General features: G+C 41.9%; 1 protein-coding gene and 1 long non-coding RNA gene across 4 annotated transcripts; one reads left to right on the top strand and one right to left on the bottom strand.

Annotated features, from left to right (window-relative positions):
* Positions 1-17,218: 17,218 nt before the first annotated feature.
* Positions 17,219-43,805, top strand: LOC142159095 (uncharacterized). The gene is made up of 4 exons (XR_012692905.1): positions 17,219-17,322; positions 38,307-38,410; positions 40,669-40,699; positions 43,072-43,805. It is a non-coding gene; the product is annotated as an uncharacterized LOC142159095 (long non-coding RNA).
* On the bottom strand, positions 34,087-66,456 carry PKIA (cAMP-dependent protein kinase inhibitor alpha). 3 transcript variants are annotated; one of them, XM_075213686.1, is made up of 3 exons: positions 66,297-66,456; positions 39,113-39,290; positions 34,087-35,251 (listed from the first exon to the last, which is right to left on the bottom strand). In XM_075213686.1, exons 2-3 carry the CDS (start codon positions 39,261-39,263, stop codon positions 35,172-35,174), a joined length of 231 nt encoding a protein of 76 aa, XP_075069787.1. In that variant the 5' UTR covers positions 39,264-39,290; positions 66,297-66,456; the 3' UTR covers positions 34,087-35,171. The 3 variants fall into 3 exon arrangements, with proteins under 3 accessions (XP_075069787.1, XP_075069788.1, XP_075069789.1); XM_075213687.1 differs by lacking the exon at positions 66,297-66,456 and adding an exon at positions 52,622-52,717; XM_075213688.1 differs by lacking the exon at positions 66,297-66,456 and adding an exon at positions 49,523-49,622.
* Between the last annotated feature and the right edge of the window lie 5,633 nt (positions 66,457-72,089).

The following is a 72,089-nucleotide window of genomic DNA, read 5'->3' as shown; positions in this document are numbered from 1 at the left end:
CATGTTTAATATTTGCCACAAGCTTCCACAGATACTGCCCCATTTGAATTGTATGCTTGGCCGCCATAGGTATTCCTTGTCATTGCTAAGGAAACTCGAGAGCAGGGAGATACTCCCTATTAAAGTATAATTGAACATATTACTACAATGCAAGATGCAATTGCAGCGATAATGCCAATAGTAAAGAAACCTATGTTTAGGTAACATAGGTTCAGATTTATAATAGATCCACTAAAGTTAGGACTTTTAAACCCAGGGATAGAGTGTTAGTCCTGATACCCACTGTGAAAAGCAAATTCCTAGCAAAGTGGCAAAGGGCCATTTGAGATAATGGGAAAAGCAGGTGATGTAAACTTTAAAGTCTACCGGCCAGGTAAATGAAAATTGGAATAAATATATGATGTGAATTTAATTAAGAAATGGAAAGATAGAAAAGCACTTGGGCCCTGAGCACTCCATCCAGCAATATATTAACCAGGGGTCCAGAAGTAATTATTCCTGAATCTCTTATCAGTGTCTCACGAACAAGAGTGTAAATAATCTTTACAAAAGAACCAGAACTTGTTTTCAAAGTTCCAGGGGCACACTACTGGTATAGAACATGATATAACTGATCCCGGGGTACGGATCCATCTCATGCCTTGCCTGGTTCCGGAAGCCCGGAGACAAGTGATTTCAGAGAAGGTCCAGAAAATGTTAGACATAGGAGTCAAAAAGTGAGTGGTCTACCCCTATAGTGTTACTACATAAACCAGATGGGTCATTTGTAATGATTTTCGTAAACTCAATGAAGTGTCAAAATTTTACACTTATCCCATACCATGTGGAGACAAATTAATTGAGAGGCTAGGACATGCCCAGTATTTTACAATTCTAGATTTAACCAAGGGCTACTGGCAGGTACTCCTTACAGACAATGCCAAGGAAAAAACGGCAATTTACACCCCAGAGGGCCTCAGCATATGGTTTTACCCTTTTGGCTACACAGAACTAGTGCCACTTTTCAAAGGATGACGAATGGGATACTCAGTCCTCATCTCCGGTATGCTTCTGCCTATCTTGATTACATTCTCCTTTTCAGTTGTGACTGGGAAAGTAATTTTACAGAAGTGATCCTATACTCTATTGGGTTATGTCATAGAATGAGGAGTGATAAAACCTCAGGTAAATAAGATAGAGGCTATACAGGGCTGGCCACAATCCGCCTCTAAGAAAAAAGTATGAGTGTTTCTAGGTATTGTGGGCTACTATCATTAGTTCATACCAAACTTTTCCACAAACTCTGCATCTTTGATTGACCTCATTCCGGAGAGACACCTCAGATGTCATAAGAAATGAAGAGAGAGGAACATCCTGTAGTATACCGAAGCAGGAAACTGACAATTACAGTATAGTTGAGAGGGAGTGCCTAGCTTTTAAAAGAGCATTTGAGTCACTAAACCAGGCATGGGCAACCTGTGGCTCTCCAGGTGTTGTGAAACTACAAGCCCCAGCATGCTTTGGCAGTAGATAGCCAGCCGATTTATGGCTGTGCATGCTGGGAATTGTAGTTTCTCAACACTTTGAGAGCCACAGGTTGGGCTAGGCCAGCACTAAAGTAATACCTGATAGAATGTCATTTTAGGCTAATCACTGATCACTTCCCTCTTGCATGGATGAGTTGAGCCAAAGAAAGGAATGCCAGAGTCACAAGGTGGTGCCTCACTTTACAAAATTTTAGTTTATCTATAGAACACAGAGCAGAAAAAGGGTAAGGTAATGCTGACTGCAATGGCTCTCATGGGAAACCAGATAAAAGCAAAGAGAGGTCTTCACCTATAGCAAGCAGCCTTTCCCATAGAGAGAGATATTCTCACAGGTACTCAGATGCCCCCAGGTCTTGTACAGGAATACCAAGGTCAAGCCAGAAGGTCGGGGCAGGCATCTATAAGCAAAACTCCGAAAACAAAGCCAAGGGTCAAGACGGTCAGCAGACAAGGATTATACAGGAACAAGCAGTGTCATGCAACAAGTAATCCAACAGAGCAAATAATATCAGCAACACAGCAATCTTCATGCAATGAAGGGCAAAAATGCTATAAACGGTAGGGCGGCTAAACCCTATGTGCCATTTAAAGTAGAGAGGGCCAGTCAGGTTGTTTCATAAGGAGCAAGCCCCCAGCAAAAACGATTATGAGACCAGAAAATTGGAACACAGCGTTCCAGCTGCTAGGCAACCAGCCAGGATGGAAGATGCAGGTTAGAAGGTAAGTGTCAAGGCTGCCTTGCAACAGGGACAGGGAAGTAATAGTGAGCCATTGCGAGTAGCGCGGCAGCTTTTCACAACTGATGCTCTTTCTAGGGTGTATTGCCTGTCAGCTAAAGGTGTTCAACCCCACAGATTTGAACAAAGGGTGGGGGGGTTGATATGCGAGAAGGTGGCTGGTAGAGTGTGGGAAGGGAGGTATTTCTCTCAGGACATTCTCCTATGTTTTCTAGAAATGTTTAATTAGGTTAGAAACCACATGTGGTCTGATCTTTTATAAGGAGGATGTTTCTCTAGCCCTGTGGTGGAGAAATATTTTGAAATGACCTGGGATACTTTTTGACCAGAAGCTTGGTAACTCTTGTTTTGTTGCCAATAAAAGCCAGCCAGACTGGCTTTAAACCCTTTGAATGGACTATTTGACCGTTGATGCTGATGAAAGCTGATGAGCCTCCCTGAAAAGAAGCTAAAACCCCACAATATGTATATATTATAGTACGAGCAGAGAATGTTTCCTATTAGAAGCATAGGATGAGACATGACCTTCGGCATCTCTGAGCTGGTCCTTTTGCAGAGTGAAAATGGATGTGTGCCCTCTCCACTCTCTATAATCTCACTCCACAAAATGAAACGTAGTATTCGCACTGCTCTGCAAAACTAGGCACACCAGTCGGCCTACTCTCTATTTTCCAAGGATCACCCTCCGTCTAATTCCTCCCAAAGACCAATGAAATTTTTGCTTCTCTACAAAAGTCGCCATCTTTCTCAAACCCACACGTGGGACGTGCACCACATGACAGGCGCTGTTTCATGTAAGCGGGCTGCAAGAGACGCAAACAGAAGAATCTGCCCTCCATCACAGTGTGGCTGAAAGACGGCTTGTCTTAATTTAATGAGGGAAGGGGGGTATCTTAACGTAACAAGGGAAAGAGTGGGCGTTTCTTAATGTAAGGAGGGTGAGATGTGGGCTATTAGTTTAATGGTGGGTGCTACTAATTTATTTGTAGACTGATGCTGGGGTTCTTAATTTAATAATGGTACCTATTTATGGAACCTTTTATTTAGGGCTGGGGTGTTTGGGAGCTATTAATTCATCATCATTATCGTCATCACAATTTATTTATATAGCGCCACTGATTCCGCAGCGCTGTACAGAGAACTCACATCAGTCCCTGCCCCATTGGAGCTTACAGGTTAAATTCCCTAACATACATACACACAGACAGACAGACAGAGAGAGACTAGGGTCAATTTTGAAAGCAGCCAATTAACCTACTAGCATGTTTTTTTGGGAGTGTGGGAGAAAACCGGAACACCCGGAGGAACCCCACGCAAACAAGGGGAGAACATACAAACTCCACACAGATAAGGCCATGGTCGGGAATTGAACTCATGACCCCAGCGCTGTGAGGCAGAAGTGCTAACCTCTGAATGTATATAATACTATAAAAGTCAAGAGTGTGATGAATTTAGTGTTGGGGAAGTAGAAGTGACATGCTGAAGCTTTGTCTAGGCGGTAGAGGAACCTTGTACGGGCCCTGCTCTTTAGAAAACTAACAAGGATGGGTAAAGTTGTAGTATACTCAGATTGTCAAAGAGTATATAATCATCATTATAATCAACATTTATATAGCGCTAGCAAATTCCGATGCGCTTTACAATGTCCAATAAACGGAACCAAATGGTTTCTACACCAACTCACTGAACAATTGAAAAACAAATACACATAAGGTGTAATTAAATAAACATTAACAATTATTTTAATCATAACATGCAAAGTACTGGTGCATAATAAATACAAATCAAAAAGAACAAAAATATGAAAAACAATGGCATACTAGTATGAATAGTAGTGAATCAAACGCCATAATAAACTGATATAAAGTTGAATAGATCAATAGAGTGCACCTAATCCAAATTTTATTAATCAAGCACCTCTGGTAGGCAGAGCTGTAGCAAAGATGTGTGGTGCCTATGGCAAGACCATAATATCCCCTACCCTGGCTCATCCCTCACCTCTCCTATCCATCTCTCAGGCATCAAATTCACAAATTAATTAATTTCAGATGTTGCTTTAATTTTAACTTATATGGGGAAGGGATTCAGGCAGGATACAGGCAACAAGAGAGGTGAGAGATATTGGGACAGCAAACATAGTGCTTTTAAGACCAGTAGTAAACAAAATACAGTAAGCGATAAAAAAAAACAGAATTACACAATACATAACTATACACAGTACAAACAGAGAACATAGTGTTGCAGATCAAGTTGTAGACTATACAGTAAGTAGAAATGATAAATAATAACCACGTGTAGTAGGTCTGTGACCTTGAGCATGGATTTGAGAAACTCAGGAAGCAGGCCTAGAGATGCTGATGATTTCAAAATAAATATATAATACACACTGATCACTATGAAGAATTTACATCAATATCACACACCTGATACACAATGATCACTGTACACAGATCACACACATGATACACACTGATCATTATACACAAGTTACATTAATATCACACACCTGATACACAATGATTACTATACACAGTTCCTAAATTTGGTGAGAAAAAAGTATAGTATTATAGCTTGGGGAATATATTTGAAATTATATTAGGTACAACTCACTTTATTGAGGATTAAGAATAGACTTGAGTGGTTTAGTTTAAAGACAAAGACTTGGCCACTTGAGTTTGTACTTATCCACTTACTTTCTCCCTTCAGTATATTATCTCCCCTCTCCAGTTTCTCATAACTGTATCTATCATACATAAGGAGATATTTCCTGGGTTTTTGGTTGGGATATTCAGCAAGGTGGCCGAGTCACTGGGTTTCATTAAAACCCAATACAATGTTCTCAGCTTGTTTATACAGTCTCTTGGCATTTCAGTTGCCCAATATATTAGCCAATTTTCCACTGGTGTTTGATTTGCATTTACAAATGCAAATTCAAAAACATGTGAAACTGCATGTCACAGCTAAAAGTGTTAAGTTGAGTGAGGGTGAGGGAAATAGGTTTATTTATTAAATGAGAATACTATTAATTTAATATAAGGGCTGGTTTGCATTTTAATGCAGTTACAAATACTAGTAAAAGCATATATTTTAATGCAGTGATTATGATGCCTAAAATAGAAAACAATTGTTAAAATAGACAGCTAGTGTTGCATGTGCAAAATATCACTATGAAATAATGTGAAATGTTTGTGTGCTTTTTGTTTTTGTTTTTTTTTACAACATATAACAGTTTCCATATCTTGTAAACCAGTTTTATTTTTTGTATAAGCCATTTGCATCCCTATATCTGCTATATGCAGATAGATGGCTGCTATCTTGTGGATTTAACAAAATAAAATATTCCAGTGTTCGTTCAGGCTAGTTTTTATTACCGTACATTTTGAATTGTAATTTGTAATAAATCTAAAGTCAAAACCCTGATGCTTAATCAGACTTCATGGTTTGACAGCTAATAATAGAGATCTTTTCAATCCCATAATCTTATGGAGAGATTCTTCTACTATAGCGTTATCATACTTTGTTTTTCTATATATGTATTTTTCATTAGTAGGGCTTCTTTTCCAAAGTCTTTAGTTTGCTAGAGATCAGTTTCAGTTTAGAGAACTATATAGTAGCTATTGCCTGAAATGATAGCTGTTAGCTAAAATGTAAGTGTCACAATGCAGCGTTGTCATTTTGTTTTTACTTTGAACAGAAATACCAATAAACTGAATTTAACTTAGACTTTATTCCATAGTACATTTTAAATTAGTCTTTATTATTAAAATGGACTATCAATTGTATTAGATTTTTTTATGTTCCCCCCCCAAATAAATTAGTAATTATTATCAAAATGGGTTATACATTTTTCTAGATTTGTTTTATCCCTTCCAAATTAATATAATATCTATAAATCATTTCCACAGCCCCGTGTTTGCCCTATATGGATTAGAAGAGTCCCATTTGTATGTGTCTTCCAATAACCTATGAGTATATTGGCATAAATTACAGCAAACCAGGTGCCTATGGCTGTTCCTAACTTGTGTAAGAAGAATTGTTGATGGTAACTAAAATAATTGTGTTTTTCCATTCAAAGTACCGGAAAGTTAATTTGTGTTTTTTAAAAAATGTTTATCTAATAAGCAGACTGAAAAGCTTTACAACATTTATTTATATAGCACCAACATATTCCGTAGCGCTTTACAATTGGGGACAAACATAGTAAACTAATAAACAAACTGAGTAAAACAAAGAGGTGAGAAGGCCCTGCTTGCAACCTTACAATCTATGGTACAATGGGAGTTTGACACATGAGGTTAAGTCTACATTTTGCATTTCGGCCCAGCCAGACTGAAAAGGTAAAAGTGACTCAGAAGCTAAATGATTCTGTCACACAACAATGTTGGTCAGGGGGTAGTTGTCTTAAGTAAAATTGTGTAACAGGTGGTATTAGGGTAATGTAGTGAGATTAAGAGGGTGGTTGAGGAATATTATAAGCTTGTCTGAAGAGGTGGGTTTTCAGAGAACGCTTGAAAGTTTGTAGACCAGAGGAGAGTCTTATTGTGCAAGGAAGAAAATTCCATAGAGTGGGTGCAGCCCGAAAAAAGTCCTGTAACCGGGATTGGGAGGATGTAATGAGGGTGGATGAGAGACGCAGATCTTGTGCAGAACGGAGTTGCCAAGTTGGGAGATATTTTGAGACAAGAGAGGAGATGTATGTTGGTGCAGCTTTGTTGATGGCCTTGTAGGTTAGTAAAAGTGTTTCATATTGGATTCGGTGGAAAACAGGCAACCAGTGTAGAGACGTACAGGGTGATTTAAGAGAGGAATGACGATTTGCAAGGAAAATAAATCTTTCTGCAGTTTGCAAAATAGATTGTAGGGGTTTGATTCTGTTTTGGGGAAAACCAGTAAGGAGGGAATGACAATAGTCAATGCGGGAGATGATAAGTGCATGAATTAAGGTTTTTGCAGTGTCTTGCGTGAGATATGTGCGAATTCTGGAAATGTTTTATATGTATGTAACATGATTTAGATATAGAGTCAATGTGGGGAACAAAGGATAGGTGTGAGTCAAGGATTACACCTAGGCAGCGAGCTTGTGGGGTGGGATTTATGGTCATGTTATCAACAGAGATAGAAATGTCAGGTATGCTCTTGTTGGAGGGTGGGAATATTATTAACACTGTTTTAGACAGATTAAGTTTGAGTTGGCGAGAGGACATCCAAGATGCAAACCTCTTGGAAATCATCAGGGTTCCGCATTAGCAGTTAACTTTATCACCCATAGTTTTGTTTTATCTATCATAATTTCATATTTTATATCATCAGCATTAAGAACAGGGGACAATTTGGAGGGGGGAATTCAGTTGGTCACAAGATGCCGCAATGAGTCTCCAGAATAGTTCACGGCGGATAGAGTTTGCTGTACTGTATTGGCCCGGCAATGTGTGGCCAGTTGAATTCCCCCCTGAATGTCCAATAAACAACAACATACAAAAAAAATAACTAATCTACCTCTGTGGGTGGTACAGTGGCATGGTAGCACAGTGTTTTGTATTACTGCCTCACAGCTTTGGGACAATGGTTTCCATTTCAACCAGTGCATTATCACTATGTTTGTATGGATTTCCTGTGAGTTCACCAGTTTCCTACCACAGTCATAGTGGTGGGATACTATGTGTTTGTGTGGTGGATTGTAAAGTCCGCTGGGGCAGAGACTGATGTGAACGATTAAACATTCTCTATAAAGAGCTGTGTAATATGTTGGCATTATATAAATAAATGTTAATGATAATATTCTTGATATAATGCAGTTATGGTAAATAAGATGTAGAGCAAACCACTAGACGGCTGAAAGTCAGAATACCAGAGCACATTAAGGACATTGAAATTCAAAATAGGAAACTTAGTTTAGTTAAGCATTTTTTCAGGAATGTAAAACATTATTATTATTATCATTTATTTATAAGGCGCCACAAAAGGTCTGCAGTGCCGTACCTGACATATACAGAAAGCAGTGATCCATAACATGATACATAAAGAACAGAATACAAAGACCAGACATACTGAATGAATAAAAAATACAGGTAACCTCCTACACTTAGCGAAGTTCCCCAATGTCCCTATTAGTAGTTCCATGGTGACCGTTCGACCAGTGTAACTTTCACGAATTGGAAGGGAACCTATTAGGTTCCCTCCCTCATGTGTTCAATATGGTTTAACAGCAGAATTGTTTAATGTGTTCCCCCCACTATGTACCCCCTCAACCCTTCCCCTTTTAATTTTGTGTCCTTTCCTTACCCCCCATCCCTTTCTTCTTTCTGTACCCCATAATTTTTGAAAAATTAATAATAAAAATACTATTGAAGTCAAAAATACAGGTAACATGGTAATGTAGATCAAATCATTTGTGGGACAGTGAGTGGGAGCGATGGTAGTAATCAGTGAGAAGTAGGCCTAAGATTAAGAAAACAGGGCTACGGAAGCAGGCCAAGAGGTATTGAGGGTGATGGAATAGTAGAAGGAGAACACAAGGAAAGAGGGCCCTGCTCATGAGAGCTTACATCCTAAAGAAAAGCGGGAGACACAAATAGGATGGTTCTGACTGGGAATAAAAGCCGAGAAAAGTGAGTTAGGAGGAGGGCTGATAGACTTGAATAAAGAAATGAGTCTTGAGGGCACGCTTGAAGCCTTTGAGAGTAGAGGCTAACCTGATGGGAGCAGTCCAGGCAAAGTTCTGGAGGCGGGAGAGGGAAGAAGTGATCAGTGAAGTTAAGTGTGGTTTGAAGGTAGGAATAAACGCAACAACTTAAGTGAAACCAACAAGTCATAATAAAACAGAAGCTGCAAGAATTAAGGTTGAGAAACAAATCAGCAGGGTGTGTGCAGGTAGTGCACAATGCAGGAGGTGGAGGATACCAGAGCTCACAGATTGTTGTTGAATGTTGTCCTCATGTAGATGCGTTTCCAGATAGAATGCTCCCTTCCCATTCTCCTCTTGTTCTCCTCTTGTGTAACTCTTACTATGCTATGTAAATTTATCAATACACTTGTAACAAATACACACTTAGAATAAATACACACTGATTAACACAGCCTCTGACTGCTGATTAAATAGGGTCAGAGAGCCATGTGATCACTTTCTTGTATTAACCCCCACTAATCACACACCGCAAAGATAGCAATAGAATTCTTAAACATATAGTTAGAGGGTAAGCATACCATATAATAGATAATCTCAGCAGACCTTGACGCAGTATATTTTCCATCCTGTCTTCCTTGAATTTAATAACAATGCACATTTTTGTATTGTAATTACTCCTTTTCCATAAATATTAACTTATAAAAATATATGGTACGAATTGCATCTAACATGCAGAATAAAGTTAATTGTGTTGTGAAGAATAGGGACAAGTACAGTGGGAAACAATCTTAAAAACCTTCCCCTGTGTTATGAGCAGCGGAGGTGCCTCTAGCCGCTGTGACTCGCTGTTCCCGTCTGCCTACATCACTTCTGGTTTCGTCCCGGCCGTTGCTAAGGCAACAGTTCGAACGCTCTGCTGATAATCGCTGAGTCATAGCATGAGGGGTAGGCAGGCGCATGCGCAATTTTGTTTAAATTAATTAAGCAGCCTCCTAAGGCTGATTTACTCTGCTGAGTGCTGAATGGTTCCTCTATGTATTTAAGGCAGGGAGGGTTTAGCCTCCCTGCCAGTGATTGCGCTCAATTCCTGTTGCTGACCTGCTCCTGTGTATTGTGCTGATTCCTGGATTGATTTTCTGTGTATGACCTTTGGCTTGTTTCCTTGACTGTAATTTATTGCTGGTGGCCCTAACAGTTTTCTTGTGACTCGGATATCCTTGCTTTCTGCCGGCCCTGACCGTTGCCTGTACCTTACCTCACTGCCAGCTTCTGTCCTTGGACCCCGGCTTGTTCCTGACGACGGTTATCTTCTTTCATCGCCTCCTATACCTCGCTGCGGTTATATTCGTAAGCTTGCACTACGCTGGGTTTAAAACCTGGGGGCTTCTGAGTACCCGTAAGTGTAACGAGCTCTATGGGAAAGGCGGCTGCTACAGGTGAAGACCACTTCACTCTGTTCTGCAAGTTTATGATAACCAGCCGTTAGCTGTAACACCCTGTCCCTGGAAACTAGGGACACATGGCAACTATACCTATACAGACTCCTGTACATACCTGTACTAACAGAACTTCTTGGTGATTTCTAGTATTCATATAAATTACAGTAGGGAGTGCAAAATCCCATATACACGCCAGTAAATAATATATGTAAAAACAGCTCATTTGAATATCATAATATAATCAGTGAGTTCTGATGATATCATTGTACTGCTCATTAAGGGTATTAGAAGTTGGCTGTGACCTGTGTAAAAGTTCCTCAGTAACTCCTAATAGCTATATAACTTACAGTACAGATTTCCATACATTAAGTAAAAACACTTTTTGGTATTTGGACATAGCTTAGCTCATGTTTTCATGATGATCATGTCATTGCTGCTTCCTTCAAGTGCCATTATGATGCATGTGGATAGCAATAGTTAGTTAACACAAATTCACATTAAAAAGTAGTTTAGAGGGATCCCTGGCCTGATTTGTTTGTGTATTATGTCAAATAGATATCTCTGTTCCAAATTTCTGATGCCAAGTTTATTTAAATAAGCCCTTAACACCATATGACATTTACAAACATCACATTTGATTCATGCAAGATATCAGGCATTGCCAGACATCAGGTAGGTAATCTTTTAGTATCATGTTTTACTGAATTGTCAGTTTTGGTTGGAATTATACATTTAATTATTTGTCTTATTTTTTATATTCTCCAAAATCTAATCCCATAAATAGCGGCCTTATGTTACTTTATATTAGACACCCCTATGTGTACCACATGTGTGATCTAAGTGCAGATCTGCGGATGTTAAATTCAGTAAACTCTTTCACAAGTAGTTAAAACATTGCAATGTTGATTTTCTGGTATTCCAACTAATTGTTTGTAGCACTGTAGAATTTGCAAGTTAGATGTGTAATGTTTTCGAATGGTTGCCAAGTGTCTGAACATACACAGTACATTTCTCTTGTGCGCATTGATAGAATGATTGGTACACATAAAATATTATCCTTAAAATGAAGGAGGAGTCCAACAGTAACATGGTTCAGCCAGACTCCACAATAAACTATCAGGTAAGCACAGAGCTGGATTAAGGTTCTGGGAGGCCCAGGGCACTTTAGACAGGGGGGGCCCTAAGGTGTACTATGGCTATAATTTTAGACAAATACACAGACAATACTGTGTGCTCTACTGTTAGGTGCAGGCAGCTCTGTCTTCACCAGTAGTACAGTGTGAAGTGGTACACACCTCCCAACTGTCCTTGTAGTTGGACCAAACCCTGACTAAGTGAGACAGTCACGCAAATTCGGGACTGCCCCACCAGATTCAGGACAGACTGTCTTGCTCTCTCCTACCTGTTCTTGTCACTTTCATCACCTCTGGCTGCTGGTGTCTTAAACTTAGTTGTTGCTTGTGTAGATCCTGGAATGTTCGTGAAAATCTAAAACAGCCCTGGCATTAAATCAATAGCACCCACATTTAATAAGTAGACCTCCCTCCCTGCAAATAGGCCTGAATATAAAATTAAATAAAATTAATAGAGTACAAATTTAATAATAGAACTGTTTCTCCCAACTAGCCCTGACATTGAATTAATAGCATACACATTTAATAAAAAAACCTATTTCCTTCCCCACAAAACAGCCCAGCAATAAATTAATAGCATTCACATGTAACAAATAAACCCATTTCCCACAACCATTGCTGACAAATAATATTTCATATTCACGTTTAATAAATTAGCCCTCCTTCTCCCCAAACTTAGACCCAAATTGAATAATAAATTTATAGTCCCGAAACCAGCACAGCATTTAATTAAAGGTCCCATCAACTCACCTTAAATTAATAGGCCCCACTATTAAATATTCCACCAACACCTGTAAAATAAATTAATAGCACCCACCGTTAAATTAATTAATCCTCAGCGAAACTGCAGCATTAAATTAATTCGTCGTCAGCGAAACTGCAACATTAAATTAATAGCCCTCAGCGAAACTGCAGCATTAAATTAATGAGTCCTCAGCGAAACTGCAACATTAAATTAATAGCTCTCTCTCTCTCTCCTCCCCCCTTTCATAGCAAACTTTCATTCCAGCATATTCCCTCAATATATCATCACAAACCACATAAAAAGGCGACTGAACAAATCTGCAACACCCAACCAACCATCACTGCCTGCGCAAAGTTGTACTAGGAGAAAGATCCGAAAGATCAGATCACCAACTGACAGGTGATCCGATCTTTCTCCTATTTGTGCGGCTCTGAGTTCCGTCCCCCTCCCCCTCACGTCAATACCATCCCTCCCCCTCCGGATGGACCAAAGTTGGCAGCAGCCCACATGTACAGCAGCACTGCGGCTGCTGTACATTTTCACATCGCCGACTTCTAGCTGCTGCACATGCGCAGCAGCTTCTCTCCTCACAGCAGGTGGCGGGGGGCCCTCAGAGAGAGGGGGCCCTGGGCACGTGCCCCCTGTGCCCCCCCTTAATTCGGCCATGGGTAAGTACCAGACAGCAGGGATAAGTTGCAAATGGAAAACCAGGATATATGGTGCGTAAATGCTCTTCAACAAATACCCAAAAAATAAAGAAGATGCTGTGCACTCAGGGCCTGAAACATGTTCGTACGCAACTTGTGTTTAAAAAAAGATCATTGAACTTGTGCATAGTTCCGACCGTATTCAAATCCAAGCGGATCTCAAAATACGTTTCCATTTGAGACTGGGTGTAAGTACGCTCATTGCCAAAAGTTTTGAGAATGACACAAATATTATTTTTCTGCTGCCTCAGTTTTTATGATGGCAATTTGCATATACTCCAGAATGTCACAAAAAGGGATCAGATTAATTACAATTAATTTCCCAAAGAGGATCAAAGTCCCTCTTTGCCATGACAATGAACTTTATCCCAAAAACAACATTTCCACTGCACTTCAGCCCTGCCACAAAAGAACCAGCTGACATCAGGTCAGTGATTCTCTCGTTAACACAGGTGAGAGTGTTGACGAGGACAAGGCTGGAGATCACTCTGTCATGCTGATTGAGTTAGAATAACAGACTGAAAGCTTTAAAAGGAGGGTGGTACTTGAAATCATTGTTCTTCCTCTGTTAACCATGGTTATCTGCAAGGAAACACGTGCAACCATCATTGCTTTGCACAAAAAGGGCTTCCCAAGCAAGGATATTGCTGCTAGTAAGATTGCACCTAAATCAACTATTTATCGAATCATCAAGAACTTCAAGGAGAGAGGTTTAATAGTTGTGAAGAAGGCCTCAGTGCACCCAAGAACGTCCAGCAAACATCAGGACCGTCTCTTAAAGTTGATTCAGCTGCGTGATCAGGGCACGACCAGTCAGAGCTTGCTCAGGATTGGCAGCAGGCAGTTGTGAATGCATCTGCACGCACAGTGAGGTGAAGAATTTTGGAGGATCGCCTGGTGTCAAGAAGGCCAGAAAAGAATCAGCTGCTCTCCAGGAAAAACATCAGGGACAGACTGATATTCTGTAAAAGGTACAGGGATTGCACTGCTGAGGACTGGGGTAAAGTCATTTTCTCTGATGAATTGACTGCAAATGTAGACTTAACCTCATGTGTCAAACTCCCATTGTCCAATAGATTGTAAGCTTGCGAGCAGGGCCTTCTCACCTCTTTGTCTGTTTTACCCAGTTTGTTTATTAGTTTACTATGTTTGTCCCCAATTGTAAAGCGCTACGGAATATGTTGGCGCTATATAAATAAATGATGATGATGATGATGATGATGATTAGCTCTCCTCTTTGAGGACCAGGAGAAGAGATTGTATTTTATTGATTATTTTGAAGTTGTACAGTGCTGACTCTGCATACTTGTGCTTGCTCCGCCAACCATTGCAATTCCTCTTGTGTGTTAGTTACAGATTTATATTCCATAGCAGAGTCTTTATATAAAATTAATATAACTGCAATTTCCAGGATCCTGAGTAAATCAGACACAACATATAGATACTGTTGCCATGCAAAAAAAAGGAAAAAGTTGAGAGTGCGAGTTGCTTAATACTGGGCAACCTCTGTCCCGAAATAGTACTATCCGACAAACAAACAAACATCAGCACTACAAAAAATGGATAAACATAACCCTCACATATTTATTGGTATGAAACTGGTTACATAGCAGAATTTCAGAGGAATACCTCCTTTCTCAAGTCATATATTACAAACACTAGTGTCATAAGTGATCTCTAAAGAATGAAAAAGACATATATCTGTACATAACAAAATATGTAATATAAAATACCATTATTTTATATAATAATAATAACAATAATATGATATACACAAAAATTCACAAATCAGTAAGATACAAGGCTATTATAATACATTTAATAAAATTGAAAAAACATCATGAATAAATACTATAATTAGCATTGTCAATACAATTGAAACAATACGAATACAAATAATTTAATTTGTAACATTTGTTATAGCTGTTACCAAGACTGGTCATATGATACAACACCTTCAATATCTAGAAGATAAAGTAAACATACATATGAGCCAAAGCATACAGAGCATTAATACCATGTTAGAGAAAACATTGTATATTACAGTCCTTATTTAGACCATACAATGTATGAAGATTATTAAATCTAGAATGTTTTTCTTTGAAGAAGCTTAATACAATGTGGGCTGATGCAGAGTGGGACATATGCTAGTTTGCTTAGTGCATCTTGCAAGAAACCACTCTACGCATGCTGAGAAAGTGGGTGCACACATATTCACCTATGCAGACTTGCACATTTCTGGCAGTTACACATGCCCACGGCTGGAGAGGCGGGACAGGGGAGGGGCATGAAAACACAGGCCGAGTACATTAAAGGCAAAGGTGGCTCATGCAGAGCTGCAGAAACATTCATACTATAGGACAGGTACTCATTGATAACTTTATAACAATAAACCAGTCGCATAAGCTGTGGAGATGGACTCATCTTGCTATGTATACAGCTCTGCAAATGGGATGAAATACACTATATTTCTTTGCTCTTTTTTTTTTTTACCAATTAGCTACAATTTTGTAACTAACTCTGCATCATTGTCTTTTTTAAAATAAATATTTAGTCACTGAAGTTTCTTTTTTTTTAATCAGGAATGTTTTTTTCCTTCTTTTACATTTTTAACGGAGTATGTTCTGATACAGAAGTGATGTTTATTCAGTCTATTCCTAGTGGACCTACTGATTTGTTCCTCATAAGACAAACCACGTGGCTATTTCAAAAGATAGACATTTTAAGAATTACAACAAAAAAACTCTTTGTAGGAATTATGTAAATTTGTAAGGAATGTAAAACATGTTTACCATAAATGACCAAACTATAATTCAGCTTAAACAAGCAAAGGTTCCATTTTTCCTTGCTGAAAGATTTGATATTAAAAGTACTAATACATTTAAGCCTATCTGTCTGACTTCTCGACTATGGGCCTCATTTTGAGTTAGGAGCAACTTTGCACCTGAACAAAAAAAATGTGGATATTACACATAAGATCTTTGTGAGACTGTTATGTGGAGTGATGAGGTTGTAGAGTTCAGAGAAACAGGATAATTATAAACACAACTATACTCATGAGAGTGCCCCATGTGCATTTCGATTGCTATGTACGAGTACATCTCCCTCTTCAGCCTTCCATTATACAAGTAAAAAAATGAAAAATGAAAAGTAATATTTAAAGTATAATATATGGTAATTGAAGTCATGAATGACTAACATATGTTGTTCTAAAACTTTTTTAGTGATTAATGATCTCAGACGCCTAATTGATTTCACCACTACAGATGTTCATACTAATTACAGCGGAACACTGATATAAAAAGACACTCACGAGATTACTAAATTTCTTTGACAACATCAGACTCATAGTGATGAAACGCGTCAGTATCCTGTACCCCGCATTTGCAATTGGGTCCAATAAACAGACCAGAAGGAAATCCATCTGTACACACTTATATGGTAAACCTGGAGAATAGGATTTTGCTACATCCTGCTAATAACTCTGTTCAAATAACATGACCACCAATGTGTAGAGACCCTAATCGTGGAAACTGTCTGTTACACCTGAGGATCTGTCTGTACCTAGACGGGGTTGTGTCTCTGGAACTGGAATGGTGACTAAAGACAGCTGGTTAGCCTGATAATGTTCCTCTGCATGTAATGAAAGGATTGGTGCAGATGGTGATTACACTAGCAGAGGAGAGCAAACAGGAACTGGATTGCTGGACCAGACTGGAACCAAAATGCTGGACCGGAATGCTGGAAGTGGATCGCTGTAACCGGACTGGAACCGAAATGCTGTAACCAGAATGCTGGAAGTGGATCGCTGTAACTGGACTGGAACCGGAATGCAGTAACCAAAATGCTGGAAGTGGATTGCTGTAACCAGACTGGAACCGGAATGCAGTAACTGTAATAGAACCAGAGTGTATGGAATCGGACTGGAGTCGGTATGCAGACTGCACTGTCAGAGCTGGATTAATAGCAAGATAGATAGATAGCAAGATAGATAGATGGCAAGATAGATAGATGGTAAGATAGATAGATGGCAAGATAGATAGCAAGACTGCTGGGAACCAGGTTGGCATCTGAAATGCAACGTTGCACTGGCAACAGGTAAGGGTTGCCAGGAAGTCCTTTTATAGTGGTTGTTGATTCCTGAATGGAGACTGCGGTCAGCTGGGCTAAGCAGCACTCTGAGTTGCTGGGATGGATCAGGTGACTAAGTCCAAGATGGTAGCTCCCACCTATCAGCTATCACCTGATTGGCTGAGAGGAATCATGTGACCGAATCCAAGATGGCCACACCCATACTCTGTTTCCGGGGGGATCTCTGGAGTGGAGACAGACTGGATAGCATCTTACAGAGAGGTCTGAAAGCAGCAGAGCCTGAGGACCGCAGGGACAACTTGGAAAGACAATGAAGAGGTATGTGACAGGACCTGAGGGCCTGTGTGTGACACTGTCTAGGGCTGTGTGAATATCAGAAAGGGAGATCCCTCCCTAACAGCCTACATGTTAAATCGGATGAGATTGCTCCAGAATACTTTTCCTAAAACAAGACTTGTTTCATGCAAGCATTAACTTACTTAGTTCCAGAAAACCTTGGATTAAGACTATTGATAAATAAGAAATATATGTGATGTTGATGTTTACATTTGTTTGACAAGTGAATTGGCCACTCACTGTGTCTAGATATCTGCATTTTGAGACAGTGTCACCGAGAGTTCATGACCACACAAATCAAAACCATGGTGTGCACACCATTAAATTTTGAGATTTGTTTGTTTATTGGGACGACCCCAAAAAAAATTGGGATAAATGCAATATATACTGTGAATTAATTTTTAATACTTTTGTAAAATAATTTTTACCTTTTTATTTGGTTATTGTAACCAGTTAAATTTTACTGCATTTTATGTTGTAAACATCATTTTAATAAAAACGGAATCCGCCATATCAATTGAGGTTGTTTTGATTGTTTTAATCCCCTGGCGTACCTTTCACTATACCCCTATTTGTACACAAATAATTGATAACTTTATTTTTACACTGAAATTAAAGTTGATCTATGTCTATAACTTGCCTTGTCCCAACTATCATCATCATCACCATTTATTTATATAGCCCCACTGATTCCGCAGCGCTGTACAGAGAACTCATTCACATCAGTCCCTGCCCCATTGGAGCTTACAGTCTAAATTCCTTAACATACACACACAGACAGACAGAGAGAGACTAGGGTCAATTTTGATAGCAGCCAATTAACCTACTAGTATGTTTTTTGGAGTGTGGGAGGAATCCAGAACACCCGGCGGAAACCCACGCAAACACGGGGAGAACATACAAACTCCACACAGATAAGGCCATTGTCGGGAATTGAACTCATGACCCCAGCGCTGTGAGGCAGAAGTGCTAGCCACGTAGCCACCGTGCTATAAATCTGTTCCTTTCATTTTAATGTTACCTCTCCCCTCTAATGTAACTTGGTTTTGTCAAGGTGCAAAGTTACTTATTTTCTTTGCTTTGCTCCTAACTCAAAATCAGGTCCTAAATGTGCAAAATAATCCAACTGTCCAACCTCATTGGAAGTTTTAACCACTTCTCTACGATCCTAACCCTTTTACAAAATACGTCTATCAACTCATATAGTATAGAAAATGTATTTATTCTTCATAAACTAATTATTTTTGTAATTCAGGAAAAAGACAGGGGACACAAACTAAAATGTAAGAACATATATTATTGTTGCTATCAGTAAGCTTATAATACAGACTAGATAAACATTCATTATTTTTTTTAACAAATTTTCATATCAAGATAGTAGAGTTCTGCAAGGCAGTGTTGAATCTAAATCAGATTGTTCACCTGTAAGTGTCAGTTTATCAGTTTATGAGCTCATCAGCTGGAGAGAATAAAAGACACTGCAAGTTCTGCGTGTACAATTAGTTCTGATTTATTAGTTACAAGTCCATATCTATATAGCACAAAATCACGTATTACAGAAAATTATGCCCCAAAAGGTTTTAACCACTCATGCTTCCTTTACACAGATCTTGCTACATTCTCATATTATCACACAGGAATTCTACCCAGGGGGGGTTGGTGTATCTCTCGTCTGCTATATCCAAGGTTATGGGCATAGTTTCTTGCAAACAATGAATAACTCCTACAAACTAGCAGTATCTAAGCCGCTTGTTACAGCTGACCACGATCGAGATTGTTTTCTAAGACGCTGACTCGTTCCTTACTATCCGATACACACCATTTGGAAGTGAGCCGCTTGCTACAGCTGATGAGGATCGGGATTGCTTTCTGACACGCTGACTCACCTCCTACTATCCGGTAGGAGTATAACAACCGTCTACATCAGGATTTTAGATTGGAATTGTTTAGGATGTTTTGCTTTTATGTTTTTTAATAAATTATTTGGAGGTAATACACTAGATGTGATTTCTATTTCCCTATGTATTGATTGACAACGGATCATTGGGGAACGATTATATGGACGAACTAAATACCATCAGAATGGACGTCCTTTTTTGTATGTAAGTCTATTGTTGATAGCATTATTTAGTGTATGTTTGTCTAGATCATATTATCACTTATGGGTGTTACCTTTAATCGCTGCTACATACTATAGCGTTTTTTTCCGGGTGTTGATTACCGGTGATTAATCATGTACTGATTCAGTATTTTTTCTGTTTTTTACATATTTAAACGACATCCGATTTAAACATTTGGAGGAATTACTGAATATCTTTTCAGATTCCATTTATAAGAGAAAGGAAGGAAACAGAAACATTTTTTGATGGACTTTAATTCCTTTTCTGCAAGCTGTTGAGAACTGTGTATTTGTTTGTTTGATGCGCCTTTTGTACTTTGATTTAATTATTTGTATGTTTAATGCAGTGGCATTATATTGTGTATCTAGGCTGACATTAAGCAGGGAGCGCTATAATTGGGAACCTTTGGTTTTATAAGTATAAGAGAATAAAATGGCTATAAGGCAACAAGATGGCGTCAGCTTAGAAAAATCACATTTCTCAGCAGCATCCCAATGCAAATTTGATTGCCTACTGAATGGTGTTAATATAACTACTAAAATCAAGCAACACCACATCCACAGCATGAAAATATGTTGTCCACATTTATAAACCAGATTTGAACAAAAGATTCTAGATTAAAATTGACGTCTGTTTAAATACTGCCATGGGAATATTAGCATAAACGGGTTCCATAGATGAACATATAGCTAAACCACACTAAAAAAAAATGGCTGCATATGTCTGAAATAATTATTTGCCAAGACGGTTTTCCCAAAAGATACGGTTTCCAAAAATAACTGCTTTATACCAATATAAAGACATTCTGCAGTGTATTTCATTGTCCAGATTAAATCAACCAAATTGTACATTTCTTTCATCATATAAACAGCTGGACAGAACAAGTTACCTACATTTATAGTATACTTTATTAGTATTATTGTCCGTATTTAAATGCGTTATTTAATTTATTTATTTTAATAGCCTGGTACTGCTATTGAAGTACCAGAGGGCTATTTTATTTGTTTATTAATGTCTTATACTTGAATTATTATGGTACTTTTGTTTACAATACTGTCCTGTACCATACAGGACAAAGTATATTACTGATTAGTAGGAGGGACATCGTAGGAGTTTTGCCTTGGCAACCACTGCTGATCATTGAAGACTTCCACTCACCACTGAACACCGCTCCTCTGCTGTGAACTGCTGAAGTTAGTTTTCTATGAACTTTAATGACATTATTAAAAAAAACAAAGCTGTGATTACAGAGAATAGGCCATTCACCAGATCCCCCAAGGATACAAACAGATGTGACTTCTTCACACTGCACTCTTCTCTTCTGCTACTGCTCAAACTGTTTACAGTAAAGAGGCATTGACACCCATTCAGATTGCTTAAACCAAGCAGAGAAATAAAAGCAGAGCGTAATTGGACCATTACAACCATTGGTAGCCCCAGCGGATCCAGATAACTGCATAGCCAGATAGACAGAATTATATTTTTTATATTGAACTCAAAGTACAGTTTTAGTTCTGTACACTTGATGCTGATCACTGCTGAACACTTGGTAACCACTGTTTAGTAAACTGCGCCAGCAATCAGCAGCAAGTATCTATAGTAGTTATTACTATTGCGTAGTAAGGGAACATTTGAGTTTGTTATTACACAACGACAGCTTGTTTTATATTTACAAATACATGAAAAGCAAATGTTTTCACCTATTGCAGATAATGTTTATGTGCACATTAAACGTGCATAGGCTACCTTTAGTAAATAGAACATTTAACTACTTAATCTATATTGCAGCTAGACATGTAAAGTGGACAAACCTGTTGTATGAAAAACAATATATGAAAATTGTCAGCCTTTTTAGAGAATGTGCAGTCGTCACAAAGCTCCCTGGGGATTGTTCAGTCCCAGCCATGGTTACTGTAGCTAGTAAATGGTGGCAGAAAGCATTGTTATACAAATATTGTAAATTGGCCCCAGCTAATGGCATTGTTAACAGCAACCTGTAGAATCACAATGATTGTTAAACACAGACGTCAACAGCTGTAAAAAAAAAAAAAAAAGGGCGACGACAGTGCCATTAGCATTACCCAGAATGCAAAGTTTAAGATAACATTCTTAAATAAGTTTTCCACGTCCAGAGGACTTTAATGTATTGCCTAGTATGTGTCCTCTTCAAACAGTTACTAAATACTTTGGCTTATTTTTCAGCATTGCGGAAATATCTTCATATCACCAGCATTGTTTTGTTTTATTGTTTCCTACGGGAGTGCTGTGACTCATGTAATAGAATTCCCAGCAGTTTATTAACTGTCAGTCCTAAAAAAAAATAAAGTAGAAAAATGAACATCAAAAACAGACCTGATATAACAAATAATTTTGAGCGCATGCACAGTCCCCCACTTGGCCAATTAGCCCTCAGCACCTGTGTAATAGGGGCTCATTTACTTTTCTACCAACTTACCTATAGCTTTGACCATGTTTGTACTCTGCCTGCCCTGTTCTACTGCCAGCTTCTTGACTGCTGTTTCTGCTGTCAGGTGCCTGAGCCTTTATTCTCAGCCACCAAGTCTGATCCTCCTCTATTACCTTCCTGGACTGCTAAGGTTAATGTCCCCTTTGCTCTTTTTATCTTTCCCTCTAGAATGCTAGCTGTCATGGGCAGTGCCCTCTAACCTAGTATGTCTCATGTCTGTCCAATCTCTGTCATCCTTGTTTGTCCCTGTCGTGTCTAATGCTTATTTTTTTCTGTATGCTATGCAATTTGCTCTGAATATTGCATTTATGAATTTATTATTCTGCTTAACTGTACTCTGGTTCCTGTCATTATATATACTGTGGTCAAAGTGGAAATTTAGGAGTGCTGGTATGGAACTTCCACTTTGAAATGAACAGCCAGGGCCCCCTGAAGGTTTAGTGATTTTGATAGAGTGAAATTTGAGATGCATTTTAACATTATATAGTATAATATAAAACATATTACATGATGCAAGGCTATTCCACCTATGTCCCCCACCTCTTCTGTGTCAAATTACCTTTCCTCTGTGTCCTTCCACCTCTTCCTCATGCCTCCTTTCTGTACTTATGTTTTCTTTCACATCTCTATATCAGTAAAACTGACCAATATTTCTCACTTATATCTTCTATATTCCCCTTTATCTTTCCCTTATCTGTTTCCTTTCTCTTTTTCTATGTGCCCATATCTTTATCACAGGTATTCCTCTCTCACCCTCACTACCTGCTCTCTCCTGTGCCACACAATCTGCTTCTGTCGCTCCTACCTTACTCCTTGATCCTCTCTATCTATCCCTGTTCTTGCTGCTATTATTCCGTTCCACTAGTTAATTCACACTTTTGCCCCTCCATCATCACACTGTGTCCCTCCTCCATCACCCTGTGCCCTCCTTCATCACCCTGTGCCCAAACCTTCATCACACTTTATCCCTCCTTCATCACACTGTGTCCCTCCTCCATCACACTGTGCCCCTGCTTCATCACACTGCGCCCAAACCTTCATCGCACTGTGTCCAAACCTTCATCGCACTATGTCCCTCCTTCATCACACTGTGTCCCTCCTCCATCACACTGTGTCCCTCCATCATCACCCTGTGCCCAAACCTTCATCGCACTATGTCCCTCCTTCATCACCCTGTGCCCAAACCTTCATCACACTTTATCCCTCCATCATCACACTGTGTCCCTCCATCATCACACTGTGCCCCTCCTCCATCACACTGTGTCCCTCCTCCATCACACTGTGCCCCTGCTTCATCACACTGCGCCCAAACCTTCATCGCACTGTGTCCAAACCTTCATCGCACTATGTCCCTCCTTCATCACACTGTGTCCCTCCTCCATCACACTGTGTCCCTCCATCATCACCCTGTGCCCAAACCTTCATCGCACTATGTCCCTCCTTCATCACCCTGTGCCCAAACCTTCATCGCACTGTGTCCCTCCTTCATCACCCTGTGCCAAAACCTTCATCACACTTTATCCCTCCTTCATTACCCTGTGCCCAAACCTTCATCGCACTGTGTCCCTCCTTCATCACACTGTGTCCCTCCTTCATCACACTGTGTCCCTCCTCCATCATACTGTGTCCCTCCTCCATCACACTGTGCCCTCCTCCATCACCCTGTGCCCTCCTTCATCACCCTGTGCCCAAACCTTCATCACACTTTATCCCTCCTTCATCACACTGTGTCCCTCCTCCATCACACTGTGTCCCTCCTCCATCACACTGTGCCCCTGCTTCATCACACTGCGCCCAAACCTTCATCGCACTGGGTCCAAATCTTCATCGCACTATGTCCCTCCTTCATCACACTGTGTCCCTCCTCCATCACACTGTGTCCCTCCATCATCACCCTGTGCCCAAACCTTCATCGCACTATGTCCCTCTTTCATCACCCTGTGCCCAAACCTTCATCGCACTGTGTCCCTCCTTCATCACCCTGTGCCAAAACCTTCATCACACTTTATCCCTCCTTCATTACCCTGTGCCCAAACCTTCATCGCACTGTGTCCCTCCTTCATCACACTGTGTCCCTCCTTCATCACACTGTGCCCTCCTCCATCACCCTGTGCCCTCCTTCATCACCCTGTGCCCAAACCTTCATCACACTTTATCCCTCCATCATCACACTGTGTCCCTCCATCATCACACTGTGCCCCTCCTCCATCACACTGTGTCCCTCCTCCATCACACTGTGCCCCTGCTTCATCACACTGTGCCCAAACCTTGATCGCACTGTGTCCAAACCTTCATCTCACTATGTCCCTCCTTCATCACACTGTGTCCCTCCTTCATCACACTGTGTCCCTCCTCCATCACACTGTGTCCCTCCATCATCACCCTGTGCCCAAACCTTCATCGCACTATGTCCCTCTTTCATCACCCTGTGCCCAAACCTTCATCGCACTGTGTCCCTCCTTCATCACCCTGTGCCAAAACCTTCATCACACTTTATCCCTCCTTCATTACCCTGTGCCCAAACCTTCATCGCACTGTGTCCCTCCTTCATCACACTGTGTCCCTCCTTCATCACACTGTGCCCTCCTCCATCACCCTGTGCCCTCCTTCATCACCCTGTGCCCAAACCTTCATCACACTTTATCCCTCCATCATCACACTGTGTCCCTCCATCATCACACTGTGCCCCTCCTCCATCACACTGTGTCCCTCCTCCATCACACTGTGCCCCTGCTTCATCACACTGTGCCCAAACCTTGATCGCACTGTGTCCAAACCTTCATCTCACTATGTCCCTCCTTCATCATACTGTGTCCCTCCTCCATCACACTGTGCCCTCCTCCATCACCCTGTGCCCTCCTTCATCACCCTGTGCCCAAACCTTCATCACACTTTATCCCTCCTTCATCACACTGTGTCCCTCCTCCATCACACTGTGTCCCTCCTCCATCACACTGTGCCCCTGCTTCATCACACTGCGCCCAAACCTTCATCGCACTGTGTCCAAATCTTCATCGCACTATGTCCCTCCTTCATCACACTGTGTCCCTCCTCCATCACACTGTGTCCCTCCATCATCACCCTGTGCCCAAACCTTCATCGCACTATGTCCCTCTTTCATCACCCTGTGCCCAAACCTTCATCGCACTGTGTCCCTCCTTCATCACCCTGTGCCAAAACCTTCATCACACTTTATCCCTCCTTCATTACCCTGTGCCCAAACCTTCATCGCACTGTGTCCCTCCTTCATCACACTGTGTCCCTCCTTCATCACACTGTGCCCTCCTCCATCACCCTGTGCCCTCCTTCATCACCCTGTGCCCAAACCTTCATCACACTTTATCCCTCCATCATCACACTGTGTCCCTCCATCATCACACTGTGCCCCTCCTCCATCACACTGTGTCCCTCCTCCATCACACTGTGCCCCTGCTTCATCACACTGTGCCCAAACCTTGATCGCACTGTGTCCAAACCTTCATCTCACTATGTCCCTCCTTCATCACACTGTGTCCCTCCTTCATCACACTGTGTCCCTCCATCATCACCCTGTGCCCAAACCTTCATCGCACTATGTCCCTCCTTCATCACACTGTGCCCAAACCTTCATCACACTGTGTCCCTCCATCATCCCACTGCAGCCTCCTTCATCACCCTGTGCCCAAACCTTCATTGTACTGTATCCAAACCTTCATTGTACTGTATCCAAACCTTCATTGCACTGTGTCCCTCCTTTATCACACTGTGTCCCTCCTCCATCACACTGTGCCCTCCATCGTCACCCTGTGCCCAAACCTTCATCGCACTTTATCCCTCCTTCATCACACTGTGTCCCTCCATCATCACACTGCAGCCTCCTTCATCACACTGTGTCCCTCCATCATCCCACTGCAGCCTCCTTTATCACCCTGTGCCCAAACCTTCATTGTACTGTATCCAAACCTTCATTGCACTGTGTCCCTCCTTCATCACACTGTGTCCCTCCTCCATCACCCTGTGCCCTCCTTCATCACCCTGTGCCCAAACCTTCATTGTACTGTATCCAAACCTTCATTGCACTGTGTCCCTCCTCCATCACACTGTGACCCTCCTTCATCACACTGTGACCCTCCTTCATCACACTGTGACCCCTCCATCATTACTCTGTGTCCTCATTCATCATGCTGTCCTCCTCCATTCTATACTTACCTTTCTATGACCTACTTTCCTGTCTTCTTCTCTTTTTCTTCATCTTTTCTCCTTTGTTTGGGCTCCTCTATGCTCCATGATCTATTCTCACTGACTGTCGGGTGTGACGTCATCACGTCCCTACAGTCAGTTAGAATTTAGCAGGGATCCGCTGCCACCGGATACAGTACTGGTGGACAAGCAGGGAAGCAGGCTGATCGGAGCGCCTCTCAGGCATGACACTCTCCCGCCATGCCTATCCCACTTACTGCTGGCCCTGCTGGCCCTGACTGCTTGTAAAGACGTGGAGAGGAGAAGTGCTGGTATGTCATACTGCCTGACTTCCAGCACTGGTTTCCATATATGTCCTATTTGCATGATCATGTCATACAATATGAAATCTGTGGTGTTAAACAAATGATGATGATGATAATGATGCTTTACAGTGTTATATTTGTACATGTGATTTTTACACAGTGCCAGTGAGTGGAGGTCATTTATAGAAGCGCAGCTGATGTGCACTGCAAAATGCCTTATTCTAGCACCGCTGCACATGTATGGTTCGTCAACATACCCCCAACTCTCGGAGGATTCCTCTGCAACTTAGAAGTCAATCTAGTTGTGTTGGAAGATGGACAATACAGAAGAGGCTTCCTGTACAAAAAGTAAAACTTTAGTAGAACCTCTTTCCTTAAAGGAAATTCTTTTATCTGTCACCTAAGATACTGTTTGACTTAGCCTTATTTATATCTTTTAATAATACAATTCAATTCATTAATCATAAAAGTGAGGAAACATCGACACTGCCTTTATTGCATGTCACAATTTTTGGTGTTGTTTTCATAAGCTCCAGCAGTGGTAGTGATTAGCTTTTCTGCATCACAGCACTGGGGTCATGAGTTCGATTCCCGACCATGGCCTTATCTATGTGGAGCTTGTATGGTTTCCCTTTGCTTGCGTGGGTTTCCTCCCGTGGGTTTACTAGTAGGTTAACTACCTGCTGGCAAAATTACTGCAAGGCTGTCTGTGTGTGTTAGTGAATTTAGACTGTAAGCTCCAATGGGGCAGGGACTGATGTGAATGACAAATCTCTGTAAGTGCAACGGAATTGGTGGCGCTATATAAAAAAATAGTGATGATGATTTGCTCACAGTGCAGCTGGAGGCAAAAACGAGCCCCATTAAAACTATAGAGTAAAATTCTAAAACCATCCACTGGTTCAAAATTGAAATTCTTCTGTGGAGTATAAATAAGTATAAATAATATATTATGGCTCTGCAAGGGGAAAAATTATTTCTGCACAGATCTGCAATAGGAGACGCATACTCCTCTGTAGTTTACTAAGAATGCCTTCACTCCACCCAATTCAACCCATCTGTCTGTGCCAACGCTGCTGTCTTGCTTGTAAAACCTATATTCCTTTGCAGAAATTAGGGCACACAGTGGCGCCTGTAATCAGCCAATGTTAGGAAGCCTGTACTGGCACAGGCAGGCATAAGTGGCAGAAATGTGCAAGTCTGTATGGGTGCATATGTGTGCGCCCGCTTTAGTTTTATACAAGATATACAACTGGTGCGACACAAACTGATGTACATCCTAATCTATCTCAGCCCCAGTGTGTCCACAACTGCTTTTGCACTATGCAGCACTTTGTACTTACCTCCAGTGAAAGCTGTTAATTTCTGTTTCACCTTATTCTACTATATCATCAATAATGCTAAAGGTACACCTTGAGGCTGTAATTGTTTGATAACTTATCGATTGACATTTATGTACATTCTTCTGGAGAGAAACCAGTGAAGCTTCTAAAGAACCACTTGATGCACTGGCCAAATACTTTTTTTTATTGCTAAGGTAAGTTGGAGGAAAGGGAAAATTTTGACATTACAGAAGTTAATTTTGTTCTTCAATTAACGGATTTAGTTTATAATTTTTTGCTCTTTGCTTTTAGTTTGAATTTAACCTGGTTTTGTCCTTTTATAAATGTTATGTCCTCTCCTCGAATAGTATGCCTTAAATGTATGTACTAAAGTACTTATGTAATTTAGATAGAGCAGTTTTCTTGATTCTTACTTTCACTTTCTTGATGTTTAAGGAATTTTAGTGTGCACCTTTAATATTCTCTAATCAGGACAGCCCAGTTAAGCAACCATTGACTACTTGAAGATCTACTGGTATTTAATTTGCCTTTCAGCTTACAGGAGGACAGCAGTGAACTGTTCTTTTATATAAAGTTTAAATAATCAGAATATTTATGTTGCTAATAAGGAAATGATTTATTCAGAGATATTTCCATTTGCACCACTAGAATGCACTGCTGAGTTACTTAGTCTCTAGACTTGTTTCTATTAAGTCATTTGAAAGCAGTAAACTTTTTAATGATTTTGTCACTTCATTCTTGTAAGAAACACATTTCTTTAATAATAGTCTTTTACAGGATATATGTTTTTCCCCATCAGTCTAGTTTGATGAGGAACCCTGGATGATTCCATAGCCTTTCAGCACAGGGCTGGGTACCCCTAGGGGGAGTCTGCTTTTTCTTTTGTGAACCCCATATCCCTACGGAATCCAGCCCCATGCTGACCAGCCTGGGGTTGGTTGCATTATGGCAGTGGTACCTAAGCTGCAGGTTCCCTTTGCTACAGTACCACCAGCATTGGGGGGCAAAGCCTGGTGGAACTCCACGCTTTTTGTCCCCCCGATTTTGCTAGTACCAGCCACTATGGCAGGTCCGGTGGTTGTTTTGTCGGTGGCTCCCCGCGCTGGCACTGACATGGCTGTTTGAATGTCAACTTTGTGACTGTCAACTGTACTACCTGCCAGCAGTTACAATGTTGCCAATTTAACGTAGACACACTGAACCTTTCGACATTCTGACTGTTGACATTTTGGTGTCAACAGTCTGAGTGTCAACAGGTTCAGCGTCGACTGTTTAACTACATCGGCTCTCTAGGGCACTTGAGTATGAACTGTTAAATTAATTAATTGTTAAGTTCCTTAAATGCATCACAATAGGTGACCTAACTAAATGCATCACAATCGTGACATAAATATTTATATTAACATGAGTGCCGTCACTGATTCCCTAAAATGGGTGACAACAATGATGACATTGCAATAGGTAATGTCACTGATGACCTCAAAATAGGTGACACCACTAATGACAATACAAAAAATAGGTAAGATCGCTAAAAACAACACAATGGGCTAGATTTACTAAGCTGCGGGTTTGAAAAAGTGGGGATGTTGCCTATAGCAACCAATCAGATTCTAGCTTTCACCTATTTAGTGCTTTCTACAAAATGACAGCTAGAATCTAATTGGTTGCTATAGGCAACATCCCCACTTTTTCAAACCCGCAGCTTAGTAAATCTAGCCCAATGACTAACATCACTGATGCCATCACAATGGGCAACATCACAGGTGACATAACAATGGGTGAAATAATTTATTAAATCACTGTTTGTGAAATCATAGATGATATCACAATGTGTGAAATCAGAGACAAAATCAATATGGCCGAAATCAAATTAAGATAGAATGATTGACATCATAAGGGGTGACATTACAATGTGTGACATCACAATGGATTACATCACAATGAGTGATATATTTATAATATAATAATGGTTGACACTCACAACACAATGGCTGTCACCACAATGGCTGTATCACTGGTGACATGACAAGGGGTGACATCCAAATGTTTGACATCACAGATGGTGTAATAGTAGACATCAAAATGGGTAACATAAACTGACATCACTATGGGTGACAAAACTGGTGACATCACAATTATTGACATCACAAAAAGTGACATCACTGATGGCCTCACAGTTGTTAATATCACTGAGATCCTAATGGGATGACATTAAAAGGACCTCACAATGTGTGACATGATGATGTGTGGCCTCACTGATTACATCACAATAGGTGACATAATTAAGTTACTATTGGTAAAATAACTGATTACATCACAATGACCGAAATCACTGATGACATCACAATGGGTAACATCGCAGACAACCTCACAATAGGTGACATCATAATGAGTGACATCACTAGTGACCTCACAATAGCTGATGTCACTGACACTGATGACCCCAAAACAGGTGACACAAGTTATGACAACACAATAGGCGGCAACACTGATTACATCACTATGTTTGGCATCATAGATGACATCACAATAGACAGCATCACTGATAACATTACAGTAGGTGAGATCATTGTTGATATCACAATGAGCAACATCATGACGGCATCACTGATAACATCACAATGTGTATCATCACAATTGGTAACATCATTGGTAACATCTACTAGTAACATCACTGATGACAACACAATTGGTGACATTGCAGATTACATCATAATGAGTGACATCATAGAGGACATCAAAATGGGTGAAACAGATCACATCACAATGGTCCACATAACAATGAGTGATATAACTGGCATCACAATGGATGGCATTACGATGGGTGATACCACTGATGACTTCACAATGCTTGGCATCAGTGAAATCACAACGGGTAACATTACTGATTATATCACAATGGGTGACATCAAAATGCATGTCATCCCAATGGGCAACATCAATGATGACATTACAATAAGTGACATCACTGATGACCTCATAATGGGGTTACAAAAAGTTTGTTAAATAAAGTGGATATAAAACATCTACATACCGTTATTAAAATTTCAGGTCTTTGGGATGTAAAGTCTGAGACCTTTATTCATCTTTAATGTGACCTTAAAAACTACAAAATGTAAGTGAAAAACAAATAGACAATCTTTATGAAAAATAAGTGAAAATTAAAAAAACCTAAAACACCCTGGTTGCATAAGTGTGTACACCTCTAAATTGATACTTTATGGAAGCAACTTTTGCTTTTATCATAGCAGTGAATCTGTTTGAATAAGTTTCTATCAACTTCATACACCTGGACTTTGCCATTCTATCGCACTCTTCCTTGCAAAAAAGTTCATGGTCCATCAAAATGCGAGGGTATCGCCTGTGCAAGGCCCTCTTTGGGTTATTTTACAGGTCTTCAAAGGGATTAAGGTTTTGGGCTCTGACTGGGCCATTCCAAGACTTTGATCTTCCATTTCTGAAGTCATCCCTTGGTTAACGTGGACGTGTATTTTGACTGATGAGCTGTGTTGTGTTTTGCACCAAACATATCTTTTAGAATTACCGGCAAAACGTTCACCACTGGTCTCATGAGACAATAAGACATTTTTCCACATGGTTTGAAGTTATTTGCAAAATGTAGGCAGGTACAGTGTTCTCTCTTGTAAAAAATGGCTTCAATCTTGCCACCCTACCCCAAAGCCCAGACATGTGCAGAATACGGGAGCTTCCCTGACGGGTTGTCTCCTTGTCCTGTCAGATCTTTGGAGGGATGCCCAGTTTTCTAATCTAGAACCAGTGCTCTCATCTTATATAACAAACTATTATGTCAAACAATAATGAATGTTTTCAATTGCACTCCTAAAATACAGTTAGAAACTTACCTCCTCGTAACAACTAATCTTATTTCTTAGGCATGAGAGGTGCTTTATAATAGAACTATCTTCTACAATATATTTTAGAATCACATCCCTCAAAATACTCTCAAGTAAATTACACACAGACTTTCCTAGAGTTGATTTTATTCCATAAAGATTGATATCACATCTGCTTTCTGACAATCTTCTGGTGCTGGCCCTGTTTTGAGGAAGTCCATAAATATCCGAAATAGTGATCTATCAATAACTGAGGGTATTCCATTTAGCAGATGTGGGTGGATGCCATTTCCTGGTACCTTTTCCTCCTTTGTGAATACATACAAACTATATACTTAGTCCTTCTATTTGTCCTTCTATTTGTTTGTAGGATACGATGTTTTGGGATAAAACTTACAATCTTTTGCAAACTATTAAGCTTCAGTTTTTTCTAAATTTATTTCCATTTTAAACATTTTGCTACAATCCTTTTAATGATTAATTTACAGTCTCTTTAAGTTTAAATGCTATATTTTTTCCCTTATTACTTGCAATACTTTCTTATTATATGGTTGCCTAGAAGTTTGTTGCCATATATACATATGCTTGCAACAGTATTTATTTCCAAGCTTCAGTGCTTCCCTGAGCTGATCAAACTCTGCTCTTCATAATTTTTGTAACTCCCATACAAAACATTTTATTGAAACTCAAATGTTACCGTGTTATTTATCACTATTCACGAAATTATTCCTTACCTGTACATTATATGTTCTCTAAGATAGCACAAAGTCCAGGAACACTGACCCTCTAGTCCAGTGGTTCCCAAACTTTTGCAGTTCGCAGCACCCTTAGAGTCTCCATAAATTTTTCAAGGCACCCCTCCAAAATAATTACCGAGCAGTCCTGTTTTATAAGTAGTCAGAAAAACGTAATAAGTATTTAGGTCAGGACAGAAATACTTATTTAGTTGTATGCAAAAATAATACACATAAATCCAAGGGAAAAGAATATTTTTATATATTTTTTTCAACTATATTTCTGTCAAAGAATAATTTACAGCTAACACACACTGTGCCCTCTGCATCCACACACTCTGTGCCCTCTGCATCCACACACTCTGCCCTCTGCATCCACACACAATATGCCCCCTGCATTCACACACACACTGTACCCCCTGCATCCACACATACTGTGCCCCCTGCATCCACACACTCTGTGCCCCCTGCATCCACACACTCTGTGCCCCCTGCTTCCACACACTCTCTGCCCCCTGCATTCACACACTTTGTGCCCACTGCATCCACACACTCTGTGCCCCTGCATCCACACACTCTGTGCCCCTGCATCCACACACTCTGTGCCCCTGCATCCACACATCTGTGCCCCCTCTGCATCCACTCTCTGCCCCCTCAGCATCCGCGCTCAGCATCCGCGCTCCGCCCCCTCGCTCTGCCCTCTCTGCATTTTCGCTCTGCCCCCTCTGCATCCGCGCTGTGCCCCCTCTGCATCCGCGCTCAGCCCCCTCTGCATCCACGCTGTGCCCCCTCTGCATCCGCGCTGTGCCCCCTCTGCATCCGCGCTGTGCCCCCTCTGCATCCGCGCTGTGCCCCCTCTGTATCCTGCCGTGGACATGAAGAAGAAAAAAAAAAAGAAAAACTTACCAATCCTCTGGCACCCGGGACCCAGCATCCTCTCTCCTGCCGCTTCTCACTGAATATTTTGGGCATAATGACGTCACGCCCGGCATTCAGTGAGAAGCGAGGAGGGAGGAGGATGCTGGGTCCCGGGCACCGCCGGATTGGTAAGTTTTATGTTTTTTTTCTTCTTCCTGTCCAGGGCACCCCTGTGACAGCACCGCGGCACCCTTGGGAGCCGCAGCACACAGTTTGGGAACCTAGGCTCTAGTCAATTGTTCTACAACTTGGGAAAGGCAGTTGTACAATTTGTCTTCCTTTTCCAGAAACATTGTAACAATTTATATGTGGATAGTTAAACTCACACATATACTTTGCGGTCATTTCAATTTGTAATAATAATTGAATTTCAGTATAATTGTTTACACTAGTTGGCTTATAATAACCGCCAGTCTCTACTTTACTCTATGGATATGTACCCATAAGGACTCAATTTTCACAGGTATTATATCCTCTTGCTTCATTATCTTGTCTATTCTTCCTAAACAAGCTATATTCTTCCAAATTCAAAGCCTAGTCATGAGTTTCATCCAGTTAAATCTTGGTTATAACCATTACATCATAATTCCCTTGCAATATCATTTATTATAGTTCACCTATTTTGTTGGGAATACCCCTAGTATTCGTTTCCATTCATTATATATTATACTGCCACTTTGAATTGTAGATACTCCTCATTGCCTGTTATAACTACTCTCCCAAGTTCTCCCAAATTTCCCTTCACAATGCCCTGCTACCTGTCTACCCCTCAGTCCCCCCAGTAGATGACTGGTTTGGTAAAAGTGATAACCCAGAGTCTGTAAAGTGAAGATATTTGGTTAACTTTATTGGTTATTATAATTGATAAACAACCACACTATTAATTAGTAAAATGTACAAACATTAAAAAGTGCACTATTACATTTGTAACAAGTACAGTGTTAGAAATAGATACTAATTTTGTAAGGAATTGGTGTGCTCAGATAATGACACACATTTCCTAAGTGCATTCCTATTCTTCAACCATAATGGTAGTGCATCACTCCCTAGTAGTATACCTACTATTCAACTCAAACATGTTTCACATGGATTGCAGGAAAATAAAAAAGTAACAAAAAATGTAGTGAATGAAACCTATAGTTTTGTGAAAATTAGTATAGTTAATAACTAGCATTACCGTAGTGACTGTTATAACATCTAAGCCATAGTGCGAATTTAAACTGATTAATATCACATACTGTAAAACAGTGAATTGAATTGCTACAAAATACAGTGCCTCGTTATATACTAAAATGCTTGTTAATGAATAGAGCTATTGTACTGATGAAACATTGTTATTTTCTCAGTGATTAAATGATCAGTATGTGAACGACCAAAAAATAAAAAATACCAGCCCTTCACTTGCGTGGTAATCAGTTACGTGTGCATATTTTTAATACGGGCAGTGTAGAATATTAAAATGTACTGTACAAAACATTTGTAAACAACAAAGCTATTAAAACACACATACAATGTTCTTGTTTCTTTTTTTGTTTTTTTTACTACGATTGTGACGTCTGTCTGAGACAATTAGTAGAAGTGTAGAAATTATGGAAGCCTTTATAACAGCAAAGAATTTAATCCTTTGACGGTTTCAAAACCACAATAAGATTTTCTGTGGCTACCCATTAATGTTTCATTAACATCTCATGTAATTAAATTAAACATGTCCCATACGGCTCAGCCATTGCTTATGATAAAATTGGGAAAGAATCCTTCAGACATCTCCATGGCTTGAAATTTTTTTGATATTATCCAGTCATTTCTAACTTCCAAGCTGTATTTTTTCTTTTCAATTCTACACATCTTCATATTGCTTTGACGGTTATAAGCTTTGGATAAAAGCCAGCCAATGTGTATTAGACAGAGTTGTTAACTTTCCTGTTTTGGCGCTTGATTTTGTTCATCTGTAGTTTTCTCACTAGGATTTGCTTGTTCATTTTCATCACCCTCTGTAATTGGACAGAAAGAATAAGTTAGTCATTAATTTTAGGACTACACATTTCATATGGTGGAGGGTTGCACTGAAATTGTTAGTATGATAGGGCCACATATTGACACACACTCACAAACCACAGGCAGAACAACACTAACCTGCAGATGGTACATTGTGCAAACATGCATTATATATAAGGAACAATGCATTACCCTCTTTGTCTCTCAAGTCCACTGCCTAGAAGTCATCACTGATTCCTCCCTCTCCTTTACTCCCAATGTTCAATCCCTTTCCCAATCCTGCCACTTCCACCTCCAGAACATCTCCAAGCTCTGGCCTTGTAGAGTAGATATTCTATTTCCTATTAACTACTGGGGGTAAATGTATTAAGTAGCAGTTTCTGTAAGTCACCGGATATTGGCGACTTTGCACAGGAAATTTAAAATGGCAATTGCTTTTAAGACAAGTTTTGCCTTGAAAGCCATTACCGCTTTTAATTTCCCCTGCAAAGTCGCTGAAATCCAACGACTTGCAGAAACTGCTACTTAATACATTTACCCCCTAGAATGAGTCGTGGTACTCGGCATAATAACTTTAACTCATATATTTATTTTCATTTTGAGTGGCATTACCTTTTAAAGAAGACTTGTCAAATGTATGATAGCCAGTAATAAACAAAAGATGGCCTATTTAAACCTTACTAAAACATTAGCCATATACAACATATTAGCCCTGGAGACTATCATGCTAAACATCTCATCTAATGCTGTCTCATGCTCTACACCAGAGAGAAGCGTTGTGGAGGTGCAGCGTGCTGGTGGAAGAGGGACACAGAGCTGCTCACTAGTGAGCTTGCTGAGTGTGCCGCCTATCTGTCCCTCTCCCACTAAAACCAGATAGGAAGGGGCTTTATTTTCAGTATGTTTTCAATGGCGTGTAATTAAGAAAAAAAGGACATGTAACAGGCCCTTATAAACCATGTGAGAGAACATGCCAAAACTGGATAAAAGTTAATTAGTAAGAGAAATGTAGTAAAAACAAATAATCAAATACACAAATTTATAAAGACCCCTAGATTGTTGCTGTTATGTAAATCAACTGGTCCATTTCATTGTAGTCCCCCTATATAAACACATTGTAGTCTTCTTTTCTAGTTTGTTTGTTACTGCAAACATTCTTAATAAAGGACTGGGTGCGGCCAATAAGAAATAAGTGAGCAGTTTCCATCTGTAACATTTTGTCAGTCTTCATAACATCATTCACACATTATCAAACTGTAGCAGCTGCTTCACCTCTCCTGTGACTTCCTCTTCACCACTGCCTGCTCCTCCCAAGCTGAATATGATATTTACCAGATCCATGATTAACAGACATCCAGCATTACGTGATTAATTTGTGTTTCCTGATATAAGTGCTTTGATCCCAATTAGCTTGTACAACACCTGTTTGTATACTTTAACCCATGCCTTTCCCAAAGGTTTACCTTGCTGCAGTTTGTTGCTAGTACTTCACATATGCTATAGAGAACATGTTAGTACCCAAGTTGTGTATGGAAAATGTGCTTGATTAAAAGGGCTGTGGCATTACTGCATTAAATAGGTTGGTTGCGTTAGTACAATGAGACACTAGAGAGACTTCTATACCGTGGGGTGTTCCGGGCAGAAGAAGGTGACGTGATTGTACGTGAGTGGAATACTGTGTGCTGTTTGGTTAACTTCCTCATGATCTGACTTATTCTCGAAATGCCCCATTGTATTAGAGTCAATGTGGTCTCTTCTGGCTGATTGCATGAAATAATACAATTAGCAATCAATTGTTTGGCCTCCATCATCATTTGGTGTAATTGGGATTCTATTTGGTGTACAACTATATAAAGTGCAATTATCCAATAGCACATGGACAAGTATACTTTACACTGTTTATGTTGTGTGCTGCAGAAAGGAAAGTGGTTTTAAATCGGAGAAAGAAAAGTGAGTACCAGGAATCTCAACAAGTGACTTATCAGCAGGTGGTTTTATGATCTAATAACAAGACAATAGTGGTAATAGTTGTTGTAAGCTACAAAGACATTTAAAAACCAAAATGAAAAAAATGCTAAATATGCTGAACGTGTGAATCCTCAGAGATAGGAGCAAAAGTGGCTGAAGGTTGCAAGCTTGCACCTGGACAAATCATGTTGCAATACAAGAAAAATACTGGCTTCTTTCTCATGCAGCATACAAATAAGGAACAGCTTACATTGCAATATAGCTTAGCTTAGACTAGCCCCCCTCCCTACTCTACATCTCTCTCTCACAAATCCCCCTGCAGTGCAACATGGTTTTGCCAAAGTGCAAAGTTGTACCTTCTAGCTAGATTTACTCATCACTGTAAATGAGGCCCGTAGAGTATAAGTGAGAACTATTTTGATTACTTCATTAGTTTTGTGCAAGGACGACTGCAAACCAGGTGACCTTGAACTGTCTTTACTTTTCTCAAGACTCTGATGTGTGCACGGAAACAGCACTTACAAAGTAATCACATTTTAAATTGGATGGGCTTAATAAAACAGGAATTATTGATATTTGGAATGTAATGGAATTAAGGGAGAAAAAGGTTCACAATCAAATATCCATTTATGGAACTGTATCTTCCTAGCAGATAAAGTAATATAGCTCTAACCTGACCCACTTGGTGCAGTATGGAGCTGGGAGAAGATGCCTATCTGCCCCTCTTATGATGGAGTTGTGTATGTGCTAGGAAATAGCAAAACAAAACAGTCAACAGCTTAATGATGGGTTTTCTAATCTGAGATCACCACGTGGCAGTGTAGATGTGGGTAGGGAAGTCCTAGCCACCCCTCCCTGGTGAACTGGGCAACGGAACACTGAAAGGACCTCTAGCTTAGCCTTGTTGGCTCTGTACCAGTTATACCTGACGCAGTGTGGAATAACGTACTGTACAATATATTGTAACCAAAGAACTCCAAAAACAGCTAATACACTGCACACCTTGGGCACTCCTAATAGTTTGAGACCCACACTGCCAGGTTTTTTTCAATATTTTTTTCTCATTTGGATTTTTTTTAATAGTGAATTGGATTATTCTGGATCAAGAGAGAATCAAGCACTTCAATCAACATTTTGGTGGATTACATCTATAGAAGACTGAGAACAAGGCTACACTTAGGCAGGCGGTGAGTACTAGAGCATTTAATAAAGACTCTAGAATATTTACAAGAAAAGTACTTACTAAATCCGTACTTTATCTGTGGACTGCCACAAGAATGCCCCCATCCAACTCTCCTCTGGTAACAGGACAGTGGGTTAGACCTCAAGGTACGAGGTTTGGACAAAATCACTTTCCAGTCCTGCTCCCGAAGCAGGAGGAGTGGACAGCACCCCAGCACTAAGCTTGGGACAGAACACCGTTGCACCCTCCCACACTATTTATGATATAGTACACAGGTGACATGGATATATGTAAAAACCCCTTTAGAATGTATCCCTATATTGTGTTAGTAGTGATTTAATCACTTCTGTTTAGAAAGTAGTATTGTTAATGGATTCATTCTGATAGTTGCCATGGGTGCAATCTTTTGAGCCATCATAGTCTACACGAGAACAAGGGTGAGTTACAGCGGCTCACTGTCACACATTCTATACTTGTATCCAAGTATTTGCCCCCATTTTGGTCTATTTTTAATGTGACAATGTCAACCTACTGCATTTTATTGCTTGTTTAAATTTTTTATGCTTTTAATAGGGTTTTTTAAAACTTACCATAAAAACAACTCAAAACAAAACATGAAGCACATTTTATATGTGTGCACAATACTTAATAATGCAGAAGAATCTCAGAGAAAATACAGCTGTGTAAAAAAGCCCAATACAGTTACCTGACTTGCTGATGTCAAGCTCTGATAACTTTAGAGCCAGTTCACTGGTGTTCCCGCTAGTAGAGGAGACAAGTATATCATGCAACGCATTCCTTCTGCCCGTCCTCCCAGAAGCTATGAAATCTGCATATGTAGATTCCACATCAGTCATTGCTACCAAGTATCCACATAGCAGTGCCTAAATGGAAACACATCATATTATAGGACAGATGAGACAAATTTTAGAGCACAAAAAAAATATGTGACCATGACAAATAAAACTGATCTATCCCTTACCCCTTATATAACCAAGGGGAATATTCTGCTTTTAGCTTTCTGTACCCTACTAAATTTGCATTCACATTTTTTATTGTTTTTTTTCTGGTACCAAGGTGAAATGCATATTTTATTTGCATTTTACAGGTAAAACAGGCAAAACTTTAAAATATACAATTATATTTGACACTTTCCATAGTTACTTTTATCCAGTTAGTGCAATTGCAGAAAGTTAGCCTACAAATGAATCAGACAGTTCTCTTGAATATAGGAATACCAAATATGTGTATTTTATATAAGATATGATAGTTATTTGGCTTTGAAACTTTTAGTAATTTCAATTTTCCTTACTTTTTCTACTTTTTAAAATGTATTTATGTCAGGGCCGGTGCTAGGGTCCATGGCGCCCTTGGCATTTTGAAAAAATCGGCGCCCCCCCTCTTTCCTTACCTTATCACACCACCGCCGCCTCTCTGCTCCGTCTCCTACACTCACTGACACTAGTGAGTGGTGGGGAGGAGATGGAGCAGAGAGGCGGCGGTGGTGAGCAATAGCCTCTCCCCCCTCCCCCGTGCATCTGAATGCTGTGCGGCGGCCGTGACAGGTATGGTCAGCGGTCGCCGCACAGTTTTAAAGTAATTTACATTCTTGTGGCGCCCTCCAGAGCCCGGCGCCCTAGGCAAGTGCCTAACCTTGCCTAATGGGAGCGCCGGGCCTGATTTATGTATTTATAACATTTTCACCCAGCAGCTAGCCTTATACTGCATATCCTCTAATGCCAGCATTGGTAGATAATTTGCAACCTGGACTTGTCAGACCTGATATGAGACAGCTCTCATGTGTAGCTCCCCAGGCAACACTTAGCAAAAAACCCTGATGTCATCTTTGTGATGTTACTGGATTTCCCTTACCTAACGCAATTGTATTTTAGTTCTTTCCTTTTCAATGATGTGGGTGGCAAGGAACCAAAGATAAATGATCCCAGCCATGTCACCGTGAACTGACCGTTGTCCTGCATGCTATCTGTTTCCTCAATTTGATGTAAGATGACATGCTTACAAAGCTTGCAAGAGGATTGAATATATTGAGCTTATCTATGACTAATAAGGGAAATGAGAGGCAGTGCATGGGTACCTAAAGACTCACAAATATAAGTGATGGGTTTGCAGTATTCTAAGTAACGGGTGCTCTATACAGAGTGGTGGGTTTAAATAAAAAGACAAATACCAGTAATGTGACAATATTGGAGGCATGCTCTTCTTTGCTACTGTTAATACTCTTTGCTTTATTTATTTATATAGCAACACCAGATTGTGCAGCCATGCAGACAAGGTATATTCGTTCACAGCTACTTGAGCTTTTTGCCCATCTTTACATTACTGTGCTAATGAATGATTTAGATGCGAAATTGAATGACCGAGTTTTCTACAAAATGCAAATTAACCACAAAAATAAACGTAGCAATAATAATAATAATAAAACATTTGTAGCATTAATCACATTTATATTAGGCATAAATTTGTATATTCTTTTATTGGACATATTACTAACTGTAGTAGATAGTAGGTGTCTCCTTAATAGAGGAGCGCAGTGTCATACCGGCACATTTTCAGCTGTGATCCTGTCAGTAAAAATCACAGCCGAAGATCAGTGCAAATATGTTCCCATACAGTATATATCCACTGAATGTCAAGGGAAGAGGCCACACCAGTGATTTTTTTTTTTGTAGTTCAAAGGATAAAATGTGGCTTGAAAATTCAGCAATATTGAAATAAATTGTATGGGACAATTACCTGGCACACAGAGGGCCTGATTCATTAAGGGATGTAAACAGTTATTTTGTGCATACAATCCGCAAAACTACTCTGCACGTGACCAGAACTGGCTTATAAGCCACTGAACGCAGCAACGTTCAACTCATCTTCGAGCACAAAGGACATGATTTCAGGGAGGGAACATAGCGGGAGTCAATGTACAATAAAGGCAGCAGCATCTCAAAAGTATTTGTTTCATCATCATCATTTATTTATATAGCGCCACTGATTCCGCAGCGCTGTACAGAGAACTCATTCACATCAGTCCCTGCCCCATTGGAGCTTACAGTCTAAATTCCCTAACACACACACACCCAGACACATACACAGAGAGAGAGACTAGGGTCAATTTTGATAGCAACCAATTAACCTACTAGTATGTTTTTGGAGTGTGGGAGGAAACCGGAGCACCAGGAGGAAACCCACGCAAACACGGGAAGAACATACAAACTCCACAGAGATAAGGCCATGGTCGGGAATTGAACTCATGACCCCAGTGCTGTGAGACAGAAGTGCTAACCACTTAGCCACAGTGCTGCCCATTTCTCAGCCGTATCTCTTGCTCCGGCTACAGGTCTAGTCTAACTGCTGGATACTAGTGATGACGGATGTGTATGCATGCAACAACATGGGTTTGCAACCAGGAGCAACTGTAAAAATGTATTTTATGTACAGTAGACATTAATTACATCATACAAATGTATTTCATTGGGGGGGGGGGACACGACAACTTTTTTACAGTTTAATATTTTGTTATTTAGGATAATGAATCTTATTAACATATGACATTAATTGAATAGTTTGTTTAATCTTCTATGCGTTCTTTGTGATTTTGCATCCCACATATGTATTGGACATAATCCTGCAGTGTCCTGTCTAGCTATAAAGCATTCAGAATACTGCTTTTCTACAGGTGAAAATACCAGCAAAAAAAAAAATCTTTTAGACATTGCTCATGACAATGAACTTTGAGATTTACCTCTATGGTAAACTGCAGTGTGACACTCGCCCAAGTGCTTTCAGAACCTCAATAAATATTTTTTTTTAACATTGTTGCTCTTTGGATAACAAATAAGAACTATACTGATATATGTTAGTTCTAAGTAAACTCTATTCATTACATTATGGGGCATATTCAATTCTCGGCGGAAACGCTGAAAATCTCGCGGTCTGCGCACGATTACCAATATTACGGTAATCGTGCGCGGGAAAAACCGTTAATACGGTAATTTTCTCGCTGGATTTCAGCTCACAGCTCCCTGAGCCGCGAGCTGAAATCCAGCTAACTATTACCGTATTAATGGTAATAGTTTTTCCGCGGCACGGAAAAAAAACAATCGAATATGCCCCTATATGTAAACAGTACTGTACATTCCCCATGTTCCAAAGTTCCATAGTACCAATAGTGCTGCTTATCTTCTGAATACAATGGGCAGTAGTTCTGAAAACTGGTGCAAAAAGGTGGTTCTGATAACAGCAACCAATCATATTCTTCTAGTGCAGTTTAGAACATGAAAGCAAACGCCTTATTGGTTTAGACAACAGCACATTTGCATACATTTTTATACCTGTCCGCCAGTGTTTCTTGAGTATACAGGCTAAAGTTCTGATAATCTGTGTTTTCCGCCAGCTCTTCATGGCATACTTTAGCTGTGCGTTCTACTAGTTAAAATGAAAGCTCTCTCATGAACTGGTACCTACACTTTGTTTTCATGTCTCCATTTATATTTATCTACCTTTTTCATCACTGCTGCATCACCTTCTAAATCAATTATAATGATAATGATAACATGTTTGCTTTACAACAGTCTGATGTGAATGTTTGAATGTCCCAGCCTATATATCTTTTAGCTTCCAATTTTGAAATAGTATCTTTTTTTATTTAAATAGGCCCCACCTGCTTTCGTCACTTATTTTGACACTGTTCCATAATGGAGAACATACCAGTCGGTCAAAGAAAAGTAAGCAGCAGTAGACGAGGATCACTTGCCAATCGTTTACTTAGAACTACACTATAACCGCCTGGTAATATCTGAAAATGTTCTCTCTACATATGACTAGAAAATCAGGTTAAGATAATTCAAAGTACATTAACCTTCAGTATATCATCAAAGCAGACTACACAAAGCGAGATTTTATTTGGTCAATATGGTCATTTTTTTTTTACCAAACTCCTTGATCATTTTACCATGTGCAGGCTCCAAAATGACTTTTATACTGTAATTCAATCCAATGAAATCGGATTTGATCGGCTACATTGAAATTGTTAAACAGAGATCCTCCTCTACTCCACCTGAGAGTAACAACATGGCATAAGTGTGCATCCAGCCATAAGAACCTATGTCTATCCCACTTTGGATTGGGTAAAAAAAAAGTTGTTTTATTAGAAAAGAGCAAAGAAGCTAGTGGTTTATAATGGATTTATTGTTATATTTCAATCTCACACTGATATATGAATTTCTTTCCTTGATTTGTCACTGACAATATAATGAATAAGACATAAGTGTATATATTGTCTTCAGATTTTGGCTACTGTGAAATGAAAAGCTGGCAGCAGATCGTTGTTTACATACTGTGGTAGTGAATCTTTATTATTAGCATGTTTACCAGAAAATTAAATACAATAAAGCAAAAACATTGAGCTGATTCAAACCACCACCTGCCAGGAAGCTATCTGGAAACTGATAGACCCAGTAATATTTGGAGATATATGGAATCCTTCTCTGACAAGAACATGAAATGTAAAACTTCAAGGCTTCAAAAGGGGAGGGAATTCAGTGCCATAGAGGTCAGCATCTGATTGGTTGTGAGTGGTTTATAACCAATCATATGACACTATCTTTAGCACTGACCATGCTTTCAAACTTCTCCAGGGCAATTGCTACAAATACAGCGACCAACATTTAATATAGGCATAGTCTACAATCTCTATTGCTGGGAGCTTTAGCATTTTATGAATGTGGACTGCACCTATGCTACAATAACCTAGTACAGTGGTTCCCAAACTTTTGCAGTTCGCGGCACCCTTAGAGTCTCCAAATTTTTTCAAGGCACCCCTCCAAAATACTTATTGAGCAGTCCTGTTTTAGAAGTAGTTGGGTCAAAAAATTGTAATAAGTATTTAGGTCAGGACAGAAATACTTATTTAGTTGTATGCAAAAATGCCCCCTCTGCATCCAGACACTCTGCCCTCAGGCACTCTGTCCCCTCTGCTTCCAGACACACTGCCTCCTCTGTATCCAGACACACTGCCCCCTCTGCATCCAGACACACTGCCCTCTCTCACACTGCCCCCTCTGTCACGCTGTCCCCCTCCTCTGCCCTCTCTCACGATGTCCCCCCTCCTCTGCCCTCTCTCACGATGTCCCCCCTCCTCTGCCCTCTCTCACGATGTCCCCCCTCCTCTGACCTCTTTTACGCTGTCCCCCTCCTCTGCCCTCTGTCACACTCCTCTGCCCCCTGTTACACTCCTCTGCCCCCTGTTACACTCCTCTGCCCCGTTGTGCCCCAGCTGTCACCCTCCTCTGCCCCCTGTTACTCTCTTCTGCTCCCTGTTACTCTCCTCTGCCCCTGTGACACTCCTCTGCCCCCTGTTACACTCCGCTGCCCCATTGTGCCCCAGCTGTCACCCTCTCTGCCCCTGTTACACTCCTCTGCCCCGTTGTGCCCCAGCTGTCACCCTCTCTGCCCCTGTTACACTTCTCTGCCCCGTTGTGCCCCAGCTGTCACCCTCTCTGCCCCAGCTGTCACCCTCTCTGCCCCAGCTGTCACCCTCTCTTCCCCGCTGTCACGCTCTCTGCCCCAGCTGTCACCCTCTCTGCCCCGCTGTCACGCTCTCTGCCCCAGCTGTCACGCTCTCTGCCCCAGCTGTCACCCTCTCTTCCCCGCTGTCACCCTCTCTGCCCCAGCTGTCACCCTCTCTTCCCCGCTGTCACGCTCTCTGCCCCAGCTGTCACCCTCTCTTCCCCGCTGTCACGCTCTCTGCCCCAGCTGTCACCCTCTCTGCCCCGCTGTCACCCTCTCTTCCCCGCTGTCACGCTCTCTGCCCCAGCTGTCACCCTCTCTGCCCCGCTGTCACCCTCTCTGCCCCAGCTGTCACCCTCTCTTCCCCGCTGTCACGCTCTCTGCCCCAGCTGTCACCCTCTCTGCCCCGCTGTCACCCTCTCTGCCCCGCTGTCACCCTCTCTGCCCCAGCTGTCACCCTCTCTTCCCCGCTGTCACGCTCTCTGCCCCAGCTGTCACCCTCTCTTCCCTGCTGTCACCCTCTCTGCCCCAGCTGTTACGCTCTCTGCCCCAGCTGTCATGCTCTCTGCCCCAGCTGTCACACTCTCTTCCCCGCTGTCACCCTCTCTTCCCCGCTGTCACGCTCTCTTCCCCGCTGTCACGCTCTCTGCCCCAGCTGTCACCCTCTCTTCCCCGCTGTCACCCTCTCTTCCCCGCTGTCACGCTCTCTGCCCCAGCTGTCACCCTCTCTGCCCCAGCTGTCACCCTCTCTTCCCCGCTGTCACGCTCTCTGCCCCAGCTGTCACCCTCTCTGCCCCGCTGTCACGCTCTCTGCCCCAGCTGTCACGCTCTCTGCCCCAGCTGTCACCCTCTCTTCCCCGCTGTCACCCTCTCTGCCCCAGCTGTCACCCTCTCTTCCCCGCTGTCACGCTCTCTGCCCCAGCTGTCACCCTCTCTTCCCCGCTGTCACGCTCTCTGCCCCAGCTGTCACCCTCTCTGCCCCGCTGTCACCCTCTCTTCCCCGCTGTCACGCTCTCTGCCCCAGCTGTCACCCTCTCTGCCCCGCTGTCACCCTCTCTGCCCCAGCTGTCACCCTCTCTTCCCCGCTGTCACGCTCTCTGCCCCAGCTGTCACCCTCTCTGCCCCGCTGTCACCCTCTCTGCCCCGCTGTCACCCTCTCTGCCCCAGCTGTCACCCTCTCTTCCCCGCTGTCACGCTCTCTGCCCCAGCTGTCACCCTCTCTTCCCTGCTGTCACCCTCTCTGCCCCAGCTGTTACGCTCTCTGCCCCAGCTGTCATGCTCTCTGCCCCAGCTGTCACACTCTCTTCCCCGCTGTCACCCTCTCTTCCCCGCTGTCACGCTCTCTTCCCCGCTGTCACGCTCTCTGCCCCAGCTGTCACCCTCTCTTCCCCGCTGTCACCCTCTCTTCCCCGCTGTCACGCTCTCTGCCCCAGCTGTCACGCTCTCTGCCCCAGCTGTCACGCTCTCTGCCCCGCTGTCACGCTCTCTTCCACGCTGTCACGCTCTCTGCCCCAGCTGTCACCCTCTCTGCCCCGCTGTCACGCTCTCTTCCACGCTGTCACCCTCTCTGCCCCAGCTGTCACCCTCTCTGCCCCAGCTGTCACCCTCTCTTCCACGCTGTCACGCTCTCTGCCCCAGCTGTCACGCTCTCTTCCCCAGCTGTCACGCTCTCTGCCCCAGCTGTCACGCTCTCTGCCCCAGCTCTCACGCTCTCTTCCCCGCTGTCACGCTCTATGCCCCAGCTGTCACGATCTCTGCCCCAGCTGTCACGCTCTCTGCCCCAGCTGTCACGCTCTCTGCCCCCGCTGTCACCCTCTCTGCCCCCGCTGTCACCCTCTCTGCCCCAGCTGTCACGCTCTCTTCCCCGCTGTCACGTTCTCTGCCCCAGCTGTCACCCTCTCTTCCCCAGCTGTCACCCTCTCTTCCCCGCTGTCACGCTCTCTGCCCCAGCTGTTACGCTCTCTTCCCCGCTGTCACGCTCTCTGCCCCAGCTGCAACACTCTCTGCCCCAGCTGTCACCCTCTCTGCCCCACTGTCACGCTCTCTGCCCTAGCTGTCACCCTCTCTGCCCCGCTGTCACCCTCTCTGCCCCAGCTGTCACCCTCTCTGCCCCAGCTGTCACGCTCTCTTCCCCGCTGTCACGTTCTCTGCCCCAGCTGTCACCCTCTCTTCCCCAGCTGTCACCCTCTCTTCCCCGCTGTCACGCTCTCTGCCCCAGCTGTTACGCTCTCTTCCCCGCTGTCACGCTCTCTGCCCCAGCTGCAACACTCTCTGCCCCAGCTGTCACCCTCTCTGCCCCACTGTCACGCTCTCTGCCCTAGCTGTCACCCTCTCTGCCCCGCTGTCACCCTCTCTGCCCCAGCTGTCACCCTCTCTTCCCCGCTGTCACCCTCTCTGCCCCAGCTGTCACCCTCTCTGCCCCGCTGTCACCCTCTCTGCCCCGCTGTCACCCTCTCTGCCCCAGCTGTCACCCTCTCTTCCCCGCTGTCACGCTCTCTGCCCCAGCTGTCACCCTCTCTGCCCCGCTGTCACCCTCTCTGCCCCAGCTGTCACCCTCTCTGCCCCGCTGTCACCCTCTCTGCCCCGCTGTCAGGCTCCCTCTCTCCTCCGCCGCGCACCAGCCATAAAAAAAAAAGAAAGAGCACATAAACTTACCAATCCTCCGGGCGCCGGGACCCAGCAGCCTCCTCTCTCCCGCAGCAGCTTGTTATTGACGTCAATATTCAGTGACAGCTGCGGGAGAGAGGAGTCTTCTGGGTCACGGCGCCCGGCGGATTGGTAAGTTTCTGTGCTTCTTCTTTTTTTTAATGCTTGGCCCGCGGCACCCCAGTGACAGCGCCACGGCACCCCTGGGAGCCGCGGCGCACAGTTTGGGAACCGCCGACCTAGTATCTTCCTGTCGTTCATCAAGCACAGAGGCTGATGGAGAAGAACCATATGTAAGGACTGTATGTAATAACCACACTTCATTGTCTGTTTTTGATGGATTGAAAGACAGGCTTGTTTACATGGCTACAAATGTATTGTATATAAGAAGTTCACAAGCCCTTATGGCCACCTCTGTTCCCTACTCATATTACATTAACTTACACTCATGAAAACATATAAACAGAATGCATTAAAAATGCATTCACAAACATACATATGACCAGACACTAATGGGTCATGTGCTGTAAGCTATAACTACGCAAGTATTGATATGAATAAGGCTGCAATTTTGTTATAACTATGTATTTGCAGGACTAATACTATCCAAAAAATGATGTAATCCACCAGATTACAGAGTACCTTTCAGAGAAGCTGGAAACCACAAAAAATACCCTGTATGACCATATCCAGATCCCAGGCAATCAACTGGACAGTCGTGTTCGACCACATATCTACCAACCATCCAGATTCAGGGGCCGTTAAAAGGGTGGGGCTTACAAGACCCGGCAAAGTTTCTGGGCAGTAAGTGGGCGTTTCTGGGTGTATTTTGTGTTAAATTGCACTGTGTATGCCCAGAAACGGACTACGCAAGTACATCTAATTCATCTTCGAATGCAAAGAATACTTCCTACAGCCTACGATTTCAGGGGCGGAACGGGGGAGGGAGGGGGCGTATGCACCAAGGCAGCATACTGTACGGTAAGGATGTACCAAAATCGTATTTTTCAGTGGTATCGCTTGCACGAGCTACAGGGTAGATGTAAGTTCTAAGTGATAGTGATGATGGCCACATATGAATGCTAGAACACATGTTTGCAATCAAGAACACCTGCAGAAATGCATTTTATGTACAGCAGGCCTTAATAACATCATGATAGTTGTATTTCATGGGGAATTTTTTTTTAAAAAAAAGTTGTTTTTTTTCAAAGTTTTTTCCATTAATGACTGTATTATTAACAGGTGACAATAACTGAATAATATTTTTTTCTGTGCCTTCTGCTAGGACTTTATATTGCACATATTTATTGTTCGTATCCTGCAGTGTATTGTGTTAGTTACAATAGGGCAAGTGCTGTATAAGCAGAGTGTAGCTACACCCGTATTCAACAAGAGACGGTTCTTCAGATCCTCTTGTAGAGCAATACGGACATGGGTATCCCTCAATTACGTACGTTTACTGTGTGTTACTGAATCCGGCCCCCAGTGTGTAAATGAGATCCACTAAATGCTGATTCTGCCCTTACTGTTTAATATATGCTTTAGTTATAGTTTTATACAATATAAGGCATTTCTGAAAACTGGTAACTGCAAAAGTGCTGTTACCTACAGCAATCAATTAGATGTACATTTTTTGAACAGTTTCTATGCACCAGTTCTCATAGGTATACCTCAATAAATACTTGTTAGTTAACGTAAACCTAATTTTAAGATATAATAAATTGAGCAGTAATAGAAACCAAGTTGACAACAACTGTGCACCGTTCTAAAAATAACGGATTAAACAGATTGCTGAGTAATGAGATATTCTTTCTGATAACCTTCAGTACACTAAGCATGGAAAGGTATCTAAGCTTTTCAGTTACTTTTTCTTCATCTTAATCTGTATTCGTAGTGTAAAAAATATCAAAGACAAAGGCTAAGTCCTCTGAAAACTAAAAATGTTACTTACCTGTGCCTCGTCAATCAGGCAATCCAGTGGGGCTCTAAGTGTTATAGTCTAGAGCAGAAGATCCTTTCTCCTGCTTGGCAGCTGCTGCTCACATTAACACCGGGGCTGTCAAGACCCGTCCCCGTGAACTTTCAATTCATGTGAATTAGAAGATAATGGGAGAAGGGCCTTGATATCACCGAACAAGGCCTGCCAAAGGAGAAGAGAGGATTTCTGCTCAAACCTGCTATGTGCATCGGTGGGCATTTTACACTTCATTTTATTTCACTTTCACACAACAGTACATATTTAGTTTGGGGTTTAATATGCCCTTAACATTATTGCATTTATTTACAGCTTGTGAAAACTAGCATCCATGCACTTTATAATCAATGTACTGCCGGGGGAAGGGGGGGGTGGGTACTAATTAACCAGGCCCGGGAATGCCAGGGGGCCTGGCCCGGGCCCTCACTGCCCACATTTTTTGTATTTTTTTTTTTTTTTTCCCTTCTTTTCAGGTTTTTTTTTTTTTGCGGGGGTGGGTGGGGTGAGGGTCTTGGTGAGGACTTGGGGGTTCCAGGTGGGATGGGGCGATGGCAGCAGGGTGGCATAAAAAATAATAATACATATACTCGCGTGATCGCGGCACTGGCGTCCCTCCTCCTTTCTCTCTGCTGTGTTTACACAGAATGTCGGGAATGACGTCATCAAGTCGCGCCCGACATTCAGTTAGGAGCAGCGCAGAGAGGACCAAGAAAGAAGCATGAAGACAGAATACAGAAGAAAAGAGAAGAGAAGAGAAGAAATAAGCTAATACAACGGTAAGTAAAAGAACAGAGGAAAGCAAAAAAGCACAGTGTGAGGAAAAACGGGGGGAGAGAGGCAAAGTATGAGGAAAAAGGGGGGGAGAGAGGCACAGTATGAGGAAAAAGGGGGGAGAGGCACAGTATGAGGAAAAGGGGGGGAGGCACAGTATGATGAAAAAAGGGGGGGCAGCAAAAAGTGATGAAGGAGGGGGGGGGGGCAGGATGGCACAGTGATGGAGAGGGGGCAGCATGGTACAGTGTGATGATGGGGGGCAAAGCAGCATGGAGGGCGCAGTTTGATCATAAGGGGGCACAACGTGGTGATGAAGGGACACAGTAATGTGTGTGTGATGGCACAGGGGATTGTGGCAGTGTATGTGTGATGGCACAGGGGGCTTTTGGCAATGTAGTGTAAGGTATTGCTGGGGCTGTTTGGAGGGAGGGAAATAGGTTTATTTATTAAATGTGAATACTATTATTTTAATGTTGGGGCTGGATGAAGGCCTAATTATTAATCGTGGGTCGTATTAATTTAACGCCGAGGCTGGCTGTAATTTTCTAAATGTACCCATTTACTTTTCCAAATAGGGCCCCCAACATTCCAGGATCCAGACAAGCCGCAACTAAAGAAATCTGCAGCCTCAGGTGGTGAAAGAACAGGTAGGAGAGAGCAGGAGAGTCTGTGAAATGTTGTGATTCTAGTGGGCCAATACCAATTTTTGGTGACCGTTCAGTGGTGTACACAACAATGCAGGGTTTTTTTCTGTAGGAGGGTGGCCTGGCCTTGCCCAATGATGCATAGCCACGCCCCCAATTGTATGAACACAACCATTAGGGGGGCCGCTTGAAGTTGTTGTACTGGGGCCCTGAATTCTTCTTGGCAGTCCTGGTCAAGACCCAGGTATACGAAAACTGGGTGGCTATCTGGGGCCCTGAAAAAACTGGTAACCTTTTTCTTTCTTGGTCACAGGAGGCAGGCAGAGCAGTCTACCCACACGTAGCTCTGGCCACTGACATTAAGGAGAAGCAGAGGGGCAGCTTCTTACCTGTGAAGCTGTTGGCTGCTGCTCCTCAATGTCAGTGCTGCTCGTGTGGCACTTGTCTATGATGTCACAGCCAATCATCATGCCGCAGCCGGCATGATGAACTTTCTCATAGCAGGTTGTAGTGTACTATACATGCTGAGAGTCAAAATAGAAAGTCTTGGACTGTCTATATGGTTATTATCATATATAAACAGGTAAAGCAGGGAAAGAAGAGCCTGCTGTACCACACAAATGAACTGACTTTGTATGTGTGACTACAATGCAATATGGCAGTGTTTATTACCACTTCTGAATACGTTTCTGTTATTTAGCGCTGTTATGACATTCACAAAGGGGCAAAATTCTGTCCTCTTCATGTTAAATAGTTTTAGGTTTGTTCCAATTAAAATGTATCAATTATCTATGTCTGCAACATGTTACTTTTACTGAGACAGGGCTAAAGTAACAGTGACAGATATAAAATAAATAGTTTTGTTCGATGTCACTTGCATGCTATACCATATCAGCCATCAATTTAATAATTGATGCTTAAAAGATATGCCCACATTCAAACAAGTTACTTCCAATAAATATATAACCCCGATATACATGTCTGGCCTCCTGTGTAATATTGAATAACAATGCATTTTGTGTTGCCTTCTCTGCAGCTGTTAGATCTGGATTAGATTTAAACAGTAGCTGATGCAGCCAGGCTTTAAGCAGCCTATCATAGGGAGAGAAATATACTGTTTAGCGCATGCATCCATTGAATTATGGGAAATGAGCAGAATATAAATAAATACAAATATTATGCAAATGCATAAAACAGTTTTAGAAATGTGATAACTATGAAATGGTTGTGATGTGCAAACAGTATTATAACAGCTATTCAGTGACAATATGGAGAAAATAAATATTCTTGCATTAAAAGACATATCACAAAGCAGGAAGTAAAGTGTAGTAAATAAATGTGAGCTACGACAGGTTAACTACATAGCATTTTACCATTGCAGTTTATTTATTAGGGCAAATAAAACTAGAACACTTCTTGTTATATTGTTATTATGCGTATTTTGAAGAATAGTTACAGTAAATATAACAAAATACAAAATAAAATATCCCTTGAAGAACAAAAAATTCTCTACCACCCCAATAAATTCAGTGTGTGATCCAGTTCCATTTCACTGTGCGGAAGCATGAACTATATATAGACTTAATACTATGCAAGTATAGGACTGTGAGAGAGCAAATCATTCACTACAACAGTGCAATATAGCAAAATTACTCACAATCAGGTTTCGTGCTTACAATATCCTCGTGGAAGAGGCCTTAAAGGTGATATTTACATCCCAGGGCTGACAGATTGCTACATTGATTGCTGTTGGTCTATTTATGGTTAGCTATGTCATCACCTTGCTAAAGACGGTGACAGCTGCCCCCATAAGTGGCGTTTTAACCAACAACAAAGTGCTAGTCAGAAACACTCACTGTAGCCAATAATTCTATCCTCCACTTTCCAGATCCAACACAAACACACTCATATACTTTATATGACCAAGCATTGTTATATGTTTATAAAATAATTTCACCCTCTGTACAGATCAATGCTAATATGTTATTTTATAACATTATCACCTAAACACATTGGGGCTGATGATGATTTGGACTCATTTGCTTCTAAAAATGCAGGCGCAAATTGCATTCACACAATAACATGCATTTACAAATATATGATCTTAAGATCCATGCAAATCAGCATATACTCGTAATTGCATATGTATGAGTTAAAGCGTGACGATCAATCATATCATCATGCTACATGCTGTTGATACAACAGTCATCTTGATGCAGTTATTAAAAATAAATTGCATGATACCCCCCCAAAAAGTGATACCAGTGCTCAAAACCTAGGCTTTTCCCCCTAAAAAAACAGCCACCAGCCCTAGATTATGACAGGCTGGGCTGCTGACACTATAACAGGAAAACCCACAGCATGGGGTCCCCCTATCATAATGTCACTCAACCCTAGCCTGTCCAGTAGCCATTGGGGAAATATAGAGTTGAAAGACAAAAGTATTTTTTGCTGGTGCACTACTGCTCCCAGAAAGCCATGGAATGCCTAAACTGTTTGGGTGTGTTGGCTAGAAATAATTGAGTGTGCCGGCTAAAAATAACCCCCCATACACAATTTTATCAATGAACACCACTGACATAACGTAGCTCACTGCAGTTAGGGATAAGACACGACGTGGGGTCTCAACACAACTAACCTATAGAGTAACTTTCTCACGCTCTCACCAATCAGAAAAAAAACATTTGTTATTGTTTAGAAGCTTACAGGCAGTCCAGCCTGTGGGTTGCACTGCGGGCCTGCAAGAAGAACGTCGTCCTCTCTTCACGGGGTTACTTTTTCACAATGGATTGCAAGCAAAAAGCAAGAATACACTCCTCCTAGGATTTAGGTGGATAAAAAGGGTGTGTGGAGGGAATGTTTATTCTTAATAAAATTATTTTTTACACAGTGTGTGTGTGTGTGTTTATTTATTTATTACAATTTTTTTTACTGGTGCACAACAGGTCCCAGTGGGGCCTGGATGCCAGGGCATGCTGGTTGCTTGGGGAGGAAAGCATAGGCAAAAAAAAACAGGGGCTAGGAATGAGTGACATTATGACCGTATATGACAGGGGACTCATATACTGTTATAGTCCCCTCTGCCTGCACCCACCTTGCTCACCTCTTCAATCTGTCCTTCTCTCATGGAATCTTCCCCTCATCCTTTACATGTTCTTGTCTCACACATTCTTAAAAAAAACAATCTTGAACCCACCTCACTCTCTAACCACCGCCCCATTTCTCTTCTCCGTTTTGCCTCCAAAATACATGAGCGGCTTGTCTACAACTGTCCCAGCAGCTACCATTGTGACAACTCCCTTCTTGATCCATTCCAATCTGTGTTCAGCTCCCACCACTTCACAGAAACTACCTCGACCAAAGTCACCAGTACTCTTCTCTCGGCCATATTCAGGTGCCACTTCTCCCTGCTTATCCTCCTGGCCCTCTCAACGGCCTTTGACATTGTGGAGCACCCTTTCCTACTCCACACCCTTGGCCTTTCTGACACCATTATTTTGTGGTTCACCTATTACCTTGCCAACCGCACCTTCTCTGCCTCTGGTTCCAACTACTCCCCCCACCCATCTATCCTGTAGGCATCCCGCAGGGTTCTGTCCTTGACCCTCTACTTTTTCTCTGTACAACTCCTCCCTGGGTGAACTCATCAGTTCCTTCGGCCTCCATTACCCCCTCTATACAGATGACACACAACTCTACCTCTCATTTCCTGATCTCTGCCCTTCCCTCCACTTCAAGGAGTTCAGATGCCTCGCCACCATCTCCTCTTGGATGTCGTTATGCTTTCTCAAACTTAACATGGACAAAACTGAACTCATTGTCTTCCCTACATCAAGAGTCTCCTTCCCTCCCGAACTTTCACTGTTGACAACACCTTTATTTCCTCTGTTCCCCAACTCCGCTGCCTGGTATCATTCATGACTTCTCCTTCACCTTCACCCCTCACATTCAACTCTTGTCCAATCCTGTCGTTTACAGCTTTGCAACATTGCCCGTATCAGACCCTACCTCTTGCAGGATGCCACCAAAGCTCTAATCCACTCACTGATCATTTCTTGTCTACTGCAACCTTTTCCTTACTGGCCTCCTCTGCTCCCATCTCGCTCTACTATACCTAATGCTACGGCTAGATGTATCGTCCTCTCTCGCAGCACCACATCAGACTCCCCTCTCTGCACACCTTACACTGGCTCCCCTTCCCCTACAAAATACTCTTCAAACTCCTCACCCTCACATACAATGTCCTCTTCAACTCCATTGCTCCCTCCATTGCTCCCTACATATCCAACCTCATCTCCATACATAATCCCTTCTGTCCTCTTCAGTTGGCCAGTGACCTGTCCTCCCCTTTGATAACCACATTTCTCTGCCTTATCCAAGATTTTTGCCATGCTGCCCCCCACCACTGAATGATCTCCCTCGTTTTATCTGACTATCCCAGCCTGTATAACTTGAAACGGTCATTGAAAACCCACCTGTTTAGAATAGCCTACCAGTACCCCACTTAACCATTTCACCATGTAGCATACCTCACACTCTTTCATCCTCCATCTCTCCCACTCTTGCTTCTTGCCTTCAGACCCCCTTACATTGGTTCACCCCCATCTGCCAACTGTTTTTCTGCCCTTTCCCCTTTAGATTTTAGGCTCTAGTGAGCAGAGCCCTCTTCCCTTCTGTTCTCATTCCCTATAACATTTGCTCACCAGCTACTCTGCGCATCTCTTTTTTGGGATCTCTGCACATTAACTCCACTCCTTCATTTTCAGTGACTCTAAACCTTTTAATTGGGTATAGGTTTCAGCCAGTGCTGAATATACCCCTTGCACCCCAGTATCTGTGATGAGAGTTGTAGTGTTATTTGTTTACTGTATCGTACTGTAATACCATGCACTGCAAATTTGAGTATTTCACGATACATGTTTCATGCATATATACATACATACGATACATGTTTCATGCATATATTCCTCCCTCCACTATTAAAAAATACCAGTTTCAGACTATTGGACTCTGGTTTCCAACCCCCTTTGTCGTGCTAGCTTAGATGCTATTTCTTATTCAGTGTTTTCTTCAACTGGTTGTTTGGGCCCCCTCAAAACCTATACCCATGGAATAACAACCTGGGGTGTATATGAATCTTTGTGTGTACAAGAAAATGGTGGCAGGTGAACTAATGGACAACAATTGTTAAATGTTGCAAACAAATCATATGCAAACAAGTCTTATCAGGCAGTTGTCACTGAGGGGGTGAAGTTGGAAATGAGGCGTGGGAGGAGGTGTCTACAGGCAGTGGGCTTGTGGCTGGTTAGGAATCTACAGAGGAAAAGTGGGGTCACTACCAACAGCAGGGTGGCTGCACTGAAAAGACCTGTCGTGATGAATTGAGGAAGAAGAGACCCCATTGGGGGTGGAGCGCTGAATGTAGCAGTATGGCACAAGTGAAACTGACCTAAGTGGGACAAAGAGCACACAGATTGAGAGTGCCAGAGCCCAGGGCTGAGCGTATACCAGAGAGAGGTTATTTAAGCCTAAATCAATCAAGTGAAGAGTCATATCTACAGAGGGAGGATGAGCTTCAATTGCGAGTACACTGAGAGAGTGTTATGGCTGCTTTGAGGAGAATCCACCCTGGATGTGGAAAATGTTTTACATGTCAGCATTCAAGTGAGAGGGTGAGATCCAGCTGAGATCTGGAATGTTAGGAACCATATTGCTTACTGTGAAAAGGACTGACAGGAGGGGAGGAGAAATACATATACTGTAACTTTATTTGCATTAATCCTTTTAGAACTGTGCTGGAGGCGATAGGAGTTGTATATGTCTGCTTTATTATCTGCAACCTAAGTATTGTGCTGGAGTGGTGAAGGCTGCACCACCATGCTACAACACATGTGTCCATTCTTGGTTAAAATCCTGTATGTGCATAGGCCTTCTGGTCAAAACCAAGAGCTAGCCAGGGCAGAAAAAGACTGCAGGTAAGATTACTTGCTCATGCACCCCAAGACCATACACAGTGATAGAGACTTACATAACTCTGGAAGTTATGAGCAATGTAAGATTTTTATGGCTAGGATGTCAAATTAGATATCTGGTAAATGCCTAGCACATAAGTAGAGATGAGCAAAGCTGCTTTAAAATTTTGTTTCATGTTAAAACAGACGATTAATCAGATTTGCAAATATCCTGCGATTGAGTTGTCAATATTTGCTTTTACATCTGTGCAATTCATTCTGCGCAATATTTAAAAATCTGCATTTTGCGGATTTTATAGTTTACCAATAGAGCTGAGATGACAACGGTCCGTTATTTTTTATGTATGGTGTGATTGTGTTAAGACTGGGGACAATGGGCCAATTAACACAGCCAAAACATGCAAATTATGCAACAAAATGCAGAATGAGGCAAATATTTTGCGGAAGGGTTTTGTAAATTTCACTCAACTCTACACACAAGTACTTAAACAACAATAATAAAAAATAGACAATTTTACAACTGCACAAAACAATTGTGAATATAAGAAACTTGCCCTAGTATAGTCTACAAAATACACTGTACAATACATTTTTGTATAAGGTTTACACACAAGGGCTTTGCCACCGTGATCTGTCAGCCATTCTATAAGTGTTGCTGAGGGTTATTATACAATATACAGTATATTGCCACAAAGTATGAACGTATGGAAGATGTAAAATATGTTTATATTTTTATAGCTTAAGCAGTACATAGTTTGCCTAACTAAATAAGTTCCTTGTACCCATGGGAGGGTTGGCAAATCTCAGCCCAGGGGGCTTACCACATGAATTATAAGGATTTACTTTATTTTTCTATACATGTTCTGTAAAACATATTGGTATGGGGTATATAAAAAAGTAATTAACTTACTAACGTGCCAACAGACAGGACCAGTTTTAGGGCCTCATGGACTGGAAAATTATGATGTGGCTATTTAAACCATTTTTATGGTATGAATAGTTTTACTTTCTCCCAACTCTCTTGTATTATCGTTTGTAAATTTATCTTTTCACATATAATTTAATAAATGTAGCAAATCCATTATAGCAGCACCGTGGCTTAGTGGTTAGCACTTCTGCCTCACAGCACTGAGGTCATGAGCTCGATTCCCAACCATGGCCTGATCTGTGTGGAGTTTGTATGTTCTCCCCATGTTTGCGTGGGTTTCCTCCGGGTGCTCATGTGTCCTCCCATACTCCAAAAACCTACTGGTAGGTCAATTGGCTGCTATTAAATTGACCCTAGTCTGTGTGTGTGTTAAGGAATTTAAACTGTAAGCTCCAATGGGGCAGCGACTGATGTGAGTGAGTTCTCTGTACAGCGCTGCGGAATTAGTTGCGCTATATAAATAGCTGATGATGTTGATAGCTACTTTGATCTAGCAGGCGTTCTGTCGAGTGGACAAAGTTTATCCAGAAAAAAATATATGTTTGTCAGAAAATGACGGGCATATTTTATAAAATGCAACCGATTCTGAATCAGTTGCCTTGTTAATAAGACCCTGCTCACAGCGTTTTTCAGTTCAGCAATTCGCTGTCACTGTTTAGAAGCACTGTCCACTGGTAACAGTTTATATGTTATATAGTATATTAAGTACATCTGTTCAGTTCAGTTTGAATTCATCAATTTTGAATTCCAGCACTGTATCACCTGTCTGCTAGGTTGTCTATTATTGTCTATCGTATCCCATTTACAAAGTGAAACTCAACCCAGGGGAAATCTAATTTTTAGGTCCCTTACCAAGGATATGTCAAAAATCATGTTTTATTAGTGTTCTTTAACACTTAAAAAAATGATCAGCAGCATTTGAACTTGCAGCCAATCAGATCATTTGTTTGAATTCCTGTAAAGAAAACATTATGCTGTTCAAAACAATAATAATATATAACAATAGGGTAAGTATCACAAAAGATGACATTTCAAAAAGCCAACGAGGGACGCATAACATTTTTATAAACTGACACCAAACAATCATGTTTGAAGGTACAGATATGCACCGCAGAAACCTTTCATGTACAAATTCACAAATACAGCTTCCGCTACACAGATAAAAATAAAATGCGTCTCTAAACAATATTTATTAAAGTAACATGGTAAGAGTTTACGGTTTTACATATTATGTGGCTCACAATAAGACACATATGCAATATTTTAAGCAATAGTTGCAATAACAACAGCTCACATGCTACAACAGACCCAATATTTTATAGCTACACCAGTCTCTATTATATGTAAACCTAATAAACCACATTGTGTATTCCCAAACTTATCCATTATGTAGCCACAGCAGTCTACAGATTCTAGCCTTCCTGCTGCCTAGGTGAGGTGTGAAATTGCAGTTTCAGTAATGTGATTAGTAATATATGTCCATAAGCATACTTGCCAACTCTCCCGGAAAGTCCGGGAGACTCCCGAAATTCGGGTCAGTCTCCCGGACTCCCGGGAGAGCTGGCATTCCTTCCCCATCCCGAAATTAATTTGCTAAAATGATGCAAATCACCAGGAATCGCGTCATTTTGGCCCCGCCCCCGCAAAAAATCAGCATTTTACTCGAGGGGACGGGGCCAAAATGACTCGATTCAAGGCGCCTCACTCCCTCCAGCCCTCTAGCCACGCCCCTCTCCTGGACGTCGCCTACTGGAAGTAGGCAAGTATGTCCATAAGTGATAATATGCACAGTACTAGTAGTATTGCCAGTACAATACTTATCAGCAGTAAGAGATGGGGCCACAGGTAGCGCTCCGAGAGGCATCATCATCATCATCATCACCATTTATAAAGCAGATAATAAACCAGAGCAGGAACATGAAGCTGGAATGAGCTGAGGGCCCCAGGCGGCCCACCACTGCTCTGTGAGCCTCTCATGAGTGAGTCCTTACTCGGCTTTCCATATTGCACTAATTTACTCGTACCTCTGTCTACAGAGCTCAGTCGGTACCTTGCACTGATTCATCAGTCACATAGAGTTTTTACACCTCTTGTAAAGAAATTCTTGTCCTTTTGAGAGCAAAGGGGGAGGGGCTCAGGGGAGGGGGGTAGCCGGGTGCTTCTCCCCCCCATAGCAGCAGTAATGTAGTTCCACCACTATTAAGATGTATGACCCATTCATCGCCACTCTGCACAGCAGCTGTCACTACCACAGCAATGCATTGGAGTTTCTAGTGGAGGGGATAATGGGTGGGGTGTGTACATGACAACACCCAATAGCGTCATGACTAAGTCCCCATTAATGTATGGGCCATCGTGCACACTATGTCATGGTAAGTACAAAAGTTAGGAGGAATGATCCAAGTCCTTGTACTCTGCATATAAGAAGTAAATCTCGCAATATTCTCTTATTTGGTTCTGTTTATTAAAGGTGAGCACTGAAAATGCACAATAATGAGATATAGATTATGTCACAATGGAGGGTGTAGTACACCCATATCTGCCTAGACTAATCAACATCTGATGGGTTTACATGGACCTGTGTGGCAGCAACGTTTCCCTGGATAGTATATGTTGGCAACGATGGAATTTATATCTGCTACATACAGAAACAGCTGCTGTTTTGTGCAAGGCACAAGTGAAAATGAGAACTGGATAAAGTTATCAGCTGTTGTTAGGAAAAAAAAAAACCCACACTGACCCTTAAGAACACTAACACTCCCCATAAATGCCTGGGAGGGCGCAAAGTGGCACAGGTTTTATCCCAGAAAGATGTTGGAGGAAACCTGCCATATAACACTGACCTTTAAGCTGAACGTCTAGAGAAATAGAATTCTGGTTAGTGGTTGCTTATAAAATAAAAGATTTGTCCCCATCACTGTAAACCTATAGTATATATGTAGTGCACTCTTTCATGTAGCTTTGCCTCCTTTTAGTATAGGTATGCAGTCAGGGCAGAGCTTTTAATATGGGCATGTGAAGGCGGTAAGGAAGAAGTGTTAGAATCTGGCCTAAAGTGTCAAATAATACAAATCTTGTCCTGGGTAAGTACAATCAAATCCTGGGGGCTTGCTTATATAGTACTGTGCACTGTACAGGATCAACATGCTTGTAGCATGCATAGTGCACTGGAAGTAGAGATAGAATCATGTTCATGTGCCATTCCCCCCCCCCCCCACCCCCCGTTTATCACCCCCTCCCACTCTAGTCCCCAAGATCTCTACTGTCTTACCTTTCCTCAGAAGCCAGCAAGGGTGACTGCCCACAATATCCCATGTAACATATAGGAAGGTCTCCCTATGACCTTAAGATGGGAGATGTTGGGTGCCATATCACACTTTGCCTCAGAGCATGGGAGGGCTGAATATCTCGAGTTCTCTTCATCTTTCACTGTTTGATGCATGTAGCTACAGTGCAAGTAGGAAAATGATCAAGGTTGGGTATACACTACCGGTTTTTCACCCGATGATCGTGCCAATCACACGATAAACAACTGTTAGGTCCGATATTGCATTAGTGTGCACGCTCCCACGATCACGTTTTATCGTACCAAAGCCCATTGAATCGTTTCATTTTATTTTATAACTGGACTAAAAATCTCTATAAACGATGGAACGATGTCGGTCAGATTCTGCCATGTGTATGCACTCACGATGGTTATGACAGATGCAGACATTTGAAGGTAAATCCTGTAAAATCGTGTAAGTGTGTACGCGTGAATCTCATGCTGATCAGGACTTTCAGTCGTTTGTAAAATCGCTAAAGATATCACATCAGGAGAAATTATCCTTAGTGTGTACCCAGCCTCACTGCTTTCTTATTGGTCAATCTATTTTGACAATCCCATCCAAGACACACTCTAGGTTATCACAGTCTATGCACTGGAGAATGAGCTGACATTAAATGCATACTCCATGCTCTGTGGTATACTTTCTATTCTAACTCATACTTTCTGTAATGTAGTTTCCAATATCAATTCTACTTGTTTTAAATGGTATTCTCTGCCTGTGGAAATTTATTTTTCAATTATCTACATAACTATCTGACGGTGCAGTGTGCCCACTTGAACATACTGTCTAATGTTCCAGTGTTTGCCAACTGATGAGCCAGTCAGCAGTGTTTAGATTTAAAAAAAGTACAATGTCTTCCAACACTGTTACTTGTATCCAGCAAGACAAATAACACATGTTTTCCAAACAAAAAAGCATGCAAATCCAAATACTGACTAAAAGCAAGACATAAATAATATAAATACTCATAGGGGCATAATCAATTGTTGGCAGAAACGCCCAAAATCTCGTGCTCTGCACACTAGTACCGTTATTACGGTAATGGTGCGCGTAAATACCGTTATCACGGTAGTTTTCTCGCTGGATTTCAGCTCGTAGCTCCCTGAGCCGCGAGCTGAAATCCAGCTTACTATTACCGTAATTACGGTAATAGATTTAACGCCGCGGGGATTCGGAACAATTGAATATGCCCCTTAGTCTTGGGGAGATTTATTTCAAGGGTAAAATGCAAAAAATGAATGTGAGATTTTAAGCTGAATCTCTTCTGGGTCTGGATCAAGTAGATATACATTTCACTACACTTGGGGCATTTATTAAAGTGAAGTGAATTAAAAATTGCTCAGTCATTTAGCTCTTTCTATTCCAATTATATTTTTTTCCTTTTTGATTAATGTTCCCCATTTTGTAAGTTTTAGAGACCACAAGGGTGCAGCCCTGGAGATGTGTAAGAGCCCAAATTATTTATGGGAAGATGATATTATTATATAGGGTAAATTTATCAAGCTGCGGGTTTGAAAAAGTAGAGCCATTGCCTATAGCAACCTATCAGATTCAAGCTTTCATTGTGCAAAATGTACTAAATAAATTATAACTAGAATCTGATTGGTTGCTATAGACAACATCTCCACTTTTTCAAACCCGCAGCTTGATATATTTACCCCATAGTATATTTAGTATGCTAATAAGTAGCAAAATGTTGATTCTATGGCATATACTGTTAGCATAAGGCGAGACAAGATTTTGGGGAATATTTCTCAAAGGGAGGAAAGCCCTATTGCTGGCTAAACTGGTGTTTTCGTTGACTATAGGGTCATCAAGACTTTGCCAAATACAATAACATAACTATAGCCAGTAATAACCTGCCAACAGTAAGATTCACCAGTATGTTGGCATTACTTCTACTGTCACGATGTCTGTCCGGTTAACACAGGAAGCAAAGAAAGGGAAAGGAAAGAAAAATAAAGGAAAGAGCCCGTCCTGATTTCACAGGGTCAAATCCGCAACCAACCACAGCCAGTGTGGACCGACTTCCACTATAACAGGGACATCACAACGCTGCTCACGATGTGAGCTGTATTTATTGGCCTGTCCAGCCACACCTAGTAAGCAGGGTGGGTGGTGAGGCTGTACATCGGGCAATTAGATGACATGACGTCCACAAAGAAGATGCGTGGATATGAGAAGCCAAGTAAAATGCTTGCTCACCAGCCTGCCACACAATCAAGGGTAACAGCAATGTGGCGAGCGACAACTGCCCGAAATCTGTGAGTCTCCCGGACATTCTGGGAGAGTAGGCAAGTATGCTAACATGTACCTATATCTAGCGTATTTACTTCAACTGTGTCTAGTTAATCAACTAATGTACAACAGTACAAACCAGGTTATCGCCCCCCCCCCCCCCCTCACACCCGATGGTAACCATTTTCCAGATTACAACAAACCCAACCAGCAGGATCCCTACAAAGAAAATTTGATTGGCAAAAAAACCACTGGAATATAAAGAGACATACCTAAAAATCGAATCTGCACATTTCCGATCCACGCATGCTGACAGCAAGTAATTCCGAATACACAGCTTTCCGGCAGCTGAGTTTCACGTCGGTTAACAGTGCGACCTACATTCAATGTTAATTTAAAGCGGCAATTTGCGGGACCCCTCAGGTTAAGTGTTTAATGAAACACTTAACCTGCTGTGTATTCGGAATTACTTGTTATCAGCATGCTTGGATCCGAAATGTGCAGATTCGGTTTTTAGGTATGTCTCTTTATATTCCAGTCGTATTTTTCTTTGTAGGGATCCTGCTTGTTGGGTTTGTGGTACTCGGAAAAATGTACCCATCCCCTTACACTTTACCCAGTAAGTCCAACAGGCTAAATAACAAAATAAGAGCAAATACATATCAACATAAAAACCTAAATACTAACATGATATAAACCAGCTGTGCCCAATCTTTTTTGGTCTGAGAGTAATAATATGAAGTGGTTGAAATAAAACTTAACTTGCTTAAACATGTAAAATACACAGAATTTAATACAGGAAAAGAGGAGCCCATTTGCAGTTAAGCCATACATCAGTTATGTCATACTTTATAAAGTCCCCATAGGTGAACCTTCCAACTGTCCCACCACTTGGCACCTTTGTCACAGCTGCCAGGAAGTTGCGAGTTATGTCCCCGCTCACCATTCAAAGGTCCTTTTAGGGAAATGTGTTGGGCACGGTCTAGTGCTAGGCATGCCTCGGGAAACATAGCATGTCCACAATATGGTGTAATAATGCCCCCTTTTAGCATGGACTGGGACTGGGACCAGTGTTGGGATGGATGCCTGGAAGTTGACATAATACAACTCTATAACACCATATATAGACATAGGACCTTATATCTACCAAACATAACCTGACCACTGGAAGTGATCATAATACTATTCTATTAACCCACATACAGGTATAGGGCCAGTGGTGGAAGTGGGCCGATAGAATGTGGTATATTGTACCACCACTTCTCCTACTGCTTTGGTTGTAAAACAATCAAATTCCATTCATTTACATTTTCCATACCGCCACTTCTAAATTTCTACTTTTACCACTGCAAAGGACAGTGTTGGCTAACCTGTGACACTCCAGGTATTGTGAAACTACAAGTCCCAGCATACCCTTCCAGCAATAAGCTGATATATATTGGCAAAGCATGCTGGGGCTTGTAGTTTCACAACACCTGGAGTGTCACAGGTTAGCCAACACTAGCATAGGACCTGAAAGTGATCATAATACAATTCTATTATACACTACAAGTGGACAACATTAAAAACCAGGGACAAACCTTTGAAGCTCATTACTGCCTTGAAAACTCTACATATCTGGTAAGCTATCAATGAGTCTCTTTATAATCAAAACCTTGTTGGCAGTCATTTTTAACCCACTGAATCTGTCCACTACATTACCAGAGTAGACACAAGTTTTATTTTATTGCAACTCGTTGAATGCAAGATATACTTTACCAAGCACATTCCTTACAGCTGCCTGCAATTAAAGTACAGGACAGATGGCTCACACTTTACTGTATCATGGGGTCAAGCCTTTTAATAATGTCATCCAGTCCTCACCAATGATGGTAATAAACTCAAGTTTAGCCTAATTTCAATGTGCCCTATTTTTTAGAAATTAAAAATGATAGGGATTGTAGACCATTCTCTAAATGAATTAGTGAATCCGCCCAGTGTATTGCGTGCATCATTTGATTATAAAATCATACACTTTAAAAGAATCTCATTTCTGACTGCAAACTGCATTCCTTTGAGCATCTCTAATCTGGGCCACCAGGTTCATTAATGTCCTCTAAATAAAACATTTGAAACACACACATTTACTGACTCAATATAGCTTGCAAGCAGTTACATTTTTTTGATAATTGCAGTATTTTATCTTTTTGGTTTGTTTTTTTTGCTGTGTATATGTTCATTTGTTATGCATCTGCAATTTAAGATCAGGCAGATGCTGTTGCTTGGCAACAGTGCATGGCCTATTTGGTACCCATCATATGAACCAATGGCTGGCTGGATTTTTTTTTTCTCTACACATGCTACAAAAGAGGCCATTGTATGATTTCAATAATTAATGATCTACCAGGAGGACTTAAGAAATTTTGCATAGCATGAGCCCTTCAGCTAACAGAAAACCAAGTGGCCTCTTACTGTTTTATTGCAATTAATCATTGAGACATAACCTGCAGAGCTGTGATATGTGTAACATGAGATCATTGCTATCATATAACAGATATAGCATGCACTCCCAGTGTATTTCATATGCAGGGATTTTAGTTGTATATAACATATTACAAGGACAAGCAACACATATTACAAAGACAAGCACTGTATAATACATATTATAGGTGCATGCTTTTTATTCTTTAATTTTGTGTGTGCAGAAGATCAGAATCCTAACAATGATAGTAACATTCTTCTACAAAATGAGGAACCCACATCTGATACTAAATATCACCAACTGCTCAAATGCATATCCCTGACACAGAAACATTAACTAAACAGGATACTTGTTACATATAACAGCAAGAGCAAATCAAAGCTCCCCCAAATATAAAATCCTACCTTTATGCGTCTTCTAAAAAAGAAAGTGCTAGCCTGGTGGATATGCTGATTGCAGCAGTGAGGTTATTTAGCTGCTAGAACTGGTTGGTTAGGTGATGTTAGCAGGCAGACATTATCAGTATGTTTCTCATCCAGACAACAGCTGCTGTTTCTATTTTTTTTTTTGGAGGCTCTTTGTCACGCCTGTCTATTGCTTTTTTTTTTTATATTTCAAATAACTTTATTGGTAACATTTAATAATGAACAACAATATTTGGTTGACAGTGTTTTAATTTTATAATGAAGTAAGAAGTGCATTTTGGGCTTAATTGCCTGAGGAAGCCCCCAAGTGAATGAAAATATGCCATCAGTAAATAATGTGACAAATTGATTTTCTAACAATGCAGGGATGAAATTCATGCAGTGGTTGTAAAAACATAAATTATTACATATATGTAAAGTGTTTTGTACACTCACACAGCTAAGAAAATATATTTTAAGTAGGGTTTGAATTGACTTTATTATTCTATAAATCCTGTAGATGGTATTGCAGAAGTATGTTTTTTTCATAATAAAATCAAAGCGTTATTACTAGTCAAGTGCTAGGTAAATTAAATATGAGCAGTTATTCTGGACACATAAGCATCGTTCTCTGTATATTTCCATATTTTGGTGGTGGTTGTTGGGGTTAAATTCCAATCCTTGCAATGTAGCAATGCACTGTTGCCTAATAATTATTTGAAATGCATGAATGTGGATGATGCCACATTGTATCTGTGTATTTCTATAGCATGTATCATTGCACTTATAAATCATACTTGCCAACTCCCGGAATGTCCGGGAGACTCCCGCATTTTGCGAGAGTCTCCCGGACTCCCGGGTGAGTGTGGCAATCTCCCGAATTCTGCCCACTTCACTAGGAAGTGCCCCACTTCCTAGTGAAGTGGGCAGAATTAGCTGTCAAACGCCGCAATTCCCCGGGAATCGCGGCATTTGGCCCCGCCACGCGCTGTCAAATGATGCGTTTTGCGTCATGACGTCACGGGGGCGGGTCCAAAATGATGCACATTTTGGAGCTCCGCCCCCGTCACGCCCACCTCCCATGACAGGCTCCCTGAAACCAGCTATTTAAAGTTGGTAAGTATGTTATAAATCAGATTTTTTTATAGGCACTCCTAGGCAGGGGCAGCCTGGGCTGGGGGGCAGGGGTCATCTGCCCCCCAAGCCTGTGCCATAGTGGGCTACCTTAGGCTGAGTCACTGGGCCACCTGCATTTTTTTTCTTTTCCATTTCAATGTCCGTAATAGGCTGTTGAGTCTTACCCCTGGGCTAAAATTTACCAGCCCTCTCCTGCTTCAAGGTATTTAGAGAGTTAAAAATAAGCTATGGATATTGCACCCTGAGCAAAACTACTTTTAGTAAGAAAGGCAACAGCTTCTATTAGTTACAGATAGAGCAGGTTTCAGTGCACATTTTGCATTTCAGTTAACTTGAATATCATGGAATGTCACATCATAGGCTGCAGCCTTTGTATGTTAATGGACATTTTGTGATATTAGCCTATCTATTGAGCAAAGTGAACAAACCGTTGCAATAAAATTTTCTACATCAGAACCAAGGTGAGCAAAGGGAACCAAATTCTGCAATAGAGACTGCTGAAAGGGGCCTGTGGAGTGTAATGTCTACATGGTACAATGCTTGTACACAATGTACATTTTTACCACAGAGCCTATAAAATGAGATTAGCCAGATTTCTGTATGAAAAAACTGATATTCCTAGAATGAACAAACTACACAATGGTCAGAGCACGTGCCCCTGACAGTAAGAGGACGGCCGGGGATGCTGCGTGCCTGTTGCTTTGCAACAGGACGCCCCCAGCCGAGTCTATCAGGCGGCCGTCCCTGCACAGCAGAGGAACAGTGGGGACGGTGCCTGACACTGATATTCTGCAAAAGCTACTGGGATTGGACTGCTGAGGACTGGGGTAAAATCATTTTCTCTGATGAATTCCCTTTCAGATTGTTTGGGGCATCTGGAGAAACGCTTGTCCGGAGAAGGTGAGCACTGCCATCAGTCCTGTGTCATGCCAACAGTAATACATCCTGAGACCATTCATGTGTGGGGTTGCTTCTCAGCCAAGGGAGTTGGCTCACTCACAATTTTGCCTAAGAACACAGCCATGAATAAAGAATGGTACCAAAACATCCTCCAAGAGCAACTTCTCCCAACCATCCAAGAGCAGTGATGAACAATGCCTTTTCCAGCATGATGGTGCACCTCGCCATAAGGCAAAAGTGATAACTAAGTGGTTCGGGGACCAAAACATCAACATTTTGGGTCCATGGTCAGGAAACTCCCCAGACCTTAATCCCATTGAGAACTTGTGGTCAATCCTCAAGAGTCGGGTGGACAAACAAAAACCCACAAATTCTGAGAAGCTCCAAGCATTGATTAGGCAAGAATGGGCGGCCATCAGTCAGTATGTGGCCCAGAAGTTGATTGACAGCATGCCAGGGCGAATTGCAGAGGTCTACAAAAAGAAGGGTCAACACTGCAAATTTTGACTTGACTTTACTCAATATAATTGTCAATAAACACATTGACACTTATGAAATGCTTGTAATTTTACTTCAGTATATCATAGCAACATCTGCCAAAAAGGTCTAAAAACACTAAAGCAGCAAACTTTGTGAAAACCAATACTTGTGTCATTCTCAAAACGTTTGGCCATGACTGTAGGTGCAACTAGAAGTACTGTTTATAATTTTTCATTTGTATTCATTAATGAAAGTGCAATGCAAATAATGTTTTATCATATGCCTATTTTCATGCGTAGGCACTCATTTCTATTGGGAACCGCACAGATTTGCAGCATCTGCTAGTGTGGATCAGGGACATTTCTTGCCGAGTGAGGACTATGTACATGGATGTGCATACATTGAAACCCACATACAATAACAAGGTTCCTTTTTGCAGGATGAGATTACTTAAATAAGATAAGGGTGTGTAAAAGGCACATTTAGGGGTATGCCCTGTTTTCTGAGAGGGCTTGCAGCATTTTTCTTTCCGCAAGAACTGGACAACTGAACTACATTTTGCACCTTACAGTTGCACTTTTGTGGCGACGCTAGAGGCCACGTCATTGTTAGAGGCGTGGTCAACGGCAGAGGGGGGGGGGGTGGCCAATGGCATGACACACCAGAAGACGGACGTGATCAGGTGGGAGCCTCTGACTTCCCGCCATAGGGGAAGTCATTATTCAGTCGGGACCCAGGAGGGAGTAGGTGGTCTCGGGTGCTTGGCAAATGAGGGTGGGGAGGCGCAGCAAGTGCCGCGAGTCACAAATGAATCCAGGACCGCTGTAAGGGGTCAGTACCCCTACCAGAAAGAGCCCTGTAAGGGCAGTGAAGTAGGGGGGGCGTGGTAAGTTCCACGAGGTGACACTGACCGACCTCAGTGAGGGAAATAAAAGCCATAAGGATATTAAGGGCAGCAAGAGAGCACTAAAGTAAGGAACATGTCTTCAGAGGGGTATCCCCACCATTAGGGATACCCCAGAAGAGGCACCAATGCAGAGAGAGAGTGCATGGAGTGATAAAGCACTGGTATGACAGTGGACAAGAGGGGAAGAGTCCCCCACTACAAAGGACAGCAGAAAGGTAGAGCCATTGGAGGAGAAGCTGCTGAAAACATGTGCCTGAGAGAGAAAGGCATCAAATGATGGCAGCCAGCGACCGTGGATAGGGGTGGCAGCTGCCATGGTAGCACATTTATACAACAGCAGGGGCGGAAAGAGAGCCCCTGGATAGAGTACTGATGAGTGTCAGCACCCGGGGAGAGAGTTCATGGCCAGATGTCCTGTGAAACTGATTTGTATGTCCTAAGCAGGGGGGAAAGTGCCATGTGAATCAATATGGTTGGACCCTGCAGTCAGGGGACTACTGTGAGTCAGCGTGTGACTATGAGTAGGTGATGGAGAAGTCCCTGACCACTGGGATGTGTGACAAGTATAAAATAATCTGAAAGTGTTCCCCCAAATAGTTAGATGCAGCTTCAGCAGAGAGTTGAGGGGGAGGTCCCTGGATAGTGGGGAATTACTCTGTACAGCAGCAGTAGGAACCCCCTTGGAAAGCAGCCCCATACTTGAAGGGGAGTCACTGCATGAAGGCGGTTTCCGGAGATATCACTGCTTTCCAGTTAGAGCAAGCCTCTTCCTATGACTTGACCCCTTTGCCCTACAAATCTTCAGCCCACGCCTGTTTTGCCCAGTCCATCCTTCATTGGAAGTCGAGTCTGGCTTCTTGCGTTGCCTAGCAACAATTTACAGCGGTACTGTTTATGCGCAGAACTTTCAATTAATTTTCATTCATTCTGAAAGATTTCTGCTGAGGTCTTTAAAAAATGTCTCCAGGTGCTCTAAAAAGGGACCCCCTGTCATGCAGCCATTGCTAGGTAATTCTGTTGCTATCCAGATTAATATCTGATACTTACTCATATGTTTTGGCCTTGCTTTTGGACTTCTTGGAGAACTATTATTAAGCCCCTTTGGGACCTCACTTACTGACTTTGCTATACTGTGTACCGACCTGGCTCTGGAAAATCAGACTCGAAATTGTTTAACCCCTTGGAACCCTGCTTACTTATATTGCTATACTGTGCACCGACTTGGCTTTGTGTCACGAAAGCCAGATAATGAGAATGGTCCTGACCTCTGCTCGAGTGACAGTCTACCCACAGAGAGGTGCGGAGTCTAACGGAGGAGAGGTATTCACCAGGGATTCCCACAAGGGAATATGGTCTTAGCTGCTCTGCGGTCCGGGGGCACAGAGCAAATAATGTGCGAAACCACCGAGCCACTATAAGGCAGAGAGGAAGTAGTAGTGAGGAGATGAACTGCAGAGAGCTGGAGCACTGAGATCCACACCGGTGTATAACTCTGGAACTGGACTGATGATGAGCGATGCTCTGCAGTGAAGCCACAGGTCTTGACTGTGAGGTAAGTTGAATCAATAAGGCGGTGAAGCAATGGGCTGCAGAGAGCAATAGCACTGAGATCCACACCGGTGTATAACTCTGGAACTGGACCGATGATGAGAGATGCTCTCCAGTGAAGCCACAGATCTTGACTGTGAGGTAGGCTGAACCAATAAGGCGGTGAAGCGATGTGCTGCAGAGAGCAATAGCACTGAGATCCACACAGGTGTATAACTCTGGAACTGGACCACAGGTAATGTTGAGAAGCGGAGAGCTGCACAGGTATAGCTGGAAGCTATGAGCTGCACAGGTGACGCTGAGAAGCGGAGAGCTGCAGCGGTGTAGGCTGAGAAGCGTTGAGCTGCACAAGTATAGCTGGAAGTGATGAGCTCCACAGGTATAGCTGTAAGCGATGAGCTGCACAGGTATAGCTGTAAGCGATGAGCTGCACAGGTATAGCTGGAAGCGATGAGCTGCACAGGTGACGCTGAGAAGCGGAGAGCTGCACCGGTGTAGGCTGAGAAGCGTTGAGCTCCACAGGTATAGCTGTAAGCGATGAGCTGCACAGGTATAGCTGTAAGCGATGAGCTGCACAGGTATAGCTGGAAGCGATGAGCTGCACAGATGATGCTGAGAAGCAGAGAGCTGCACCGGTGTAGGCTGAGAAGTGATGAGCTCCACATGTATAGCTGGAAGCGATGAGCTGCACAGATAACGCTGAGAAGCGGTGAGCTGCACTAACCACGATGTCAGGAACAACAGGAGTAGCTGAACAAGAGTCAGAGGAAATGCTTCCAATCAGGTAGGGAGACCTGATGATCTGACACCCATTAAACGTA

This window comes from Mixophyes fleayi, chromosome 5 (genome assembly GCF_038048845.1).
Source record: "Mixophyes fleayi isolate aMixFle1 chromosome 5, aMixFle1.hap1, whole genome shotgun sequence".
Lineage (NCBI taxonomy): Eukaryota > Metazoa > Chordata > Amphibia > Anura > Limnodynastidae > Mixophyes > Mixophyes fleayi.
The sequence above is the reverse complement of the archived record's forward strand: the minus strand, read 5'-3'. Positions and strand labels throughout refer to the sequence as shown.

Bases quoted from the DNA above. Each gene is read 5' to 3' on its own strand.
- PKIA (XM_075213686.1), bottom strand. From the start codon at position 39,263: ATGACTGATGTGGAATCTACATATGCAGATTTCATAGCTTCTGGGAGG. The intron at 35,252-39,112 runs GTAACTGTATTG...GTCCAATTACAG, and splicing joins GCTTGACATCAGCAAGTCAG to AGGGTGATGAAAATGAACAA.